This window comes from Nicotiana sylvestris, chromosome 4 (genome assembly GCF_000393655.2).
Source record: "Nicotiana sylvestris chromosome 4, ASM39365v2, whole genome shotgun sequence".
Lineage (NCBI taxonomy): Eukaryota > Viridiplantae > Streptophyta > Magnoliopsida > Solanales > Solanaceae > Nicotiana > Nicotiana sylvestris.
The window spans coordinates 109,717,511-109,789,599 of record NC_091060.1 but is presented as its reverse complement, the minus strand read 5'-3'; the positions used below and the strand labels follow the sequence as shown (position 1 = coordinate 109,789,599).

General features: G+C 40.7%; 4 protein-coding genes across 5 annotated transcripts; 2 read left to right on the top strand and 2 right to left on the bottom strand.

The window, feature by feature from the left end:
• Positions 1–40,396: 40,396 nt before the first annotated feature.
• LOC138889989 (secreted RxLR effector protein 161-like) lies at positions 40,397–40,801 on the bottom strand. The gene has a single exon (XM_070173339.1). The coding sequence runs from the start codon at positions 40,799–40,801 to the stop codon at positions 40,397–40,399; it is 405 nt and encodes a 134-aa protein (XP_070029440.1).
• Positions 40,802–40,918: 117 nt separating this feature from the next.
• LOC138889988 (uncharacterized) lies at positions 40,919–45,207 on the bottom strand. The gene is made up of 7 exons (XM_070173338.1): positions 44,779–45,207; positions 44,524–44,709; positions 43,049–43,330; positions 42,810–42,903; positions 42,312–42,652; positions 41,296–41,635; positions 40,919–41,193 (listed from the first exon to the last, which is right to left on the bottom strand). The coding sequence occupies exons 1-7, from the start codon at positions 45,205–45,207 to the stop codon at positions 40,919–40,921; spliced, it is 1,947 nt and encodes a 648-aa protein (XP_070029439.1).
• An 11,550-nt stretch (positions 45,208–56,757) lies between these two features.
• Positions 56,758–60,042, top strand: LOC104216651 (prohibitin-3, mitochondrial-like). 2 transcript variants are annotated; one of them, XM_009766762.2, is made up of 2 exons: positions 56,758–57,856; positions 59,733–60,042. In XM_009766762.2, the coding sequence occupies exon 1, from the start codon at positions 57,019–57,021 to the stop codon at positions 57,850–57,852; it is 834 nt and encodes a 277-aa protein (XP_009765064.1). In that variant the 5' UTR covers positions 56,758–57,018; the 3' UTR covers positions 57,853–57,856; positions 59,733–60,042. The 2 variants fall into 2 exon arrangements, with proteins under 2 accessions (XP_009765064.1, XP_009765065.1); XM_009766763.2 differs by having other exon boundaries at positions 56,872–57,852.
• Positions 60,043–67,904: 7,862 nt separating this feature from the next.
• Positions 67,905–68,404, top strand: LOC138889987 (uncharacterized). The gene is made up of 2 exons (XM_070173337.1): positions 67,905–68,181; positions 68,247–68,404. The coding sequence occupies exons 1-2, from the start codon at positions 67,905–67,907 to the stop codon at positions 68,402–68,404; spliced, it is 435 nt and encodes a 144-aa protein (XP_070029438.1).
• Positions 68,405–72,089: the final 3,685 nt, after the last annotated feature.

The following is a 72,089-nucleotide window of genomic DNA, read 5'->3' as shown; positions in this document are numbered from 1 at the left end:
ATACAGAGTAAAGAGAAACATCCTATTAGCCCTCTATCTGTATAGGATCATGAGTCTGGGTCCCTGGGTCCTCGAACTGCTCGGGACCCTATGACTGGCTCCCTGTAACCTGTGTCTCCACTGGGACCTGGGCCTGTACTGGTCCTGGGGCTGCACTGGGTCCTGAGGCTGGCTAGAGGAACCTCCCTGCGGCTCCTCCAACTCTATCACAGCATCATCAGCACGGGGAATCACCCTCTTCCTCTTTGTTGGCCTATCTGTCTCCTGCTCCGGCTCAGGCTGGGTTGTTAGAGCCTGGTCATGCAATAAAAAGTCCAAAGGCAAGTGACCAACCTTCAATTTCTCCACCTCCACCCTCAACTCTTTCACTAACTCCTTGGATGCCCGAGTCTTTCTCAATTTCTTTGTTTCCTTGGTCAACTCCTTCAATGCTTTTCAATGAGAACCCACAACGTCCAATATTAATTGCTGGTTCTCCAAGAGCTTCTTCTAGTTTTCCAGAAGCTCCTTGAGAGTGTCCTCCACTGACTATGGGACCTGCGGCTGAGGAGGTACAGACTAGGCTACCACCGAAGTAGAAAGTACAGACAACTTAGAGGTGGTTGCCTGCATCCAGTTGTTGATATTGGCAAGGGTCTGGCTCAAGCGGTGGGCAGTCAAAGGGTATACTGAGGATGAGGGAATATCTAGAGCTGTAGAAGTGGAGGGTCTTGGGGCCATGTCTGGTGCAGCTGAAGGAGGCTGAATAGGAGCCACTACTACTACTGGCTCTTTGGACTGGCCAGTAGAAGCAGTGGATTTGCCTTTCGGATCTTTGCCTTTGGGGTTGTCATCACCCTATAAGTTGTACCAAGAAAAGGGGGCCTTCGGATTCATCTTTACATCGAATCTCCTTTTTTCTACATCTTGATCCTCAAAGTACATGGTCAGAAAATTGGGGAAGGGGTATAATCTATCACCTTCATTGACCACCCGTGTAATCACCCTCGACATCATATTCTCGATGTTGATCGGATACCCCACCATGATAAAAGCTACTAGAATTGCCCGGGAGATAGGAAGAGAGTTCTCATGAGTGGTGGGGTCTAGCCTGCTGCATACAAATGTCTCCCACCCTTTTGGTTAGAAGTTTAGGGTTCTCCTCAAAATTTTGACTCCTGCTGTCAACCATGCTGGGGTGGTACCTGGGATTGCCAAGTACTCTGCTAACCACGGACGGGCATCCTCCCCCAATGCTACCTTCTCTAAGTACAATGTTTCATCCTCATCCAGGAAGCCCAGGTAGTCATTGATGGTTTTTTCATCAAACTTTATTTTCAAATTTCGCTCCTTAGTCACTGTAGTGACCTTTTTTATGTGGGCAACATTGGTGTAGAACTCCTTGATTAAGTGCTCATCGGCATCCTCCACGTGGCCTATGAAATAGTCCCAGCCTACTCTCTCTCTGAACTGCCTCAGCACATTGGGGTTGTGAGGCAAAAGGTCCTTTGTAATAAATTTTCGTTAGGTATTAACTTCCTCTCGGGCTACCATTCTCTGAACTTATGGTATTCCACTTCCCTCACAAATCTATCTTGCCACGCTTCTGGTTTTCTGGTTCTTGCCACCCCTCCTACTTGGGGCTCACCCCCTCCTTCTTCTTCTACGGGATCCTTACCAGGCGTTGAAGCTGTAGGTGGGGTGGAAAAGGCACTGTCACCGCTCTCAGCTGAGACCTCAGACGACTTAGAAGAAATAACAACTGAAACTTGAGCACTAGGAGTGCCCGGAGGTGTATCTCTCAATCAAGGCCTCTCCGACCAGTCAGGAGCATATTCTGGTATTGAGTCAGAGTTGGATGCCTCCCGGGAGGACACATACTCACTTCCCGAATAGGAAGCAGCTCTATCGCAGCCCTTATTGATTTTCTGGTATCTTTGATTGCCTGTCGAGGTTGTGGGGTCAATCTAATCATTCCTTGTCCCCTACCCTGGGAGGACTCTCCTTTGCCTTTATGTTTATCACTTCTGCCTTGTGATTTCACCATTATCTACAAGGAATCATTCAGTTGAAGCTTGTTAGTATCAGAAAAATTAGTGAAAGTCATAATTGTAGGAAACAGAAGAAAATAGCTGCAGACAGCAGACTACGGTCCGCACAAAGTGAAGTACAGCCGCAAAGGATTCACCGCGAACCGCACAAAATAGCACTGCGATCCGCATTGAGGTGGGGTTCAGACTACCCACTATGTGATAAAGGCCACCTCGAACCGCACAAAATAGTACCGCAATCCGCATTAAGGCACCGCGGACCGCACAAAATCCACCGCGGCCGCGGTCCTCAATTCTCAACTTTCAGAAGTTTCCCCACCACGGTCCACACAAAATGGCATTATGGACCGCGGAAAAGCACCGCGGACAGCAATAAATCCATCGCGGACCACGATAAGTTATACCCAACAACACCAATCTGGGGTTTCAATTTTCTTCTCATTTTTAGTCTAATTTTCACCTATTATTGATCCCCTGGGTGTTCAATCAGTATTTTTAACTAATTAGTCCTAATCTAAACAACTTATGAAACCCTAAGCAAAAAAAAAAATTAAAGAAAAAGGGGAGAAGAAACATAGAACTAACAATTTAAAAGAAAATAAAACACATTTAAAAGCTAGGGAAAGATTAAAAGTACCAAAAATGAGATGCAATGTAGATGAATGAGACTCAGCAATTGAATTCGTGCAGTTAGGCGTGTTGAATAATGATTTTTCTATTTAGTGTGCAGAAGAGCGAAAAGTTTAAAATGAAGGCCTCAGGTCCTATTTATAGAAAAAGGACCTGGGGCCCACTTCACATACCCACCGCGGACCGCACAAAATCGCACCGCGGTCGACGATACTCACAAGTCAGAATCATTAGGGCGATTTCCACTGCGGACCGCAAGAAATGCTTCGCGGACGCAGTGGTCTACGGCGGACCACACAAATTCAATGCGGCCGCGGTGGCAAACTTCAGAGACCTCTCCTTTTTGACTAATACACTCTGCGGACAACATTGAAATGCTGCCCCCGCACTAAGGCCTTTGCGACTGCAAGAAATGCAATGCGGTCGCAATGCAAACTTTAGAGAGTGCATATTTTTTTCCAACTTGGTCCTACACTGCATCAAAACAATCCTACACACATCTCACAACCAGTTAATCCAAAAGCAGATCCTATACTACAAAGAAAGTGAAAGAAAAACAAAAATAAAGACACATGGGTTGCCTCCCAAGAAGCACCTGATTTAACATCGCGGCACAACGCAGATTACCATCAAATCATATTAGATGGAGCAGTGCCACCACGTGGCTGTCATTAATTTTGCCCATGTAGTACTTGACCCTGTGTCCATTAACTCTGAAAACCTCCCCATTTTTGTTCTTCAAGTCAAGTGCACCAAACAGAGTCACAAACACCACTTCAAAAGGTCCACTCCATTTTAACTTAAGCTTTCCCGGAAACAGATGTAACCGAGAATTGAACAAGAGAACCAAATCACCTACTTTGAACTCCTTGCCACGAGCATATTTATAATGAAGGTAATTCATCTTGTCCTTGTACAAGGATGAACTGGAGTAAGAATGGAATCGGAATTCATCAAGTTCATTAAGCTGCTCCACACGAAGATTTGCTGCCACATCCCATTCAAGATTCAGGTTCCTCAAAGCCCACATGGCCTTGTGCTCTAACTCAACCGGTAGATGGCAAGCATTCCCAAAGACCAAGCGATACGGAGACATACCAATTGGAGTCTTGTAAGCAGTCTTATAAGCCCATAGAGAATCATCCAACTTCTTTGACCAATTGGTCCTATTTTAATTGACCGTCTTTGACAATATACTCTTGATTTCCTTGTTTGAGACTTCAACTTGGCCAATCGCCTGAGGATGATAAGGAGTAGAAACTTTGTGGTTGACACCATACTTTGCAAGCATTGTGTCAAAAGCTCTATTACAAAAATGAGACCCCCCATCACTTATGATTGCACGAGGAGTGCCAAACCTTGTAAAAATGCTCTTCTTGAGAAATGCAACAACACTTCGGGCCTCATTGTTGGGTAAATCCACGGCTTCAACCCACTTTAAAACATAGTCAATCGCCACAAGAATGTATGTGTTCCCACACAAGCTAACAAACAGGCCCATAAAATCAATGCCCCATACATCAAAAATATCAACTTCAAGAATGGTATTTAGAGGCATCTCATCTTTCTTTGAAATTCCACCCGCTCGTTGACATTCGTCGCATCTCTTCACAAGTTCACTTGCATCTTTGTACAAAGATGGCCAATAAAACCCACAACTAAGAACTTTTGAATCCGTCCTCGCCCCGCCTTGATGATCACCATAGGGAGAGGAATGACAAGCCTCTAAGATACTCAATTACTCCTCCTCCGGGACACACCTTCGGATCACACCATCTGTGTAGATCTTAAACAAGTATGGCTCATCCCAATAGAAATCCAAACTATCCCGTTTGAGCTTCTTCCTTTGGTTAGAAGAGAGCTCAAACGGGATTATACCAGTCACCAGGAAATTAGCAACATCTGCAAACCATGGCATACCATTCACTGACACAGAAAAGGGTTGCTCATTGGGAAATCAATCATTGATCTCTAGGCCATCACGAGGCCTCCTCTCCTCCTCCAAGCGGGATAAGTGGTCCGCCACTTGGTTTTCACTACCCTTCGGGTCCACAATATCCAAATCAAACTCTTGAAGTAACAAGACTCATCACATCAGTCTAGCTTTGGAATCCTTCTTCGTCATTAGGTACCAATGTGCGGCATGATCGGTATGAACTATGACCTTGGCACCCATCAGATATGGCCGAAATTTCTCCATTGCGAACACAATAGACAAAAGCTCTTTCTCAATTACCGTGTAGTTCACTTGAGCATCATTCATTGTAATACTCGCATAGTACACCGGATGAAACATTTTGTTCACTCTTTGACCCAAGACCGCCCCAACCGCAGCATCACTCACGTCACACATAAGCTCAAAATGCAAGATCCAATTTGGTGCGGTAATAATAGGAGTGGTAGTAAACTTGTGCTTGAGAAGTTCAAAGGCTTGCATACATCTCTCATCGAACACGAACTTGGCATCTTTTTCCAATAACTTGCATAAGGGATTCACTACTTTCGAAAAATATTTGATAAATCTACGGTAGAACCCCGCATGCCCAAGAAAACTTCTGACTCTCTTGACAGAAGTAGGGGGAGGGAACCTTGAAATCACATCAATTTTTTCTTTTTCCAGCTCTATACCACGCTTTGAAATTTTACGCCCAAGAACTATGCCCTCCTCAACCATGAAGTGGCATTTCTCCCAATTAACAACAAGATTGGTTTCATCATAATAGGACAACACTCTATCAAGGTTTTTCAAACATTCATCAAACGAGTCACCCATAACACTGAAGTCTTCCATAAACACCTCCAAAATATCTTCCACCATATCGATGAAAATAGCCATCATACACTGCTGAAATGTAGCCGGTGCATTACACAACCCAAAAGGCATCCTAGAAAAAGCAAAGGTACCATATGGACAAATGAAGGTGGTCTTCTCCTGATCTTACTCCGCTATCAAGATTTGGTTGTACCCAGAATACCCATCCAAGAAACAGTAGAAAGCATGCCCAGCAAGTCGATCTAACATCTGATCAAGAAAAGGCAATGGAAAGTGATCCTTGTGGGTCACTTTATTCAACGTGCGGTAGTCCATGCATACCCTCCACACAGTGACAGTCCTTGTTGGAATCAACTCATTATGTGAATTTGTAACCACGGTCATACCACCCTTCTTCAGCACACATTGCACCGACAAAGTCCAAGAGCTATCAGAGATGGGGTAGACAACCCCAGCATCCAACCACTTGATCACCTCCTTTTTCACAACTTCTTGCATTGCCTTGTTCAACCTCCTTTGATGTTCCAAGGACTGCTTTGCATCATCTTCCAGAATAATCTTATGCATACAGAATGCGGGACTTATCCCCCAAATATCATCTAAGGTCTATCCAATTGCCTTCTTCCGCTTTTGGAGCACCGCCAATGTGGTATCAACCTACATGTTAGTAAGACAAGAGGAAAGAATAACTGGCAAAGTTGAACTAGGGCCTAAGAACTCATACCTAAGATGTGGAGGCAACGACTTCAACTCCAACACCGGAGGTTCCTCGATTGAAGGTTTTGTTGGTAGAGTCTTCCTATTCTCAAGATCCGAAGAGAGTTTCTTAGGCTCATAAGAGTAAAAGCTCATTCCATGTAAAGCTTTCACACACTCCACTCGGACTTCATCGTAATTTACATCAAGATTCAACAATACTGCCTCTAAAGGGTCCTCCACATTGATCATTGCACTAGTATCATCAACTATCACTACCATGACAAGGTCCACAAAGGAGCACACCTCAGAACTATTGGGATGCTTCATTGACTTGCACACATGAAAGACCACTTTCGCTTCACCCACCTGGAAGGTGAGTTCCTCTGCTTCCACATCAACTAAGGCCTTCCCAGTAGCAAGGAAAGGTCTTCCCAATATTATTGGAACCTCATAATCTACCTCACGATCCAAGATCACAAAATTAGCTGCAAGATAAATTTGTCCCCACAGACAAGAACATCATCAATGATACCCAATGGTTTCTTAATAGTTCTATCTGCCATTTGCAATCTCATGGAAGTTGGCCTCGGTTGCCCAATACCCAAAGTCTTGAAAATTGAGTAGGGCATCAAGTTGATACCTTCCCCCTAATCATATAGAGCTTTTGCAAAGTCCGCACTCCTAATGGTGCAAGGAATGGTGAAAGCACCGGGATCTTCTAGCTTCGGGGCCATTGAGTGCACTATTGCACTAACTTGGTGGGTCATCTTGATAGTTTCACAATCCATAGATCTTTTCTTTGTCAGCAAGTCCTTCATGAATTTAGCATAACCCGGCATTTGCTCTAGAGCCTCCACCAAAGGCACATTAATGGATAAGATATTCATCATGTCAATAAACATCTTAAACTAATTCTCATTTTTCTGCTTCGCAAGCCTTTGAGGATAAGGTGGAGGTGGCCTTGGCTTTAGGCACAATCGTTTCCGACATGTCTATTACGTGTTCCCTAGACGGGTTCACATCATTCTGAGTCTCCACCTCGGCATATTGAATATCAATCCTCACTTCCTCATTTATGTTCTCATCAATCACATTTTAACCACCAAAGGGACCTCATTCTCTTGAAACTAAACTTCATCGCTCAAAATTTCTTTTTGTTTGGAGGCATTCACATCACCGCCTCGTCCACTACTTGTAGTTACCGCCATAACATGATTATTCACACCCTTAGGGTTAACTATCATATCACTTGGTAGAGCCCCCTTAGAGTGAGTATTCAAGGATTGTGAGATTTGGCTTAATTGAACCTCCAAGTTTCTGATGGAAGTATTGTGGGAAGCCAACTGAGCATCAAAATCTGCATTCTTTTTCATCATCTGTTCAAACATCATTTTAATTTTCCACATTTTATTGTTGGAAGAACTAGGACCTTGGGATGGAAATGGGGATGGATTGTTCGGTTGTTGATACATTGGGGGCCTTTGAAAGCCTTGCCCCCGATTTCCTTGATTGCCATTGTTCCAACCACCCTGATTGTTGTTACCACCCTAGTTGTTGTTGTTGCCATTCCAATTACCCTGATTGTTCTGATTTCCCCAATTGGAATTTTAGTTGTTTTTCCCCCAATTACTATCCCCTTGTTGTTGTTGATTGCCCTAATTGCCTTGGGGTCTCCATTGTTGTTCGTTGGAAGAATTGCCCCTTTGGCCCTGATAATTGTTCATATATTGTACTTTTTCATTCTGCCCATCATAACCATTATCTTGGAATCCACCACAATCATTTTCATATTAATCCAAACTCCCTTGGTTCTGCTGACCTCTTTGTCGTTTTTTGTTCACTAGCATGTTGACATATTCTATAGCATTTACTTGGCATGGATTTTGAACCTGCTATAACTGTGCCTTTGCTAGTTGGTTCATTGTTGTTGTCAGCTCTGCTATCGCCTGCCCATGATCATGTAGCTCTTTGTGCAAGTGAGTGACCGTGGGGTCACCCTGCGGCACATTGGATCGCCTTTTCCAAACGGAAGACGTGTCAGGCATCTTGTCAAGAATGTCACAAGCCTCATCATAAGATAGCTTCATGAAATTACCCTCAGCAAGTTGGTTCACTATGCACTGATTTTTTGTGTTAATGCCCTGGTAGAAATGTTTGTTGTATCATTGCCTCAGTCATATCATTGTTGGGACATTCCTTTACCATGGTTTTGTATCTCTCCCATATCTCATGTAGTGGTTCGGTGGGCTTCTGCTTGAAAGCTAAGATCTCATCGCTACCATGTACCCCGGTGAGAAAAACTTTGTAATGAATTTATTTGCCAACTCATCCTAAGTAGTGATGGAATGATTGGGGAGTCGCTCAAGCCAATCCAATGCCTTCCCTCAGAGTGAGAAAGGGAATAGTCTCAACCGAAGTGCATCCTCTGACACATTAGTTTGCTTGCTCCCCCAACAAGTATCCACGAAGCCCTTGAGATGTTTGTAAGCATTCTGATTGGGAGCACTCGTGAAATACCCTCGATGCTCCAACAATGTCAGCATCACATTTGTAATTTGAAAATTGCCCTCCCAGATCCGGGGTGGGACAATTGCACTAGCATATCCTTGGTTGGGAAGCACTCGAGCAGCCGCTCTTGGAGGTAGCGGGGGTGGCTCTGGAATATTATCATTGGCCTGGCAGCCTCTCCTTTGTCCTTGAGGTACAATTGGAACATCATCATCAATATTGGCATCTACCTCCTCCCCCGGCGGGAGATCTCCAAGAGGTGCATTGTTTGCTACCATTTTGTACCTGAAGTTGCGACACAAACAAATTAGTAACACAGAAGGAAAGAAGAACAATACACAAAACTATTTAGATAGATAGCTAAAACCGTTAGCTCCCTAAAAACGGCGCCAAAAAGTGATCAGAGCCAACCCTACATCACTACGAAGTGGCAAGAGCAGTCGAAACAGCTTTTACCCGAGATGGTCGGGGTCGAATTCAAAGGGAGCTAGAATTAGGAATTGGATTCCTATCTAAACTAGAAATGCATAGTGCTCTTAATTACTCTTCCAATCATCTTTTGGTTGGTTATTACTTCTAATATTTATGCTACTAATAAGCTAAATCAAACTACGAATGATTGCTTGTAGGGTGTTCTAAATAGTTAAAGAGGCACTACGTAAGTGACTTTCTCCTAGGTGAATACTTGACGGGATCTAAAGCCTAAGGCAAAGATGTTATGTTGGGGATTGTGATATAGCCATTGCATGGAATTACTCACTCTATACCTCTCGGTATCTTGAGTGACTTTGCCTAATTGACTTTCTCAAGACCAATTGGGTGTCAAAATTGTGCAAGCAATATAGGCTCAAGTCGGGTATTACTATCTCTAGGTTTAACCCTTTAATTGGGACTATCAAGCTCTTGATTACACCCCAATTCCTTGTTGGACTGATTTTCCTAGACTCAAGCTCTCTTTTTCAAGAAGAACCCAAGTCAAATAGGCACAAATTAGTGTTTGCAACCACTAATTCAACATGGAAAACACAAATTAGTCCAAATATCAACTACCCATAAACATCTAAGCCTTAAATCAAAAGACCCATCAAATACCCACACTAGGGTTGAGCCATAACCTTAGCTAATGGGTCTATATACTCATAATAATGAAAGAAAGCTGATAAATAGATGAAGAATAACCCATAAGATTCAATTACAAGCTAATAATTGAAGATTCAATGATAAACCCACTATAAAATTATTCAAAATAGCCTATTACAGCCGTTCATGTGCTCTGCTAAAAGTTAGATTACAAAAGATGCTCTAAAAATTTGAAACAAAAGTATTTATACTAGGCCGAATTTTCTAGAAAAATACCCCTGACGAGGTAGTGCGGTCCGCACAAAATGTACCGCGGACCTCAATGAGGCTTCTTGGCTTAATTGATCATCCTCTGAATCTGGCCACCGCGAGTCGCATAAAATGTACCGCGGCCGCGAAGGCTTCAATACGGTCTGCACAAAATGGCTTGCGGACCGCGCTGGCAACAATCTCCATTTTTCATAACCCTCTGAATCATTTAACATAATTGCATAAACTAAAGAGTGGTAGTTAAAATATGATGGGATCCATTTCAATCCAATGACACAGTAACTAATACCTTGTCACAGCAGATATGATTTGTATCCTAACTCACAAAAGATGACTCGATCATGATAGAATGTAACGACTCGATCAATCGTTTTGAGTATTTTAGCCTTGATCCGCTATTTATTTCCTCCTCTATATTGTATTATGGTTATGTGATCGCCGAGATGTTTGGTTTTGGCTTCTGGCAAGTCTAAGAGTGAAATGGGACACATAGTCCGTAAGTCGGAGGCTTAAGTTGAAAGAGATTACCATAGTTTGATTTGTGTAGACGACTCTGAAATGGAGTTTTGATGGTTCCAATAACTATATATGGTGATTTTGGAATTAGGCATGTGTCCAGAGGTTGATTTGAAGGTCCGTAGGGTCATTTCAGTTTGAATTGGCAAAAGTTAGAAAGTTAAAGATTTGGAAGGTCGAGAAGTTTGATCGGGAGTCAACCTTATTGATATCGGGGCCAGTTTTCGATTATGGAAGTAGGAATAGGTACATCATGTCATTTATGTCTTGTGAGTAAAATTTGAAGTTAATCGGAGTTATTTTGGTATGAATTGGCATTAGTTTTGGAATTCGGAAGTTCATAGTTTCAATAGGCTTAAACTGGGTTGGATTCGTACAAGCGATGTTGTTTGATTTGATTTTTGGCCTCGAGTAGGTCCGTTATGTGTTTTGGAATGTATTGGTATATTTGAACGGGGTCCCGATGGTCCTGAGTGTGATTCAGATTGAATCCGTAAAAACTTTGGACTTTTGTGATTGCTGAAGCACTATTGTATCTAGTGCAATCGCACTTAGGGCTGTAGGTGCGGCACCGTAGAAGAAGCCCTCGAGCCGCATAAGCGAGGTTAGACCTACCCAGCTGGGACTGTATATACGGTCGTCTATCTGCAAAAGCGGGCGTGTAGTTGCAGAAGGGGCATCGCAGGAGCAGATTTAAGTGTGTTGGGGAAGGACCGTAGATGCAGTCGAAGCTCCGTAGATACGGGCTCGCAGAAGTGAGCCATTGGTCACAGAAGCATGGGCGGAGGTGTGCTTGGGTGTCCACAGAAGCGTATTTTCAAGACGTAAATCATGGCCGCACCTGCGATGGAATTTCCGCGAGTGCAGAGCTGCAGAAGTGGTTGTTGGCCTGTAAAAGCGAAATCGCTAGGCAAAAATAGGGATTTTTGAGGGTTTGATTTCATTATCCATTTTTGGACCTAGAGAGCTCGGTTTGTGGCATTATTTCGAGATATTTTCAAGAAATTTATCGGGGTCAGAGATTTTAACTCGGTTTTGATTATATTTCACGAATTCATAGTTATTTTCATAATTAATTAGTGATTTTAGTTAGAAATTTGGGGTAAATTATGAAAACTTCTTAGACTAAATTGTGAGGTTTTGGAAGGTGATTTGAGTTCGGATTTGAATAATTCTTATATGGTTGGACTCGCTATCAAATGAGTATTCGGATTTTGTAAGTTTGGTCAGGTTCCGACACGTGGCCCCGAGGTTGACTTTTTGTTTCTCTTTAAAGATCATAACTCTATTGTTTAAAATAGTTTTCTATAGTTTATATTTATGGTATGAAGTTGTTTTGGCTAGATTCGAGTCATTCAGAGTTGGATAATCGAGGGAAAGCCTTACTAATGGATTGACTTAGCGTGTTTCGAGGTAAGGTCTTGCCTAACTTTGTGTGGAAGAATTAACCCTTAGGACTGGTATTGTTTTGTGTTAATTGTGATGTGTGGAAGTCGTGTACGAAAGGTTACAAGTATGCACACGGGCTAAATGTGTTAATTAACTGGTTCTAGCTACGTAGATTATTTTAATGCCTTTAATGGAGTTACCATAATATGTTATATTCATCATCTTTTGTCTATCTTCACATGTTTTACTTGCCTTACCTATTACTTATTATTTGCCTTTACATGCCTAGTTGAAGTTATTATTTCCTCTATTACTTAGTCATTATTTAACTGTGGAGTTCCTTACTTAAAATTGTTATTCTTGGAATACCTTGTTGTTGAAATTGGTATTGAGCTATAAACACCAGTTTTATTGACTTCTTTGGCAAGTTGTGATATTGGGTACTTGAGGTGCAATTTGTGATACGTTGTGATATTGATACACATGCGGTGGTATAAGGTTTTGGGGTTGAAACGAATGTGGTGAGATAAGGTGGGATTGGTACATGTGTTGCTAGTAGGGGAACTACTTGAAGCCACGCGGTGTGATAAGGTGGGCTAAAACGCGTGAAGCTATATCGGAAAAATGATTTTCAAAACTAAATGCAAGGCTCCTCCTATGATATAAGGAAAGATTGTGAATTGTTTTGTGATTTGAGACTACGATGAGGTACCTCGGTAGTGATTCTGGTTGATACTTATCTATTACTTAATTTGTATTTTGGTTGCTTGTTTCCTTGTTTTCTTTCGCGATGCATTATTTGCCTTAGTTCCGTGTAGCTATCTTGGTGTATTTCTCTATTGTTTCATTTACATTATTGTCATTATTGCATTGTTACATACCTGTTCTATTTCCTATTTGTTCTAGTAGGGCCTTGACCTGACCGCATCACTACTCTACCGAGGTTAGGCTTGGCACTTACTAGGTACCATTGTGGTGTACTCATGCTACGCTTCTGTATAATTTTTTTTGTGCAGATCCAGGTACCTCCTACCAGTCAAGGCATCAATGATACAAGTTTGTCTTCAGAGATTCAAGGTATACCTACCGGCGTCCGCAGGCCTCAAAGTCCCCCTCTATCTAGTCTACTTCATTTTCTTTCCTTTATAGACACATTGTTGTATAGGGTTGATCAGTACTTATTCGTAGAGCTTGTGACTTTTTATCACCGAATTTTGAGAAGTTTGTGTATGCTGAGTTGAAAAGTTTTCTTTATAATAGTTGTGGAGTATTTGAGAGTTTATTCATTATTTTAGTTATATTCTGCATGTATGTTAGGCTTAACTAGTCTTAAGAGACTAGGTGGCATCATGACATCCTACGAAGGGAAATTGGTGTCATGAAAAGTTTGTATCATAGCTCTAAGTTCATAGGTGTTATGAGTACAAGCAGGTTTAGAAGAGTCTCACGGATCGGTACGGAGACATCTGTACTTATCTTCGGTATGCTATAGAACTGTTAGGAAAAGCTCCATTTCTTTGTTTCCTTATCATACGGAGTTATTGACTTCAAAATTCTAAATCCATGTGTTTCTATTCTCTCACAAATGGTAAGGACAAGTACAACTGGATCTGATGATCAGAAACTAGGGCCCCCTATTGGAGCCACGAGAGGCCGAGGTCGGGGTAAAGGCCGAGGACGGGCACATGGTGTAGCCAGAGCACATGGCCGAGCTGCGATAGAGGAGCTACCAGTAGCTCCAGTTGCGAGACAGGCACCTGAGATGCCTGTTACTGCCCTTGCATTTCAGGAGACCCTCGCCTAATTTTTTAGCATATTTGGCACTCTAGCTCAGGAAGGGTTGATTCCACTTGCTCCTGCCAAGGGGAGGAGTACAGACTCCCGCTGCCTATACCCTAGAGCAACGGGTGCCTATTGACCAGGTCTCAAAGATCATACCAGTGCAGCCAACTGTCCTAGTTTGGCCCGGGGTTAGGGCATCAGCTTATGCGGAGGAGTATCTCAGGATCGAGAGGTACAAAAAGTACCACCCTCCTACTTTCAGTGGTTTAGCTTCAGAGGATGCAAAAGGTTTTCTTGAGGAGTGCCACTGTATCCTCCATACTATGGGTATTATAGAGTCGAGTGGGTTGCTTTCACTATGTTCAAGCTTAAGGGAGCGGCTTATCAGGGGTGGCAAGCGTACAAGTCGGGTAGCCTAGCCGAGGTAGCTTCACTCACATGCGCTTAGTTTTCAGAGATATTCATAAGGGACTTTTTTCCCTAGAGCCTTTGGTATGCATGGCGAATGGAGTTTGAGCAGTTCGCCAGGGTTCTATGACCATATTAGAGGAAGCTGTCAGGTTTACGGAGTTGTCCAGACATGCACCAGCCTTTGATTCCACAGTTAGAGAACGAGTCTATCGATTTATCGAGGGGATCAACCATGGTATTATATTTAGCATGGTTCGAGAGTTGGAGACTGATATCCCATACCAGCATGTTGTGGAGATCTCTTAGAGATTAGAGGGCATGTAGGGCCGGGAGAGAGAGGAGAGGAAGGCCAAGAGGCCTCTATATTTTGGCATACATAGTGGTGGTTGTGCCCTAGTTGTAGCTCGTCATGGTAAAGGCTATGTGAGCCGTCCTATTTATTCAGCACTCCCAACTCCCAGTGGTATTCCGGCTACTCCAAGTCTCAGGTTGCCCATTATGCACCATCACTATCTAGTGCATCTCCTGCATAGGGTGCTTTCAGCTATCAGTCCAGTCAACCAAGCCCAAACCAGTGGTGATGCTCGTCAAATGGTGAGGGATTGTCCCATACCAGTAGGGGGCACCTCTGCAGGCTATTCAGGCTCCATGTATTCCATAGTTCCCTCAGGCTACTCAGATTGTAGTTACCACACCAGTTGCCACTCCACCTACATATCCAGCAGAGGTAGAGGTTGGGCAGGTTAGGGTTGCCCTAGAGGGGGAGGCCAGGCCAGGTGTTATACTCTTCTGACTATGACGTAGGTAGTTGCATCAGACTCAGTCATCACAGGTATTGTTCCGATTTGTCATAGAGATGCATCGGTCTTATTTGATCTAGGCTCCACTTATTCCTATATATCATCTTACTTTGCTCTATATTTGGGTATATCCCGCGACTCTTTGAGTTCTCCTATTTATGTATTCATGCCTGTAGGAGATTTAATTATTATTGACCGTGTGTCTCGATCATGCTTAGCTGTTCTTGGTGGTTTTGAGACCAGAGCTGATCTATTGTTGCTCAATATGGTAGATTTTGATGTTATTTTAGGCATGTATTGGTTGTCTCCCTATCATGTTATTCTTGATAGTCAGGCCAAGACGGTGACATTGGCTATGCCAGGTTTTCGATGGTTGGAGTGGAGGGGTACTTTGGATTATGTTCCTAGTAGGGTGACTTCTTTTCTTAAGGCACAACAAATGGTTAGGAAGAGGTGTAATGCATATCTAGCCTATGTGATAGATTTCAGTGTTAATACTCCTATCATTGATTCAATTCCAGAAGTGAGAGACTACCTAGATGTATATTTGGCAGATCTTCGGGGAATGCCGCCCGATAGGGATATTGATTTTGGTAGTGACTTATTGTTGGTCACTCAGTCCATTTTTATTCCACTATATTGTATAGCCCAGCGGAGTTGAAGGAGTTAAAGGAACAATTGCAAGAGTTGCTTGATAAGGGCTTTATTCAGCAGTTTGTCACCTAAGGGTGCTCCGATCTTGTTGGGAAAGAAGAAGGATGGTTCTATGTATATATGTATTGATTATCGTCAATTGAACATGGTTACATTGAAGAACAAGTATTCACTACCACGCATTAATGATATATTTGATCAGCTACAGGGTGCCAAGGTATTCTCGAAGATTGATTTGGGGTCAGGTTATTATCAGTTGAAGATTCGGGATCCGATATTCCGAAGACTCCCTTCAGGACTCAGTATAGTCATTACGAGTTCCTTGTGATGCCATTTGGTCTAACCAATGCCCCAACATCATTTATGCTCTTGATGAACAGTGTATTCCAGCCCTATCTTCAGTCATTTGTCATTGTGTTTGTTGAAGACATCTTGGCGTACTCCTGGAGCCAGGAGGATCATGAGAAGCACTTGAGGATTGTGCTCCAGACCTTGAGAGAAAAGAAGTTATATGCAAGATTTTCAAAGTGTGAATTCTGGCTTGATTCGGTGGCATGTTTGGGTCATATAGTGTCGAGTGAGGGGATCAAGGTATCCGAAGAAGATTCAAGCAGTGCAGAGTTGGCCCAAACCATTTTCAGCTACTGAGATTCGGAGTTTTCTTGGTTTGGCAGGGTATTACCGTCGATTCATAGAGGGTTTCGCATCTATTGTTGAACCTATGACCAGATTGACCTGGAAGGGTGCTCCGTTCAGGTGGACCGAGGAGTGTCAGGAGAGCTTTCAAAAGCTCAAGACTGCATCGACTACAACCCAGTGTTGGTATTGCCTATGGGATTGGGGTCTTATCGCGTGTTGGCCTTGGCATAGTGTTAATTAAAGACGGTAGGCAGATTGCCTATGTGTCTAGATAACTGAAGGTACATGAGAAGAATTATCATGTACACGGCCTTGAGTTAGTAGCTATTGTTCATGCCTCAAGGATTTGGTGGTACTATTTGTATGGTGTCCCTTATGAGGTTTATACCGACCACTGGAGTCTACTACATTGTTCAAATAGAAAGATCTTAACTTGTGGTAGCGGAGATGATTAGAGTTGCTTAAAGACTATGATATCACCATTATATATCATCCCGGGAATGCCAATGTGGTGGTCAATTCCTTGAGTCATAAGGCGTAGAGCTTGGACAGTTTAGCGTATCTACCGACATCGGAGAGGCCATTAGCATTGGATGGTCAGGCCTTGCCCAACTAGTTTGTCAGATTGGATGTTTTGGAGTCGAGTCAAGTTTTGGCTTGTGTGGCTTCTTGGTCTTCTCTTTATTATCATATCAGAGAGAATTAGTATGACGATCCACATTTTCTTGTCCTCAAGGACATGGTTCAACACGGCGATTCCAAGGAGGTTACTATTAGGGATTATGGTGTGGTGCGGATGCAGGGCCAGCTATGTGTGCCCAATGTAGATGGTTTGCATGAGTTGATTCTTTAGGAGAACTACAGTTCATGGCACTCCATTCATCTGTGTGCCGCTAAGATGTATTAGGACTTGAGGTAGCACTATTGGTAGATGAGGATGAAGAAATACATAGTGGAGTATGTAGCTCGGTGCCTAAATTGTCAATAGGTGAAGTATGAGCATCAGCGGCCAGGTGGGTTGCTTTAGAGGCTTGATATTCTCAAGTGGAAATGGGAGCGAGTTACCATGAATTTTGTTGTTGGGCTCCCACAGACTTAGAAGAAATTTGATGCAGTATGCGTGATTGTGGATGGGTTGATCAAATCGGCTCATTTCTTTCCAGTGGTGACTACTTATTCTTTAGAGCAGCTAGCTTAGGTCTATATTTTCAAGATTGTCAGACTTCATGGCGTGCAGGTATCCATCATCTCTAATCGAGGTACGCAATTTACATCACAATTCTAGAAGGTTGTATAGCATGAGTTATGCACACGGGTTGAGTTAAGTACAGCATTCCACCCTCAGACGGACAAACAGTACGAGCGTAGTATTCAGATATTAGAGGATATGCTTCGTGTATATGTTATGGAGTTTGGGGGTTCTTAGGATTAGTTCTTTCCACTTGCAGAATTTTCCTACAACAACAGCTACTAGTTCAGCATTCAAATAGCTCTGTATGAGGCCTTGTGTGGGAGGCAGTGTCGGTCTCCGGTGGGATGGTTTGAGACATGTGAGGCTAGGCTATTGGGTATATACATGGTTCAGGATGCCTTGGAAAAGGTTAAATTGATTCAATATTGGCTTCATATAGCCCAATTGAGACAGAAGAGTTACGCGGATCGAAAGGTTCGTGATGTGGTGTTCATGGTTGGAGAGCAAATCTTGCTTCGGGTTTCGCCCATGAAGGGTGTTATAAGGTTCGGGAAGAAGGGCAAGTTGAGCCCTAGGTATATCAGACCATTTGAGATTCTTGAGAGGATTAGAGAGGTGGCCTATAGGCTGGCATTGCAACCTAATCTAGTTGCAGTTCATCTAGTATTCCATGTTTCTATGCTCTGAAAGTACAACGGTGATCCGTCTCATGTGTTGGATTTAAGCTCAGTCCAGTTGGATAAGGATTTGTCTTATGTTGAGGAGATGGTAGCCATTTTTGATAGGCAGGTTTGAAAGTTAAGGTCGAAGGACATTGCTTTAGTAGAAGGGTCAACCAGTCGAGGAGGCAACTTAGGATACCGAGCACAATATGCGTAGCCGATATCCTCATCTTTTCACCACTATAGGTATGTCTCTATACTCATTCGAGGACGAATGTTTGTTTTAAGATGGGGAGAATGTAATGACCTGGCCGGTCATTTTGAATATTTTAGCTCTGATCCTCTATGTATTGCCTCCTCTATGTTGTATTATGGTTATGTGATTCACCGGGATATTTGGTTTTTGTTTCGGACGAGTTTCAAAGTGAAATGGGACACATAGTCCCTAAGTGAGAGGCTTAAGTTGAAAGAGTTGACCGTAGTTTTACTTTTGTGTAGACGACTCTAAAATGGAGTTTTGATGGTTTCAATAATTCTGTATGGTGATTTTGGACTTAGGAGCGTATATAAATGTTGATTTGGAGGTCCGTAGGTCATTTCGGCTTGAATTGGCGAAACTTAGAATGTTGAAGGTTTGGAAGGTTGAGAAGTTTGATCAATATTTGACCTTATTGATATCGAGGTCAATTTCCAATTCAGGAAATTGGAATAGGTCTGTCATTTGACTTGTGTGCAAAATTTGAAGTCAATCAGAGTTGTTTTGGTATGAATTGACATTAGTTCCGGAATTTAGAAGTTCGTAGTTTTAAGAGGCTTGAATTGGGTTGTGATTCATAGAATCGATATTGTTTGATGTGATTTTTGGCCTCAAGTATGTCCGTTATGTGTTTTAGAACTTCTCGGTATTGTAACGACCTGACCGGTCGTTTTGAGATTTTGTGCTTTGAATGCCAGTTCTCGGGCATGACTTGCCCCGTGTTATGTATTATGACTGATGTAGATCATTGGTTTTGCTTTTCAGGAAAAAAAATCGGAATGAATTTGAAAGAATAGTCTCAGTTGAAAGCTTTGAATTTGAAAGGTTTTACCAAGAGTTGACTTATCTGTAAATGATCTCGGATCGGAATTTTTATGATTTGTCTAGCTACATTAGATGATTTATGACTTAGGAGCGCGATCGTAATTGGTTTTGGAGGTCCGGTGTGGAATTTGGCTTGAGTTGGCGAAAGTAGTATTTTAGCGATTTCCGGTTGATAGGTGAGATTTTGATCCAAGGGTCGGAATGGAATTCTGAGAGTTTTTGTAGCTTCATTATGTGATTTTGGATGTGTGTGCAAAATTTCATGTCATTCGGAGGTGATTTGGTCGGGTTTTTGATCAAATGCGTGTTTCGAAAGTTTTTGAAAAACCTAGGCTTGAATTCGATGTGAATTGATGGTTTTGATGTTGTTTGAGGTGTTTTGTTGATTGGAAAAAGTTTGAATGATGTTATGAGGTGTGTTGGCATGTTTGGTCGGGGTCACATGAGGCTCGGATAAGTTTTGGAAGAGTTTTTGGAAGATTTTTGCCGTTTTGAGCATAAGCACGTAATGATCCAAAGGTCCATTTTTAGTTCTAGAGATTGGAATTTGATTTCGAGACTTCCAGAATTTTGATAATGAATTATAGGACTGACCTGAAAAGTTTGGTCGAATTTCATCAAGTCGCGATTGGGTTTTTGATGCAAAACATCTGTTAGTTGTTTAATGAGCGAAATGGATATCGCACTGAGCAAACGAGCTCCGAATTGAGTTTCGATTGAAGGACTATGTTCGTATCATTATTTGGGACTCATAGGAACAAGAATCATCGAATTCAGAGTTCGTATGGTGGAGTTAGAGCCTTTTTAGTGAAAATAAATATTGTTGGTGCAGAAGGTTCTGGTGTGCACCTTTAACGACCAGATTTGGCACCTTTAGCAATCGAAAAGGTCTTTTAGTGACCAGAATGGGCTTTATTAGTGATGTTCTGTTTTTTTAGCTCATTTTCACGTTTTTCTTGTGAAAGAACATGGCTTGGGGTGATATTTGAGCAAGAAATCATGGGAAATCTTGAGGTAAGTCACTTGTGATCATTTCTACTCCATAATATTTAATTATCATCGAATAATCCGACTAGATTACATGTTTTTGAGGAGTAAATTGGGGATTTAGGCCTAGGGATTTGAAAATAAGATTTGAAGATTTGAGGGTCGAGTTGATGTCCGATTTTGGTAAATTTTATATGTATAGACTCGTGGCGAGATAAGGAATTCGTTGATGTTAATTTTTCTGAATTTTGAGAAGCAGGCCCGGGGCTCGGGTTTTGCCAAATTTCGGGATTTTGATGTTTTTCAGTCATTTTCGATTGGGTATTGTTCCTAAAGCATAATGTGACATATTCGTTCTGGTTTTGGATAGATTCGACGCACGAAGAGGCCAATTCGAGAGGCAAGGGCATAACGAGCTAGACTTTTGGCCGTCTTGTGGTGAGTAATTGATGTAAATAATGTCCTGAGGGTTTGAAACCCAGGAATTTCACATCGTAACGCAATATTGAGGTGACTTGCATGCCGGATAACGGGCCTGGGGTAGAGCACCATTGTGAATTGTGAGTTGGTCCGTCCCGAGAGATGTTTTTACCGTGTTTTCTACTTGAACTAAATTGAAAATCATCCTTACTTAGATTTGATTGTTACATTTGGGATTCTTGCCAATTATTTGAATCATTTAGTGATTGATATCACTATTTTCGCATATTTTACATATCATTTTATCTCAGTCCAAGGTTTTAAATACTGTTTTGCAAACTCAACCATCTTTCTAAGATTTGAAAACATAAATGATATTTCGGGCTGAGAACTATTGTTGTACGAATGCCCAAGGGCCTTATGATGATTTCTGGACTGAGCATGGATCGGGCTGTGCGCCGCAACAGTGTTACATTGATATTGAGGCCGAGAGCCTGGTTGATTACATTGATATTGAGGCCGAGAGCCTGGTTGAGTACATTGATATTGAGGCCGAGAGCCTAGGTGATTATACTGATATTGATATGAGGCCGAGGGCCTAGATTTGATACCACGAGATGGCTTGATATTGCGCTTGGGCTGTAGGAGCCCCTCCAGAGTCTGTACACACCCCCAGTGAGTGTCGTCGATGATAAATAAATATGGATGGCTTGGGCTGCACGCCGCAGTGGGTACTAGAGGGTACCGTCATATGCATTGAATTGCACTCATGCATTTATTCCTTATCTCCATTATCTGCCATAATAATTATGTGCTCTTATTTCATTGACTGGTTGCTTCATACTGTTCTGACCCTGAGGGGCTGATATTGTTCTGAGATACTGAGCCCGAGGGGCAGATTTCTACTTATTATTTTGATACTGAGCCCGAGGGGCAGATTTCTAATTATTATTTTGATACTGAGCCCGAGGGGCAGATTTCTACTTATTATTTTGATACTGAGCCCGAGGGGCAGATTTCTAATTATTATTTTGATACTGAGCCCGAGGGGCAGATTTCTACTTGTTATTTTGAAACTGAGCCCGAGGGGCAATTTTCTACTTGTTGTTTTGATATTGAGCCTGAGTTGCAGATTTCTACTTGTCATTTTACTGCCAAATTACCTGTTTTACTGGTTTAAAAGAAATTTCACATGATGTTTCACTGAATTGATATTTTAAATGATTACACTGCTTCTGTATAGAATGTTGTGTGCCTTAACGTGTTTTCTTACCTTCAGCCATTATTTATATTTATTACTCACTGGGTCGGAGTACTCACATTACTCCCTGCACCATGTGTGTAGGTACAGGTATTCCTGAGGCATAGAGCGAGTTTTCTGCTGTTCAGTTTTCATCGGAGTTATTGAGGTAGCTGCATGGCGTTCGCAGACCCGTTTTCTCCCTTATCTTCTGTTATTTATGATATCTTCAGACTTTGTTCCTAATTCCGTACTTTGTAGAATTTTAGTAAACTCTGTAGTAGCTCATGACTTGTGACACCTCGGTTAGGGCTGAGTTGGGTTGGATTTCTGTATTTTATCTATACTTTCCGCTATTAGATATTATTAAACTATGTTTATACTATAATTGTGTTAATTAATTGTCTTAAAAGGATGAATTGGGTTGAATGGCTGGCCTTGTCTTCATGAGAGGCGCCATCGTGACCAGGTTCGGGAATTGGGTCGTGACAAGTTGGTATCAGAGCCTAGGTTATTAGGTCTCACGAGTCATGAGCAGGTTTAGTAGAGTCTCGCGGATCGGTACGTAGATGTCTGTATTTATCCTCGAGAGGCTGTAGAACCTTTAGGAAAACTTCATATTCTTGAATTCTTATCGTGCGTCCTTGATTCAGCTGAAAAAAAGTAACTCTTACAATTCCATCCACGTGTTCGTATGCGCGAACGAGCGCTCAGTATTAGATGTGCCTTGATGGCTTGTAATTCCCCGGTTGAAGGGCAAGACGTAATCGCTGTTAGTTTGATGTTAGGCCAGTCTAAAGGACTTGAGGCTGGATCCTTGCCTATGGCTTGAGCACCGAAGTGCTGATTGTGCGAGCAAGAGTTTTGAAATTATATGTCCGGTATTGTCCCTATTAGTGGGAATGATGGTTGGATAGTCACGTGAGGAGTATGTTAGTACTGCGAGATATATCTATATGACTTGGAGGTGACGAGGAAGGGCGGCAGGATGATAGATGAACTATTAAGTGTTTGATTTTCATTGTGATCTGATGTGTAGCCCCGAGTTATGGGCGCGTGAAGAATCTTTTCATGTCTCCTGTTTGGAGTGAAGTAAATTTCATGTTACGGTATGAGTTTAGACTCAGGAAGACTAAGTGATTGTGTAATGTGAATGACGGTGGAAGGTATACAAAAATATTAATTAGAAGTGAAATAGGTGGGTTATCTCCTGCGGAGTGTTCTAAGGTGGTGCGATTCTTATACTGTCTATTAGAAGATCTCATTTACAAGTGAAGAATATGCGTTGAAATCTAAATTTGTTCGCCTAGAGAGTGGGCTTAACTGTTATGTGAGTGGATGCAAGAATTGCAGAAGAGTTAAAATTCCAAATGATTTGTGTTTCCACAAGCTTATGAAGAACTGAGTTCAATCTCACTATGGTATTACAACAATAATAGAGTATGTGCGTTATGATTTATTGAGTGCATTTTGATCTATGTCTTTGAGCCAAGTTGGGGAGTTTGCTATTAAATAAGTTGATTGCACGATTATGTGCTATATTGGTTCCAGTTTGAGGCATGTTGGTGAGTCGGTTATTGCTTACGGGGATTAAGGTCGATCAGGTGGTGGACGGGCCTGTTTTTTATGCTATTGCTTTAGATGTTGTCATTACAGGAATTGTCCAGTCTGCCACAGAGATGCCTCTGTATTATTCGATCCCGGTTCCACCTATTCTTATGTGTCCTCATATTTTGCTCATTATTCGGGTACGCCCCGAGAGTTTCCTTCTTTACTTGTTTATGTATCTACCCCGGTGGGCGATACTATTGTTGTGGACCGTGTGTACCGGTCATGTGTTGTGATTATTGAGGGTTTGGAGACCCGAGTTGATCTATTGCTATTGAGCATGGTGGACTTGATGTTATATTGGGCATGGATTGGTTATTTCCGTGTCATGTTATTCTAGACTGTCATGCTAAGACAGTTACTTTGGCTATGCCGGGTGTACCGCAGATCGAGTGGCATGGTATGACTGATTATGTTCCTAGAAGAGTAATTTCTTTCTTGAAAGCCCAGCGTATAGTTGGGAAGGGTTGTCTATCATATCTAGCGTTTGTGCTAGATGTTGGAGCTGAGACTACTAGTATCGATTCTATCCCAGTTGTGAGGGATTTTTCATCCATTGCATCGCCCTTGACCAAGTTGACTCAGAAGGGTGCACCGTTTGTATGGTCGGACGAATGTGAGAAGAGCTTTCAGAAGCTCAAGACAGCTTTGACCACAGCTCTAGTGTTGGTTTTGCCATCAGCTTCAGATTCATATACCGTATATTGTGATGCTTTACAGATGTTTTATGGCAATATTTTTGGGTTGGTGACCTACATGGCCTGGTCAAGCCAGAGGAATTCCATTTTGATAACTTGGGTATGTGTAAGCAGATTTGAAAGTTTTCTTGATGGTTTTTACCATAGTTCAAGCCGGATATCTTCTATCGGTGCGCGAAACATATTGTATATTATGAACTCCTCCTAAATGGGAGCAAATAGAAGATTTCTAACTGCCAGAATGTAATTTTCCTATAGCCCAGAAATTTCTAATGAGATTTTGTGTTTGCAACAAGATGGCATGATAGACGTGGTGTGTGGTACATGATTAATATTTTCATGTGCAACGTGGCAGTTCATTCTTAAAGGGAAGGTCACGAGTTCTGGATGGAATAGTCAGTTTCAGGTATTTAGATGAATGTTATAACTGCTCGGTAAGACCTTAGAAGGGTGCACACTATATTTTAACCAACAAATGTCTATTGGTATTTCAACACCCACTTGGTTGATCGACTGCCAATATTTCGATCTTGCTATGTATTGTAGGAAAATTTTGAGAATAATTATCATGAAATGATCGTACTTGAGGGATGTGTCAGTCATTGAGTGCTGAGGTTGTGATCAGTTACGGTGATTTATGTAATCTAGGAATTTGGAGACGGGGAATTCTCAAAAATATACTATTTCGGGATTGTGGCATGTTTGAGGTGAGTGTCTTATCTAAACTCTTTGGATGCACTAGTTGAGCTAATTGGTGGTGATAACTATGCGCTATGAGCCAGAATATATGTGAGGGTTGAACCTGTGTGCAAGCACCGAGCTAATATTCATGCTTGGAAGATACGTAGGCTATGATATGCCTAGAGTGGGATATTGGGCTAAGGTATAATGTTTCTCGTATTCGTAACTCTGTTAAGAACTATCTGGACTATACTTGAGATTTCCAAGATGCTAAATTCCAAAACAAACTTGGTAATTACTAATTCTGTGTTAACTTGCTAATTTGAGCTATGATAGCGCAGTTTGCTCATGCCTACGATATAGAGTGTTATTTATTCCAGTTAAGGAGAATGAGAATCTTGTTTCAGTTAGCATATACATGTGTACTTGTTGGATTGCTTCTATATGATATGCTTGGACTGGAGGTCTGTGACCGTGCTAGGTGGATTATGTTATTGGCAGCTAAGTTGCTCGTGAGGTTGATGTCAATGTGAGATATAAAAGAGCCGGTTATTATTATTCTATTCATATATCTTGGTTCCACTGTGATTGACGAGCCCATAGCATATCGTTGGGGTGGTACTTGTGGAACTTGCAAAGCGGCTCTTTTCTTTAAGGTATTCTCCCTTTTGGGGTAACCAGATGGCGCAATAGTGAGGTTTTCCGGTATAGCATTGTATTATGTACTTCTCCGTGGGTATGGTGATTCACTGGTGGTACTAGATATCAAATTGCGCTTGGTTGATGATTTTGAGCATGGTGACTTGGGGCGTCTCATGTGAACTAGTGTTTGGATAGGGTCGCGCATGGCAGCAAAGCTATATGGAGATATGACCTTCCGGGTTAGATTCGTGTGTTATATTTCTATGATGTGAGACAAGTTCTCAGCCTTGTGTTGTGATGGTACTGGTGAGCTTGAGGTACAGCTTTTTCGTTTAAGTCATTTTCATGAATTGAGTATGCTCGAACTGTTGCTTATTGGCGCGCGTATTGTGCGAGTGCTGGTTTAGGCCTGTATTGATGTGTCATGTCACCAGAATAATGTGTTGGATTAGAAGAGATCAGTGGGATCATTAATGAATACGAACGGATTTGATTTCAGCATGTTGGAAGGATAATATCGAGCTTCGGCTCAGAAATTTGATGTAGCATTTGCCAAAGGAGAAGTGGCTTCATGAATGGTTGATATGGAAAATGGTTATGGCTTACCGCGTGATTTAGTTAGCATTGGCAGTATGTAAAAGTGTTGATATGACACTTTAGTTGATAAGAGTTTTTCTATCAGTATTCGGGTGTTGTGTTCAATTGCTGTGATTAGAAGTTATCACTACAAACGTTTGAGTTATGTGGTCTATCATGTAATTGCACCTGAGGTTGCAGGTATCGGTTATTACAGCTGGTTCGGGCTTATTCTGAATATAGATGTGAGGTTCTAACCTTGTGTATGATTTCGGAAATGGAAATGTGGTTCTAAGGTTATGGGCCAGATTGTGTTGTGAAATTTCAGTTATATTGTGCTATCGGAACTATATGAGATAGGGTGACATGGGATCACCCCCGGGTATGTGTTTGGTAAGGTTATTCAGCTATTGGTTAGCTTCTAGAACAACTCTGGAACGTTCGAGGACAAACGTGTGTTTAATTGGGGGAGAATGTAACGACCCGACCGGTCGTTTTGAGCTTTTGCGCTTTGATTGCCAATTCTCGGGCATGACTTGCCCCGTGCTATGTATTATGACTGATGTAGATCGTTGATTTTGGTTTTCAGGAAAAAAAATCGAAATGAATTTGAAAGAATAGTCTCAATTGAAAGCTTTGAATTTGAAAGGTTTGACCAAGAGTTGACTTATGTGTAAATGATCTTGGATCGGAATTTTTATGATTTGTCTAGATCCATTAGGTGATTTATGACTTAGGAGCGCGATCGTAATTGGTTTTGGAGGTCCGGTGTGGAATTTGGCTTGAATTGGCGAAAGTAGTATTTAGTGATTTCCGGTTGATAGGTGAGATTTTGATCCAAGGGTCGGAATGGAATTCCGAGAGTTTCTGTAGCTTCATTATGTGATTTGGGATGTGTGTCCAAAATTTCATGTCATTCGGAGATGATTTGGTCGGGTTTTTGATCAAATGCGTGTTTCGAAAGTTTTTGGAAAACTTAGGGTTGAATTTGATGTGAATTGATGGTTTTGATGTTGTTTGAGGTGTTTTGTTGATTGAAAAAAGTTTGAATGATGTTATGGGGTGTGTTTGCATGTTTGGTCGGGGTCACATGAGGCTCGGATAAGTTTTGGAAGAGTTTTTGGAAGATTTTTGCCGTTTTGAGCATAAGCATGTAATGATCCAAAGGTCTATTTTTAGTTATAGAGATTGAAATTTGATTTCGAGACTTCCAGAATTTTGATAATGAATTATAGGACTGATTTGGAAAGTTTGGTCTAATTTCATCAAGTCGCGATTGGGTTTTTGATGCGAAATATCTGTTAATTGTACGAGCGAAATGGATATCGCACTGAGCAAACGAGCTCCGAATTGAGTTTCGATTGAACGATTATGTTCGTATCATTATTTGTGACTCATAGGAACAAGAATCATCGAATTCAGAGTTCGTATGGTGGATTTAGAGCATTTTTAGTGAAAATAAATATTGTTGGTGCATAAGGTTCTGGTGTGCACCTTTAGCGACCAGATTTGGCACCTTTAGCGACCGGAAAGGTCTTTTAGCGACCAGAATGGGCTTTATTAGTGTTGTTCTATTTTTTAGCTCATTTTCACGTTTTTCTTGTGAAAGAACACGGCTTGGGGCGATTTTTGAGCAAGAAATCATGGGAAATCTTGAGGTAAGTCACTTGTGATCATTTCTACTCCATAATATTGAATTATCATCGAATAATGCAACTAGATTACATGTTTTTGAGGAGTAAATTGGGGATTTAGGCCTAAGGATTTGAAAATAAGATTTAAAAATTTGAGGGTCGAGTTGATGTCCGATTTTGGTAAATTTTATATGTATAGACTCGTGGCGAGATAAGGAATCCGTTGATGTTAATTTTTCTGAATTTCGAGAAGTGGGCCCGGGGCTCGGGTTTTGCCAAATTTCGGGATTTTGATGTTTTTCAGTTATTTTCGATTGGGTATTGTTCCTACATCATAATGTGACATATTCGTTCTGATTTTGGATAGATTCGACGCACGAAGAGGCCAATTCGAGAGGCAAGGGCATAGCGAGCTAGTCTTTTGGCCGTCTTAAGGTGAGTAATTGATGTAAATGATGTCCTGAGGGTTTGAAACCCCAGAATTTCACATCGTAACGCTATATTGAGGTGACTTGCATGCCGGATAACGGGCGTGGGGTAGAGCACCATTGGGAATTGTGAGTTGGTCCGTCCCGAGAGATGTTTTTACCGTGTTTTCTACTTGAACTAAATTGAGAATCATCCTTACTTAGATTTGATTATCACATTTGTGCTTCTTGCCAATTATTTGAATCCTTCAGGGATTGATATCACTGTTTTCGCATATTTTGCATTTCATTTGATCTCAGTCCAAGGTTTTAAATACTGTTTTGCAAACTCAGCCATCTTTCTAAGATTTGAAAACTTAAATGATATTTCTAAATGATATTTCGGGCTGAGAACTATTGTTTTACGAATGCTCAAGGGGCTTATGATGATTTCTGGACTGAGCATGGATCGGGCTGCGCGCCGCAACAGTGTTACATTGATATTGAGGTCGAGAGCCTGGTTGATTACATTGATATTGAGGCCGAGAGCCTGGTTGATTACATTGATATTGAGGCCGAGAGCCTGGGTGATTATACTGATATTAATATGAGGCCGAGGGCCTAGATTTGATGCCACGAGATGGCTTGATATTGCGCTTGGGCTGTATGAGCCCCTCCGGAGTCTGTACACACCCCCAGTTAGAGCCGTCGACAATAAATAAATATGGATGGCTCGGGCTGCACGCTGCAGTGGGTACTAAAGGGTACTATCATATGCATTGCATTGCACTCATGCATTTATTCTTTATCTCCATTATCTGCGATAATAATTATGTGCTCTTATTTCATTAACTGGTTGCTTCATACTGTTTTGAGCCTGAGGGGCTGATACTGTTTTGAGATACTGAGCCCGAGGGGCAGATTTCTACTTATTATTTTGATACTGAGCCCGAGGGGCAGATTTCTAATTATTATTTTCATACTGAGCCCAAGGGGCAGATTTCTACTTATTATTTTGATACTGAGCCCGAGGGGCAGATTTCTAATTATTATTTTGATACTGAGCCCGAGGGGCAGATTTTTACTTGTTATTTTGATACTGAGCCCGAAGGGCAGATTTCTACTTGTTGTTTTGATATTGAGCCCGAGAGGCAGATCTCTACTCGTCATTTTACTGCCAAATTACCTATTTTACTGGTTTAAAAGAAATTTCACATGATGTTTCACTGAATTGATATTTTAAATGATTTCACTGCTTCTGTATAGAATGTTGTGTGCCTTAACATGTTTTCTTACCTTCAGCCATTATTTATATTTATTACTCACTGGGTCGGAGTACTCACATTACTCCCTACACCATGTGTGCAGGTACAGGTATTCCTGAGGCATAGAGCGAGTTTTCTGCTGTTCAGTTTTCATCGGAGTTATCGAGGTAGCTGCATGACGTTCGCAGACCCGTTTTCTCCCTTATCTTCTGTTATTTATGATATCTTCAGACTTTGTTCCTAATTCCATACTTTGTAGAATTTTAGTAAACTCTGTAGTAGCTCATGACTTGTGACACCCCGGTTAGGGCTGAGTTGGGTTGGATTTCCGTATTTTATCTATACTTTCCGCTATTGGATATATTAAACTATGTTTATACTATATTTGTGTTAATTAATTGTCTTAAAAGGATGAATTAGGTTGAATGGATGGCCTTGTCTTCATGAGATGCGCCATTATGACCAGGTTCAGGAATTGGGTCGTGACAGGTATATTCGCACAAAGTCCCAGGGGGCCCGAGTGTGATTCAGATTGAATCCGGAACAACTTTGAACTTGTGTGATTGATGAAGCACTGTTGTATCTGGTGTAATCGCATCAGTGCATTTTGGGGCGCACGTGCGGCGCCACAGAAATGGACCTCGAGTTGCAGAAGTGAGGTTAGACCTACCCACCCGGGACTATAGGTGCAGTCGTCTATCCATAGAAACGGGTGCGTAGGTGCGGAGGGGGAGTCGCAGGAGCGGATTTGAGTGTGCTGGGGAAGGACCGTAGATGAGTGCTCGTAGAAGCAAGCCATTGGTGCCAAAAGCGTGGGAGTAGGTGCGCTTGGGTATTCGCATAATTGCATTTTCAGGACATAAGTCATGGCCACACCTGCGATGGAAATTCAGCAGGTGTGGAGCCGCAAAAGCGGTTGTTGGCCAGCAAAAGCAAAATCACTGGGCAGAAATAGGGATTTTGGAGGGTTTGATTTCATTATTCATTTTTTGACCTAGAGAGCTCGGTTTGTGGCAATTGTTTGAGAGATTCTAACTCGGTTTTTGTTATATTACACGAATTCATGGCTATTTTCATTATTTAATTAGTGATTTGAGTTGGAAATTTGGGGAAATTTGTGAAAACTTCTTAGACTAAATTTTGAGGTTTTGAAAGGTGATTTGAGGTCGGATTTGAGTAATTCTTGTTTGGTTGGACTCGCTACCGAATGATGTTCGGCTTTGTAAGTTTGGTCGGGTTTTAAGACGCGAGATTGGGGTGGACTTTTTGAGTTGACTTTTTTTCTCTTTAAAGATAGTAACTTTATTGTTCGAAATACTTTTCTATGGTTTATATTTACGGTATGAAGTTTTTTGACTAGATTCGAGCCGTTCGAAGTTGGATAATCGAGGGAAAGGCTTACTAGTGGATTGAGTTAGCGTGTTTTGAGGTAAGTGTCTAGCCTAACTTTGTCTGGGGGAATTACCCCTTAGGATTGGTGTTGTTTTGTGTTAATTGTGATGTATGGAAGGTGTGTACGCATGGTGACGAGTGTGCACACGAGCAAAATGTGGTAATTGACCGGTTCTAGCTATGTAGATTCTTTCAATGCCTTTAATGGAGTTACGATAATATTTTATATTCGTCATCTTTAGTCTATCTTCACATGCTTTACTTTCCTTACCTCTTACTTATTGTTTTTCTTTACATGCCTAGTTGAAGTTATTGTTTCCTCTATTACTTAGTCATTATTTAAAAGTTGAGTTCCTTAATTAAAATTGTTATTCTTGGAATATCTTGTTATTGAAATTGGCATTGAGATATAAAGGTCATGATTCACATTGAGACGAAATTATTAAGTTGTGAAATACTATTCATGTTAAGGTATTCATCCTGGTTGTTATTGTTGAGACTCTTGTGCATATTGTGGTTGAGCCATGGGCTATTTATTGTGTAAACACCATTGTTGTTAACTTCTTTGGCAAGTTGTGATATTGGGAAGTTGAGGTGCAATTTGTGATACGTTGTGATATTAATACGCATGCGGTGGTATAAGGTTTTAGGGTTGAAATGCATGTGGCGAGATAAAGGGGCTTGATACGTGTGTTGCTAGTAGGGGAACTACTTAAAGCCATTTCGGGAAAAATGATTTTCAAAACTAAATGCAAGGCTCCCGCGGTGATATAAGGAATGATTGTGAATTATTTTGTGATTTGAGACTACAAGGCGATACCTCGATAGTGATTCTGGTTGATACTTTTCTATTACTTCATTTGTATTTTGGTTGATTGTTTCCTTGGCATATCATTTTCTTGTTTTCTTCTGTGATGCATTATTTGAGTACTGTGTAGCTAATGTATTTCTCCATTGTTTCATTTACATTGTTTTCATTATTACATTGTTACATACCTCTTCTGTTTCTTATTTGTTCCAGTAAGGCCTTGACCTGACCTCGTCACTACTCTACCGAGGTTAGGCTTGGCACTTACTGGGTACTGTTGTAGTATATTCATGCTACACTTCTGCATAATGTTTTTGTTTAGATCCAGGTACCTCCTTGTCACGACCCTAGTTCTCCCTCCGTGATTTGTCATGACGGCACCTAATCTCTACGGCTAGGTAAGCCTAGCAAATTGCGGAGAAAGTAAATGAAATACGAAACTGCCAAGTTACGAGTAAAAACATAAATAAAGAGTTTAAGAATGTCGCTCGGCATATATAATAGATGCTCACACTACTGAAACAAATTCCCAAAACCCAGAATCTCATGAAATCACAAGCTGTAGAAACTACATAGTATTCTAACTCCAAAATATCTAATCAAAAGAAATACTGGAAGTCTAAGCTAAAGGGAAGAATAGAGAGGGACTTTTAGGTCTGCGGACACGACAGATATACCTCGAAGTCTCTGGTGTCTCCCCCCTCATTAATAGAACGGCTGAGCAGAAGAACCTGGATCTGTACACGAAAAACATATGCATGAAAGGACATGAGTATACCACATCGGTACCTAGTAAGTGACAAGCCTAACCTCGGTCGAGTAGTGACGAGGAAGGTCAGGGGCCTACTTGTTATATACATATGAACCAAGGTAAAACTGTATGAAGTGAAACAGAACAAATAGAAATAATAGCAGTCAATAAAGAGTGTAAATCACATACATAATAAACTCAGCACGCAGAGATAGCAACAAGAGATCTCCCAAGATATCGTCTCGTAGTCCCAAATGTAAATGTGTAGAGGATCTCCCGGGATATTGTCCCATAGTCCAAATCATAAATATGTAGGGGAAACTCTAGGAATACCAATTCGTAGTCCCAAAGTAAATATCCAATACAGGGGAATCTCCCGGGTGCCGTCCCGTAGTCCCAAATGTAAACATGCATTGGATCTCCCGAAATACCGATCCGTAGTCCCAAAGTAAACATGCAGGGGGATCTCCCGGGATATCGGCCTGTAGTCCCAAAGTAAACACACAACAGACTCAGGAAAGAAATCTACAGTTCTATTTGGGAATAAATAGGAATTCTACTCTAAACATGCTACACGGAATACAAGTAAGCATTTAAGGCAGGTAAGACAATTAGATCACATAAGCATGTTTTTCCTAAGCTAAACAGTAGGTTTCAAGTACAAGTATTGCTCAATTACAAGAAAAACACAAATATTTACTTAATGAAAACGGGGTTTATCGACAAGTAGCACATGTATGCACTCGTCACCTCACGTACACGGAACTCATATAATAACAGTACCAAATCCTAAGGGGAGTTACCCCACACAAGGTTAGGCAAGCCACTTACCTCGAACCAGCTCAAAATCAATCCGAAACCACGCTCTTGCCACGAGTATCTAACTCTGATGGTCCAAATCTAATCAAATAAACTTTATAATGTAAATATAACTACAAACAGCGAATTTAGCTACAGGAATCGAAGCTAAGGTAAGAAAATAGAAAATTTCAAAAAACCCTCCTCGGGCCCACATCTCGGAATCGGGTAAAAATCACAAATTATGAACACCCATCCACTCATGGGTCTAACCATACCAAAATCACTCGAATCTAATACCAATACCTCGATCAAAATCCCAAAATTAGGCCTAAGAACTTTTCTCAAATTTTCCCCAATTTTTCATCCAAATCCCGAAATTAAATGATAAAACTAACAATAGATTAATTTATTAGAACCAAATTAGAGTTAGGATTCATTATCCAATCTTTCACTTCTTTCCAGAAATCGCCCTCTACCGAGCTCCAATTCGATTTTCCAAGTTATGAACTCAAACCCTCGATTTTCTCTTTTTCTACCCAGCAATTTTCGCATTTGCGAGGGTCCTACCGCACCTACGGTCCCGCTTCTGCGTCCAACACACCGCACCTGCGGATTTTCATTAAAAGACCAAGTTCCGCACCTACGCCAATTTACCCGTAGATGCGGTCCACTTCTGCGGCCCTTGGGCAGCATCTGCAACCAACTTCACTATTGCCTTAGACCGCACATGCGGTTCCCAAACCGCTCCTGCAGCAGCGCACCTGCGGTCCAAGCTCTGCAGGTGCGAAAACAACAGGTTCAGCAAAGTTCAAAAATTCCCAAGTTCAATTCAACTTCCGTTAAGCATCTGAAACTCACCCGAGGCCCCCGGGATGTCAACCAAATATGCCAACCAATCCTAAAACATCATACGGACTCAGTCCAACTCTCAAATCATATCAAACAATGCTAAAACCACGAATAACCATCCAATCCAAGCCTAATGAACTTGAACTCTCAAGAATTCTACAACCGATGCCGAAACCAACCAAACCATGTCCGATTGACCCTAAATTTTGCACACAAGTCACATTCAACACTACATATCTATTCCAATTCTCGGAATCGGATTCTGACCCCAATATCAAAATCTTACTATCGATCCGGAAACTCCAAAAATTTAACTTTCGGCATTTCAAGCCTACATAAGCTACGGACCTCAAAAACACAATCCGAACACGCCCCTAAGCCCAAAATCAACAAATGTAGCTAATGGAATTGATGGAATTCCATTTCGAGGCCATCTTTATAGTGCTCCAATTATGATCCAAATTTTAAAGCTTAAGCTCTTATTTAGGGACTAAAGGTCCCAAAATACTCCAAAACTCAAAACGAATCCTCCCGACAACTCACAATAGTAAAAACAAGAACGGGGAAAGTAGTTAATAGGGGATCGGGGTATTAATTCTTAAAACGACCGGCTGGGTCGTTACACTCCTATCAGTCCAGGAATCACTAATTCGAGGTCAGCTTCGGAGACTTCATGGTATAACTGTCGGCGTCCGCAGGCCTCGAACCCTCCCTCTCTCTATTCTACATCATTTTCTTTCTCTTTATAGACACATTGTTGTATAGGGTTGATCAGTACTTATTTGTAGAGCTTGTGAGATGTTATCATCAGATTTTGGGAAGTTTGTGTATGGTGAGTTGCGGAGTTTTTTTTATAATAGTTGTGGAGTATTTGAGAGTTTATTCATTATTTCACTTATATTCCGTGTGCATGTTAGGCTTACCTAGTCTTAGATACTAGGTGCTATCACAATATCCTACGGAGGAAAATTGAGGTCATGACACATAACACATACAAAAAGAGTTACTAAGGTTCATCAGAGTTGGCCTGGTAACCTTAATGAGGTTGCTTCATATGATATGGCTTACAGATGTGATTAACAATTAAATACAAGCACAAGACTTTCACAATAATGAATCGAAGGCTTTTTTGGATTACTAAACCCTTATGTGAAGAGGAAAGCATCTTAAACATTTAAACTTAACATACTTCAACCATTATCTATAAAGGATTAAACCTTGAGCATATATGTCCATTTTAGTTAAAATCATCAAAACATAAACTTCAAGAACATATTTCACCAAAACAGGATTAGAATGACAGACGTGAAGATCACAACAAAACATTAAAGGAATCTGAAGTTAGAAAAAGTAGAGGAAACTATCAAGGCACATTAAAAAGCTTAATGGCATAGGCCATTCGATTCAAGATAACAGTCATCAATGTCACATAATAATTCAAGCAAAACTGGTTCAAGACTCATAAAAGCATATTATTCAATCATAAATTAGCAACATGTTCTTATAAGATAGAACAAACAATCATGAGCTCATGTCAACATTACAAACAAATGCAGTCAGTAAAGAAATGGTATATTCATGGTTTTAAACAAAATAGTTAAAGGAAAGGGAGCAAAGATATACTGACCTCCTTATGGGCAGCAGACCAAACGAGGATTCAATTTATCCGTCTAGGAGTCAAAGCTTCAAGTTTTAGCAATGAAAGAACCCGGAAAAAAGGAGAATAGAAATAATTAGAGAAGACCTAGGCTTTGGAATATTTGATAGCTCGTGTTAGATTTCTTTATTCTTGTTCTATCTCTTAGGTCTTGTTAGGTGAGAGCATTGAAAGTCCCAATTTATAGTTCCATTTAATGGCTTAGGGTTCCAGGATTAAAACTAGGATAGTAGAAGATGACGGGTAATAGATGATGTGAGCATACTCTAGTGAAATAGAGATGACAGTGGTGAGAGAAAAGATAACTTGCACCTAAGAGAGGAAAAACTGCCTGTTGAGAACAAGAATCCAATAATAACGATAATGGTACTGTAAAATGGCCATGCATACGACCCAATTTGATAGACTACAAAGATCCCTGAGGGTTAGACCTTGCACCAATTAGCTTAGGGTTTCATAGTAGGGGGTATTGAAACTCAATCAACGAAAATGGAAATATGATCACAGACTTCATAGCCTAGGGACAAGGCGATTTGACTCCGCCAGTTGGATTTGAGAGCAAAGACGGAACGGTGCTTCGATTTCAAAGACCTAGGTTCTGGCATTTCAGATTTTGCAAACAAAAGGGAAAGGTTAGCGGGTTTTGTGGATAATGAATCAAGAAAGACGATTTGCTAAGGTTTTTGTGACCTTGCACATATTTGTGCAAGGTTTTGTTGATTGATTATTCATGGTAGTCTGAGAGAACAAAGACGAAAGAGGAAAGGGGAGGAGGCTGTGGGAGATACAAATAAATTAGGGTTTGAAATATTAGACCGGTTGGTCTCTAGGTTAAAGAGGCGGGGAAAGATCTTGGCCATTGGATCATTTGATCAACGGCCCTGGTAACTCAGGCATTAAAATATTATGAGGAATTACGAGAGCAGTTGGATCTATGTGTTACAACGACTGAGATCAAATCTGTGAAGTGTTAAAATTAAAGGAAAAGTACGATAAAATGTGGGTCGTTGATCAATTGAGTTAATGCTCCAGATTAGATGTGTTTCTTGTGTAAGTGTGGTGAAGGGGGTGACGTGACACGATTTGATTAGCTCAATGAGAGTAGCATGGATTGCCAAAATGGAGAAGGAGGGGTTATATGGACTGGGTCAAATTCGTTTGGGCTTGGCATTTGGGCTGAAAATAATTTAAATAGTAGCCACATTGTATTTAATTATGGAATTGAAATCGTAGCCTTTTAGTTTTTGATCCCTTTTGATATTTATTTAACTAAACTTAATTTTTTTCAATAAAATGTAGTGAAAATTATAATCATCAAATATACTACTAACTATTGTAATTAACTATTTGTAAAATACTTTATCTTCTGAATTATGACACTAATTTCAAGTCATTAACATAGTAGTTTAATTAATCAAAATTAAAGAAGTAATTCGTTAAATTAATTACAAAGCCTATGTGATGTATTTTAAAAATTATCTTAATAGTATTAAAATAGTAAGTATATTTGTAATTACATAATACTAATACTAGGTTATTAATTTCAAAATGAATACTTAATTAATTTTCTAAAAATAGGTATTTATTGATAGAAAATACTTTCAAAACATCTATTGTAAATTATTAAGTACAAATGAATTAATCTTAAAAGGGAAGGTAAAAATTGATCGTCAACACCATCTTATCCCATAGACCACTGTTTTACGATCAACCCCTTAATTCTATCTTCAACCACCTGTAATCAATCAATATTCTATTATCAACCTCCATCGATATTTTCAATTTAACCAAGACTTGTTGCATTGGTTTAGGTATTCCATTGATAACCACTGGTTTACATAGTTAATTTAATATCCAATATGAATAAGTGTTGGCAGACAATATGAAAAGGACTTGTCTAATTAATTAAAATTCATTGAATATGCAACGCATCAAATCGTTTCTCAAAACTCTCAATAGTCACGTCATTTACAAGAAATCATATAGAAAGGCATCATTTAGTGTCAAATTATGCCTATAAATACACCAGATCCGATGCAACTGCAGCAAGCGTTTGGAGAACAAGGTCTATTCGGGCATTTTCCGACTTTTGCTCATTGAGCAGTTCTGCTTTCAGGTTCTCTACTTGCGCCCTGAGATCAGCATTCTCCTTTGTCAAACGAGCTACTTCATCATTTGACACCGGAACCCCTTGGGCGTGCTGACCTTCTAGGATAGCATTCCTTTCCTTCAACTGATAAATTTCCTCAGTTGCACTATTCTAAGAATTAATAAGCTGTGAGACGGTTGATGTACTTCCTACCCCCTCCCCCCCCATTCTTTTCTATGCACTCGCATTCTTCCAAAGTTATCTGTGAGAAAGTCTACTTCCTAGTCCCCACCTTGCCTGTCCCCAGTGGTACTTCAAAGAATTTGAACACTTGAGTAAGCAGGAACCCATAGAGAAGGCCATGATTACCATCTTTGAAGGTGGCAACCTTTCATGTGTTCAGTCACAATAGCAAGCAGACTCACAAGAGTAAAATTGTCCAATTTCTCCATCAAGAACAGGTCAGACTTAGAAGTGACTCACCTCCTCTCGGCTCGAGGCAATAGAACTTTGTTAACCAATTCGAACAGTAACTGATAGACAGGGAGTAGAGCTTTCTTATGGATCTGGTCCCCCTTCTAGTCTGCATTGTCTTTTACCACGACATTTCTGAAGTTGAACTCACACACATCTTTTACACTGGACACACCAGCTGTAGGAACTTTAAGAATCTCTCCAAGAAACTTTACATCGAACACGATGTCTACTGCATTGACCAAAGCACAAATGTGGTCAGTCTCAAAGGGAAAGAGGCTAGCGAAGAAACTTTGTACCTCATCCTTATATACCTTAGGTGCATCAATTTGAAATAGATACGCCCAGCGTTGCAACTCCACCATTTCCAGAATTTGGCGCATCCCATCCATCTCAGAGATTGCTGGGTCAAACGTACAACCTAGCAGAACTTTTTGATGACTCAGACGTTCAGAGCCTAGGCTGACTTCACTTCTCATTCTCTTCACAGAACCAGGTTCTTCAAAAATTTCAGACTTGCGTTTTCCTGACTTCTCTCCACTGAATTTTCCTTTTCCCTTGGATTTGACTAACACATCCTCATCAGACATCGAAAACTCACTTACCACCTCCTTCATCTTGGACCTAGAGGTTGACCCCTTCTCTATTGAAGCAGGCTTCTTCTTTTTCGAAGATCGTCTAACATGTGAACCAGGTTCATCTGGGGTTTCCTCTTCCACCTCTATTACACTGATCGCCTCATAACTTATAGGTACACTGTCTTTCACCAACTTTCTCATTTTCTTTTTACTACTCTTCTTGCTCTTTTGAAGGGCAGAATCGTAGGCCACCTTAACTTGAAGCCTGGTAGTAGGTCGTTTGGTTTCAGACTCAGGAGTGGACACAACCCTCCGCTTACTTATGAATGCATCAAGAGCCACATTATCCAGGTCTTCTTCATCACTGGATCTCATTTTAGGTACTTGAATTTTCAAGGGCATAGCAGCAAATGCAGGAATAGAGTTGTCCTGTGAATGAGAGCCCTGACCTGGGTCCTTCTGAGAGGGATCAAATTCCTCATGTGATGCCCCAGTAGTATCTGCTAGTTCATCCCCTTCAATAGTTATAATGGCCTCTTCGTCCCTCACACCTTGTACTTTATTTTTCTGAGAGGTGATCTCATGCAGTACACCATCAGCAGACACCACAAACACAGTTAAAACATTTTTCTCCTCCTCAAATGGTGCTACTACCACCATGGAATCGGAAGGAACGATGGCAGAACTCTTTGTGACCTCAGGGTTTTGACCGTGTTCTCCACTTGGTCTTTGACTGGTGGGAGCCTCAGACGATGGGGAGGTCGGAGTAGCAGTTTTAAGGGTTTCTGAATTAGGAAGAGACTAGGAAACTAGGTGAGGTATGACTATAGCGGTAGGAGTAATAGTGGGTGAGGAAGGCTCAATGGGAGTGGAAGGCTCCATAGGTTGATTAGTAGTAGTTACGACTGAGGCAGGGAGATCAAAAGTTGTCTCAGCCATTGAAAAAGTGGTGTGACGATGCTTTTGGGAAATTTTAATGTAAGACTTATGGTTAGGAAGAGCAGAAAAAAGGGTTTTTAAGAGGAGAGCATAATTATGAAGAGAGAGGAATAGGCATCGGTTCTGAAACGGTGGTTGGGCATAGAGAATTGCAATGTTTCAGAGGGAGATGGAACGATTTGAAATGAAGAGATGTGACAGCAGGATCTGAAAAGTTGAATGACATGGCAGTTGTATTTTGTACCCTTTTAAGACGTGTATTAAAGGATGCACAGAACTACTAACATTTGGTACAAGAACGAGATTCTTGACCTTTTATTTGAAAGAATCAATCCTCATTTATCATTCATGCACTGCATTTACAGCTTCTATACTCATCATGCGTGTTTACCTACAATGGTATTGAAGTGAGTTAGACATGTCCAGAAAACACTTTTAGCCAGTTATTTCTTGAAGGTGATTTTCATAGCCAGATAAAGAGGAATCAGGTTCTCAATTGGGCTTTAAAAGCCCCAACTTCACTCTTTTTCTTTCAAACTGTTCCCTACTTAGCGCCTTGGTGAAAATGTTTGCAATTTGATCATCTGTGCTGCAGAATTTCATACATATCAGCCCTTTCTCCACATTGTCCCTCAGAAAGTGATGCCTCACATCAATATGTTTTGTCCTTTTGTGTTGAACTGGATTTTTGGTCATGTTGAGTGCACTTGTGTTTTAACATAAAAGGGGCACACTCTCAGTGAGTACCCCCAAAGTCCTCCAGTTGCTGCTTGATCTATAAAAGTTAAGCACAGCAGGATGTTGCGGCTACATATTTAGCTTCAGTTGTTGAAAGAGCCACTGAATTTTGCTTCCTTGTACCCCAAGAGATAAGACATGAACCTAAGAAGTGAGCCATTCCAGAAGTGCTTTTCCTGTCCACAACATAATCTGCATAATCTGCATCAGCATACCCAATCAGATTAAAACTATCACCTGACGGATAATACAGCACCAGGTCTTGTGTTCCTTTGAGATATCTCAGTATTCTTTTGGCAGCTTTCAAGTGAGATTCTTTAGGATTTGATTGAAACCTTGCACACAGCCCTACACTAAAAACAATATCAGATCTGTTGGTAGTGAGATAGATGAGAGACCCAATAATGCCTCTATACATGGTTTGATTCACAGGAGATCCAGTTTCATCCATGTCCAGTCGAGTGGCAGTAGCAATGGGAGTGTCTATCACCTTTGATGCTTCCATGTCAAACCTCTTCAAGAGCTCCCTGATATATTTTTGCTGACAAATGGATATACCCCCTAAGGACTATTTTACTTGAAGGCCCAAGAAGAAGTTCAGTTCCCCCATCATGCTCATTTCAAATTTACTTCCCATGAGTTTTGCAAATTCTTCACACAGAAAATCAGCTGTTGCTCCAAAAATAATATCATCAACATAGACCTGAACAATGAGCAAGTTCCTTCCTCGTTTCTTTAAGAAAAGAGTGTTGTCAATTTTCCCTCTTTTAAAGCCATTTTTTAAGAGGAACTTTGACAACCTTTCATACCAAGCTCGAGGATCCTGCTTTAGCCCGTATAAAACTTTGTACAGTTTAAACATATATTCAGGGTGCTCATGACATTCAAACCCTGGGGGTTGCTTCACATAGACTTCTTCCTTAAGGAGTCCATTCAAAAATGCACTCTTGACATACATTTGGAACAAGGTGAATTCCATATGAGATGCAAAAGCGATTAGAATTCTAATAGCTTTCATGCGAGCCACTAGAGCAAACGTTTTATCATAGTCAATCCCTTCCTCCTGATTGTAGCCTTGGACCACTAGCTTGTCCTTGTTCCTTGTGGTAATTCCATGTTCATCGAGCTTGTTTCTGAATACCCACCTGGTTCCTATAATGGTTCGATCTGGGGGTCTAGGTACCAGGTGCCATACATTGTTTCTCTCAAACTGATGTAGCTCGTCTTGTATGGCTGTAATACAATCTGCATCTTTCAAGGCTTCCTTGATATTTTTGGGTTCTATCTGGGAGAGAAAGGCTGACAAGGTAAGTGAATTTCTGGCTTTTGACCTAGTTTGTACTCTGGAATCTAGAGGAGTAATAATGTTGTCCATTGGATAAGAGCTTTGGTGTCTCCAGTTAGATGCCTGAGGTTCATTCTAAGAGGAAGAGGGTATGTTTGGCTGATTTTCCTCTGTCCTTCTCTCAGGTGCTAGTGGAGTTCCCTAAACTACATCAACCACTTTTTTCTTTATCTTCAGTGGTTGTAATTGAAGTGCTTGGTTCTATTGAAGATGAGGCAGAATTGTCTTCATTTAGCTCCTTTACTTGACTCATCATATCTGCCTTTCCATTTGTCATGTTAATGACTTCAACAGGGACTAGTAAAGGTTATCAATCTTGATTTTCCTCAGCACTCTTCTCACAAGATGGATAAGACTCATCAAAAATAACATAGACACTTTCCTCAATACATTGAGTCCTCTTATTATATATCTTGTAAGCCTTGCTTTGAGAAGAGTAGCCCAGAAATATTCATTCATCACTCTTGGCATCGAATTTACCAAGCTGATCCTTTCTGTTGTTGAGAACATAGCATTTGCACCCAAATGTTCTTAGGTGAGTCAGCTTTGGTTTCCTTCCATTCAACAATTCATACGGGGTTTTGTTCAGAAGTGATCTAATTATGCACCTGTTCACCAAGTAGCAGGCAGTGTTGACAGCTTCAGCCAAGAAGTTCTTTGCAATTCCATTGTCGATCAGTATTGTTCTTGCCATTTCTCCCAGAGTTTTGTTCTTCCTTTCTACTGCTCCATTTTGCTGGGGAGTTCTAGGAGCTGAGATATTGTGAGTGCTGCCATTTTCATTGCAGAATTCATCAAATTTGACATTGTCAAATTCTATCCCATGATCTGATCTAATGCATGCGACTCTAGACTCCATCTTCACCTGGATTTTCTTCACAAAGGCCACAAACACCTCAACAGTTTCATCTTTGGTTCTGAGAAATAGAGTCCATGTGAATCTGGAGTAGTCATCCACTATCACAAAAATGTATCTTTTTCCTCCTCTACTTTACACTCTCATAAGTCCACATAGATCCATATGCAGAAGCTCTAGTGGCCTTCAGGTGCTCACATCTCTTTTAGACTTAAAAGAGGATTTCACATGTTTTCCTCTAGCACAGGCAGCACAGACCTTTTGCATCTTGAATTTTGACATAGGCAGACCATGGACCAGGTCTTTCTGAATTAGTTTTTTCAGAAGATAAAAACTTGCATGGCCCAGTCTTCTGTGCCATAATTCAGCATTATCATCAAGAACTTTCAAACAACTCAGATCACCACTGTGTAAGGACTCGAAATCAGCAACATAAATGTTCTTGTAGCTTTTGGCCACAAGTACTATTTCACCGGTCACAAGATCAATGACTGTACATTTTTGGACAAGAATTCCACCTTGTTTCCTTTATCACGAATTTGAGAGACACTCAAGAGATTGTACTTAAGGCCATTGACATAGTACACATTTTTAATAGAGTGAGTGAGTGACTTCCCGACTTTTTCAACTCCAATAATGTACCCCTTTTTTCCATTGCCAAAGGATACACTCCCTCCTTGTAGGGCTTTTAGTGAAAGAAAGTCCATGGTGTTCCCAGTCATGTGCTTTAAACACCCACTATCCATAAACCATTGTTGACCGATTCCTTTCACTGTTCCCTGCACAAGAGATTAAGAATTAGTTTTAGGAACCCAAGCAAGTTTGGGTCCCTTGTAGTAGGCAAGAGTATGAATAAGAGTTCTCTTAGTCCATGCAGGTAATGTGCGTTTTTTGTGAGTGGAACCTGGTCCCTCTTTTGTAGTCGCCTTTTCAGCAAACACTTTGTTTTTCTGAACCGATTGATTCTTGGCCTGGACATCTTCCTTGAAGTGCCCAGTGTTCCCACATTGGGTACAAGGCTAGTCATTAGAGACAATGACGTACTTGTTGTGAGGGTTGTGAGAAGTTTTCTCCCTTTGGAACCCTATTCCCTGCCTGTTTTCAAAATCATTAATATGCAAGGCAGTGGTAGCTTCTGAGGACCACGTCCACTTTAGGGACTTTTCAAGATCATTCTTTCCTCTTTCCAGATTAGTTTGGAGTTGCTCATTATTCTTAATTTCAGCACATATCCTAGATCTCATAGCTTTTACCTCATTTTCAAGCCTAATGTGTTCCTCACTGTCTATCTCCTTTCCCTTTCCAGAATTTTTAGGTTTTGACTTAGTCCATGGTTTCACTATTATTTCCCTTAGGTCTGTAATTTCTGCCAACATATCATCCTTTTCTTTTCTGAGGATTTCAATGGTTTTCTTATGGTCAGTAACTACAGCCACTAAGTCGTCTCTAGTTTATTTTGATTCTCCTAATTCTAAGGTCAAAGAATCCCTATCCTCCACAAGACTATGAAAAGCAGTGATTAATACATAAGCTAAAGACATGAGTTTTTTTGGAGAATAGGATTTCAGATTTCTCTGAATATCCATGAAATTTACCTCTTTGTTGCCATTGTCTTCATCATCATCTGATTGAGCTATCAAAGCAAAAGTTGAGTCATATCCAATCTCCTCGCCTTCAACTGCCATCATGAAACTATCACCCGTATCAGATTCATCTTCAGACTCACTAGAGGAATCCACCCATGATGTAATAGCTTGTCTCATTATATTGTCAGCGGATCTTTTTCTCTTGAAGTCCTTGAAAGGAACCGGGTTTGTCTAAGTTGTTTACTTATGGTAGTTCTTGGAGAATTCTTGCTTCAAGAGAGGATAGTCTTTCATAAAGTGTCCGGGCTTTCCACACTTGTAACAAAGATCACAGTTTTTGGTCTATTAGAGCCGTCCCTTTTTAGCATTTCTTCATTTCTTCTGACCATCTTCTGAAATCTTTTGGTTAAGTAAGCCATGTCACTATCTTCCTCACTTGAATTATTGTTATCGGCTTTAAGTACCAGGTTCTTTTCCTTCTTTGGTTCTCTTCTTTCATTGTCTATCTTTCTCTTCAACTCATAGGTCTTCAAGTTTTCGATCATCTCTTCTATGGTCAGCTCCTGTAAATCCTTTGATTCAGTAATAGCATTCACTTTGCTTTCTCAAGAGCTAGGCAAAAAGCTGAGGATTTTCCTCACTAGCTTGTTTCTGGGAATAGTTTCACCAAGTGAGTGTAACTCATTTATGATGGAAGTGAATCTTGTATGCATATTTTGAATGGATTCATCATCCCTCATTTTGAAGAGTTCATACTCGGTAGTGAGCATATCAATCTTAGACTGTTTTACTTGTGTAGTTCCCTCATGTGATGTTTGCAAATCTTCCCATATCTCCTTGGCAGTATCGCATGTGGAGATTCTATTATACTCTTCAGGTCCTATTCCACATACTAGAATTTTCTTGGCACGAAAATTCGTCTCTATAACTTTCTTGTCTGCTTTAGTGTACTCTTTGCTGGTTTTTGCCATTGAAAATGGAAGTTCCTCTAGTACCTTAGTTGGAACATAAGGACCATCGCATGTGATATCCCATAACTCATAATCATCAGCCCTAATAAAATCATGCATTCTTGTTTTCCACCACCCATAGTATTGTCCATTGAACTTGGGTGGTCGGTATGTAGATTGACCTTCTTCAAAATTTGGTGGAGCAACCATGAGGATCCTTCCTAGGTGTTAGTCTGATAGGAGGAACCTGCTCTGATACCAATTGTTAATTTGTGTGAGTCCACCAAATAGTAAAGTACTTGGCCCTCTACAAGATTCAGCTGAGAATGCTAATAAAACAGTATGTAAATAAGGCAGAAGATTTTTACGGGGAAAAATCTCACACAAGGGGATCAAAAAACCACGACCTACACCTGTAGGCTTTCAACTTCACTAACTTATAAAAACCTATTACAAGCCACTTTGTAATGATTCCATTACAAAGAATTTACTCAACTAACTTATGGTACTCTTACCATAAGCCACTTTATGACTTCCTAGTTACAAAGACTTTTACTAACTTATGATGCTCTCACCACAAGCCGTTTTGTCACTCTACAGTTACAAAGGCTTTTGCTTATGACTAAACCTAGTCACAACATAAACTCAAGGAGTTTACGGATTTACAAGAGGATTCCTAATCAAATACTTATAGCTAAGCAGTTTAGGAGATACAATAAGTATAATCACAAAGTTACAACTCCACTAGGACAACAAAAAGCTATCTTTTGGAACTGGTCCATAGTTGCGTTCAACTTTGTTCTTCAAGCTTGTGAGGATTGATTTCTCTATTTTGGCAAGCAGCTTGAACGAGAAACTGAAACATTCAAGTGATGTTTTGTATAAACTCATTGTAGGTATACCTTGATCACATCACTTGAAATGATGTGAGCACTTTAGTTGGTCAGAGAATGAGTGGGCGCTTGAAACAGTGCAGTGTGGTAGAAATAGTGCAGTCAGTCACTTCGTTTCCAGCTGTGTCCAATTGACTTTGTAATGCGATGAGGAAACCACAAGGGCATCAGATCCTTGTTTGAGTTCCTAGCTCCTGAATCTGTAGCAGTTCACCTTTAGCTGGAATCCGTTAAGCTTGCAGCAGCGTCCAAGTAGGTCAGGTTCCCTATCTAGTTCTTAACAGTTAATTTGTTAGATCATCAAAACATAAGGCAAGAACATTTAAAACCTATCACTACACCAAGTTCAAGATCAGTGAAAAGTTTAGGAAAGCTGAAAGAAGTAGTGAGTGACCAGTTATTATCTAATGAGGACAAGTCAAGTGGAAAAGGAAATCGAATGTAAAGTCTGGAAAGAGAAAAATGGAAATTGTGAGGGAACTTGATTCTACAAAGAGAATGAAACATGGGAATCAGTCTGTTAAAGAATGACTGAGGTACCAAAAGGTCTTGTGAGGTCGCACTTTTGATCTAGCAATTTCTGATATGGTTGAGAAGAGACAAGTAATTGAGATGGTCGAGTTTCAGCAGTAGAGATATCTGTTCACAATGGATGCCCCCAAGGTCTATGAGGATGAGGTCCAAAGCTTCTATGTCGGCCTTTTTCCTATTGACACTGACCATATTTGTGCTTTAGTAAATGGGGTGGATATTGTGTTTGATGTTGCTCTACTTGGGGAAATTCTTAAGGTCTCTGTTGATAGTAAGTCTTCTGTGAAGGATGTGTGTGGGTTAAACTTCAGAAATGCCATTGTGAAAGAAGATGCAAACCAGAAGGGGGAACAGGTTCACAAGAAAGTCGTGCTTCCAGTTTATCAGTTATTGTTTGAGCTGGTGAACTAGGTTCTTCTACCCTGTGCTGAGAAGAGGTCCATTACTTCCAAGTCTGCCTTGTATCTGATGGAGGCACTGGATGGATTTACAACTGTACACCTACCTGCCATCATGATTGAGCATATGCAGAAGGTGGCAACATTCAAGGATGGAAATGGTCTTCCATATGGGTTTCTTCTTACGCACGTTTTTAAGTTCTTCAAAGTGCCATTGGGACAGTGCAAAGTAGGGACCAAGAAGCGGACCTTCTCTCAAACAACTTTGGATGAATGTGAGTGTATCGAAAAGAATGGAGGGGTAGGTAGCACTTTGAAAATCTCTCATCTCATCAATGCTCAAAACCTTGCAACTGAGGAGATTCGAAAGTTGAAGGCAAGGAACGCCATACTGGAAGGTCAGCAGGTTCAAGGGGGTCCAGTATCAAATGAGGAGATAGCTCGTCTGACCAAAGAAAATGTTGATCTCAGGGCACAAGTGGAGAACCTAAAGGAGAAACTGCTCACCGAGCAAACATCGGCAAATGCATGAATAGATCTTATTCTCAACACCCTTGTTGTATCCTCCAAGCCTTCTCCTCCTAGTGTCCCTTAGGAAACCTTTCAGTGACCAGTTTCTAGATTTTATGTTCTTATTTTGATGACTTGGCAGTTGTTGTTTTTTATTTCTTTTGTGATGTGGATGGGATGTACTTATATATTTACCTTTGTTGTATAACAAAGGCATATGTTTTATAAAAATGATCCTCTTTTTCTATTTAATGCATATGTTTCTCTATTTCTCTTTTCTATCATGTCGTGTGCACATATGTGGCATGAGCTAGCATGGCTAGACTTCATTATGCTGATTGCTTGGTTGTGTATTTTTAATGATGCAAAAAAGGGGAAGTAGTATAATTGAAATAGGGAACAGGGATCTGATTAAGGGGGAAGCATAGAGTCAGGGGGAATTTGTGAAGTCCATGTTGCTTCATCCGGTTAATTTTGCTCTAAACGTAGGTTATCAATTTCTAAGTTTGTCATCATCAAAAAGGGGGAAATTGATGGGTTTATAATGTCTTAGCTTTATGTTTTGATGATCTAACAAACTTACTATCAAAGAACCAGGTAAGGAACCTGACACACTTGGTACACATCGCAAATCAACGGACTCCAACTAATGTGAACTACTATAACTTCAGAAGATAGAGAACCAACACAGGGACCTGATACCTATGTGTTTCCCTGACAGTAGTACGAAGTCAATTGTGTACAACTGGAAAGTGACTGCCTGCACTGTACATAGAAATAGTACACACAGTTCTGCAGTCATTTGTCCTTTGACCAACCAAGTGATGTTATCCAAGTTGTATTAACAAGAGTATTACAACAAAACATCACTTGAACACTTGAGAATTCACTTCGAGATTAGATCGTGCCCCCTGGGAGAAGAGGAAGGATCGTCAGCTTCGGGGCCGAGAAATAATAACAAACGGAAGGAATCCTTAAAGGGCGAAGGTGCCCATAGCGAGGCAAGCCCTGCGCGGAGGCTTAAAGAGGATGCATTAGCTGAGCCTGTAGAACCTGAGGCTTCTAGTCTTAGAAAAATGGTTCCTCCTTTGCTACCATCTTCTTTTCCCGTCGAAGGTACTTCGAGGGATTAGGGTTTTCTGCCACCGTCTTCACCTATTGTCAAAGGTACTTCGAGGGATGTTTGAGGCCAGGGGCTACCTGAATCAAGCGGGGTTTCGAGCGACCATGTCCTCACTAAGATCAGTTCAACTAGGGCCGGTGAGACCAAGCCAGTAGATGCACGCTCAACCTTTGAGGAGGCTCAGCGGCTTTGTTCTGTGGTGAGATTTGGTTGACTTTGTTGGTTTTTTGATTTTACATTTTCATTTTCTCATTGAGCTTCTTTTTCATAGGCATTTGGCAAGCAAAAGTCTGAGTTGCTCCGCCGTAAAGCCAGGCTGTGGAAAGCCTTGGACGAGTAGAAATCCCTCAGGCTCCTTTGCGATAAAAGGGCAAAGGAGTTGATACACCTTTGGTACGAGATGAATCGAAGCCTGAACTACGAAGGCCGCCTTAAGAGACAGGTAACCTTTGTTTCGAGAGGACGCATGTTTCTTCTCCTACCCTCGGAGATTTATATTTTGATACTTCAGTTGCAAAGTAAGACAAAAGATCTGGAACGCCTTTGGGGCGAGGTTGTACGGGCCAAGTATGAGTGTAACGAGCTAAGGGCTCAGATAGATGCCCATATTGCGACCAAGAAGAATGATTTTGCCAAGGCTTCTGCCTCGAGGTACAACTCTGAAATGTCCATGAAAATAGCTCGATCCAGACGAGTAGGATTGCAAGGCTCGAGTCCGACCTTTTGGAGACAAAGGCCGAGGTCGTGGACGCCCGGACTAAAGCTGAAGAGATTCGGGATAAGGCCGATAAGAAAGTGGTCGTCTATTTAAAAAATGTTGCCGACGCTCGGGTAGAGTTGAGAGGGACTTCCGATCGGGAGAGCAGAAGCAATGAATATACCCAGTGCAAATCTCGGAGGGAAACCCTTGAGGAGATCCACGCTAGGGGATTCGATCTCTCGATTGTTCTATACGAACACGGTTCTTTCGAACTTTGGTCTCGATACATTATTTTCCTATTGAGACCCTCTTTGGATTGTCTTGATTTCTCCATGGAGATGATCTCCCGGAGGGATGCCCCCAATATTCGAGGTTGATTGAAGAGAAGCCTTGAATACTTGTTGAGTTCTCCTTATGTAGCATATAGATGTTGCCTCGTTAAAAACCTTGTCGGTAAAACCCTTCTTGGGATAAAATCCGATCGAAGGAAAAGAGTGCAACGCATGCTTTAAAACCTAAGGTCTTCAAGCAAAAAGATTCTTCGATTCTTCTTAACTGAATTCCTATGCAAAGGTTAGTATAAAACATAATAAAAGGGGAGACGGTTATACCTTATCCATGATGGCGCTCGAGCCTCGATGTGCTTCGATCGCTCTCATCGGGGGTGCGGTATGGTCCTTTGCTTATTTACTCGGGTGCAGCCGAGCATGTAGCTTGTAATTGCTACTTTGCTATTTGCTTATCATTTTTCTCCTTCGATGCTGAAGGTGTGGATGTCGGTGCCACGTTATGCACCGCAAACATCTCTCTTGCTGCGTGTTATTCCCCGTATACCGTTTTTATTCCATCCTTTGTTAGAAATTTCATCGTTTGATGAAGGGTTGATGGTACTGCTCTCATGCAGTGTATCCATGGCCTTTTGAGTAAGGCATTGTATCTCATGTCCCCTTCGATGACATGAAACTTGACGTTTTGGGTTGTGCCAGCCACATTGAACGGGAGGGTGATTTCCCCTATCGTTGTCTTGCTCGCCATATTGAATCCATTGAGGACTCGAGAAGCGGGCACGATCTGGTCGAGCAGTCTGAGCTGCTCCACCACCCTCGACCTAATAATGTCGGTCGAGCTACCTATATCCACAAGCACACGTTTAATTTGAAATGTATTCACAAGAAAAGTAATTACCAATGCATCGTTATAAGGCTGAGATAGGGTCTCCATGTCCTCGTCGCTGAATGTGAGAGCGTCCTCGAGTATGTAACCTCGAGTTCACTTTTCCCTAGTGATGGATATTTTTGTTCGTTTGACAATGGGTTCCTGTGGGATGTTGACTCCCCAACAATCATGTGGATGACATGTTGTGGTTCTTCTGTTCCATTTTTCTTGTTCGCCTCTCTTTCCCGAAATTGATTTTTAGCTCGGTCGCTGAGGAACTCTCGGAGGTGCCCTTTGCTAAGTAGTCAGGCTACTTCTTCTCAGAGCTATCTGCAATCTTCGATCTATGACCGTGTCTACCATGAAATTCGCATGTTAGTTTAGGATTCCTTTGCGACGGATCTGATAGTACAAGTCTTAGCCACCTAGTGTCTCTGATTTTGCCGATGGCAGATACGATGTTTGAAACCTCGATGTTAAAGTTGTACTCAGATAACCGGGGTGCCTCCATCGGCCCTATGTATCTGCCAAACCCGGCTCTGCTCACGAGTCCCCGAGGATTCTGACCTCGGTCTACCCTTTGGTCGTTTCGGGGTATGTTACGCCTTGGGCATTTCTTAGATCTTCAGTGTATGGTTGGTACCTTTCCTTGTTTGGTTTTGGCTCCTTTGCCAAGAGACTGCTAGGATATACTGAGCTTGAGGAGGCTCCCAGTTGGTCGTCCTCGACCCTAATTTTTTATTGATATCGGTTTTGGACATCCGACCAAGTCACAGCGGATATTCAACAAGGTTCTGCTTCAGCTGCTTCGAAGCCACCGAGCTTCATTCATTCAAGCCTTGGGGAACCTGCACTATCCAGTCATCGGAGACTGGCGGTAATTCCATTTGCTCTATTTGAAAGCAAGATACAAACCCCGCAACATCTCATTTTCTCTCTGTTTGATTTTGAAGACGTCGGACTTCATTGTAGCAGCTTTGATGGCATCGGCATGTGTCTTTATAAAAGAATCTGCCAGAATGGCGAATGAGTCTATCGAATTCGGGGATAGGTTATGATACCACATCATGGACCCTTTTGAAAGTGTTTCCCCAAATTTCTTCAATAGGACGGATTCAATCTCGTCGTCCCTCAGGTTATTTCCCTTTACGGCACAAGTGTAAGTAGTGATGTGCTCGTTGCGATCCGAGGTTCCGTTGTACTTTGGGAGATCGGGCATTCTGAATTTTTTTGGGATGGGCTTCGGAGCCTCACTTGACAGGAACAACTTTTGTACGAATTTCTTTGAGTCAACACCCATCAGGATCGGGGGTGCGCCCGGGATCTGATCGACCCTTGAATTGTAGGTCTCCACCTTTTTATCATTAGCTTCTATCTTCTTTTTGCCTGATTCAATCCTCTTTGTGAGGTCCTCGAGCATCTTTGTAATAGCAGGGTCGGTTGCTGACTCGTTGTCGCTCAGTCTTTCCGGCACCTGTTCGGCTCGAGGGGCCGTTTCTGGTGCTGCCGTGCTTGGAGTTTTTTGGTGGCTTTGCAGTTGAGCAATTGCCAGCTGTTGTGCCTGCAACATCTCAAAAATGACGTGAAGGCTAACCTCTTGTTCCTCCCAAACTGGGGTTTTTTTTATCTTCTTGTTGGTTTTCTTGGCATATACTCCTATTAGTGTGGGAGCTTATATCGACATATTGGGCATTGTGTGAGACCACATCCACGGGGTTGGCTCTGGTGCATCCTTAGGGTTTCGCAGTGGTACACTGACGCTTGGAACAACTACACCATTCTCTCCATGGTCTTCAAGACCGTTGTTTTCATGCGCATTCACTGAGTTAGATATTTTGACCTGAAATCAAAGATTCTTGGGCAAGAAAAAGTGTAAAGAATAACTTGAGTTACTTAGTAAACCAACACGAAAACAATCACTATTATTTTTAGCCCTACGGTGGGCGCCAAACTATTTACCTCAAAAATGGTACTAACAATTAGATTTGATTTTGTGGTTCTAAAAATATGTGATTTATTTTTATGCTAGTTGTTAGGTAATAGATGCTAAGTGAGGGACTAGAAAATAAGATAAGATCTAGAAGGTAGTATGTTGTGCAAATCGAGTGGCCGAGAATCGGGGCCTCGAGCCAGACTGTATGGGGCCTCGGGATCGAGCTAAGTGTTAGGATGCGGACGACCGATGAAGGACTAACAATTCTAAGAGCTTTAATGAGGGCTCTTTATGATCAATGATGAGTAATAAATGAAGAACAATCAATGAAACGCAATAAATGTAAGTAATAAATCAAGGGAAAGACAATAGAGAGCGTCTAAGTTAGAGAGCAGAGAATGTTCTTATTCTTGTATTGAATGTCATATGTGCAAGAAATAACAAGGGTCCCATTTATATAGGAGGGGGAATCCCAACAAAATACATATGCATCTATTATAAAGATTTACAGTTGGTACATCTATTTAATATCATGGTACAGACTTACACTATTCTTATATACTTGGTCAGCTCTAATCACTTGCCTTGGGAATCTCCCACTCGTTCATCATAGCCCCCGATTTATACTGCCCTAAGGTCAAGCTATGCCTCGAGCCTTCGGGTTCATCAAAACCTCGAGTTGTGCCTCAAGCCTTCTAGCAACGAGCTATAGATTACCATGATGATCCCAAAATCGGACTCTCCGATTTTAGCCGTATACAGGCATATAAGAGTGTATTTGGCAACAGGGGTAGAACATGAATCAATTAACTTTAAATAAGACGCGTAAAGATAAATTTAGCAATGGAGGATATAGCATGATATGACAACTTCATTTTAATGTGCCTAAGAAACCCAAGAGTCTAAAACGGTCAAATTTCTACATATAAGCCATATACACACTCGTCACCTCATGTACACGTCCTTCACGTAGTTCAAATAGTACAAGCCAACAAATACCTACGAGGAAGTTTCCCCCACAACATTAGGCAAGATACTTACCTCAAAAGACCTCAATCAATTCTCAAAAATAGATTTTCCTTTGCAATTCACCTCCGTTTGGTACAAATCTAACCAAAATCGACTTAATAACATCAAATAGTGCAAGATAAATCAATTCCAATAATTAAAGCTACGATCTTTACGCAATTCCTCAAAAGTCAACACAAGTCAACCTGGGACCCACCCGATCAAAATCCGGGTCCAATGGTAGATTCCGACTATCCATGACCCATGAGCTCATATATGTGATTAGTTTCAAAATCCGAGTCCAAATCGACTCTCAAAACTCAAATTCTTATTTATTTATTTTTCAAAAACATGATAAAGTTTCACAAATTTTTACTTTCATTCACATAATTTTGATGTTAAAGTCAAAGATATATTGATGGAATATGATTAGAAATATATTAGAATCACTTTCCCAAAGCTTGTAGATGAAAATCCCTCTTCAAAATCGCCTCCTACCGAATCTAGGGTTCCAAAATATGAAAATGAGACCAAAATCCCGTCCCTCAGCTCTTATGTCAATAGCAGGTGTTGCAATTGCGTTCCGAGGTTCGCAAATGCGAGAAATCCGTCACAAAAGCAAAAATCCCACATCCCTGCTAGAGTCACACATGCAACATAAAGTTCGCAAAAACGAACAATGGACACTCGCAAATGTGACCTGATTAATTGCAAATGAGAGACAACTTGCCCAGCCCCTCCTTCACATAAGGCGAACTCTTTGTTCGCAAATACGACCTTAACACACCTATACTAACATCACAAATGCGACTCATTTCTCACAATTGCGAAACATAAAGCTTCTGCACAGAACCAGCAGTGCTCAAACTCTATCAAATCACTCAGCAACATGTCTGAAACTCACCCAAGCCCTCGGGGCTCTAAACCAAACATCACCACAAGTATAAAAATATAACGCGAACTCGCTCATGCGATCAAATCAAAATAACATCCGAAATCATGAATCAGACCTCAAAACACAAGAATTCAACATGAAACTCAAGAACTTCTAAAAATACAATCGCGCATCTGATTCCTATCAACTCAACTAGGAACGACGTCAAACTTTAAGGACAAGTATCAAATGACAAAACGGACTTATTCCAAGTCCCTAAACAGTAATCCAAACACGATAAATACAAAGTCAACATATGGTCAAACTTATAAAAATTCAAAATCTTAAATTGCCAACTTTCGGCAAAACAACACACAACCTACGGACCTCCGAATTCGATTCTGGGCACACGCCTAAGTCTAAAATCATAATACGAACCTATCAGATCAGTCAAAACACCGTTCCGATGTCATTTTCACAAAATTCAACCTCGATCAATATTTTCAACTTAAGGTTCTAAAGTGAGAACCTCTCATCGAAATTCATTCTAAAACGTCAAAATTAAAATCCGACCATGCATGCAAGTCACAATACACAAAAGTTTTTTAAGACCTCAAACCACTAAACGGAACCTTAAAGCTCAAAACGACTGGTCGGGTCATTACAGATATTTCATGAAAACTTCCACATTGTCAGTCATACAAATCCACTTCTTATCAACGCACACTATGTTATCCTTTGCAAGCAAGATTGAATGGACAAACCACACCAACGAAAGATTAAACCTCTCTTTTGTCATAAACTCTTTGACTTCAATATCATCAAAAGCTTCTCTGCTTTCACCACTTCCTGCTAGTTACACAAACTTTGTTGCAGAATCCTTCCCCATCCTCCAACACTTTGTCCATTTCTTCTTTACTGGGTTTGGCACCACAGTTCAATTCAGTCATCATAGAAAACTCCCTCAATCCAAAGTGAACATGCTTGTCTCCAACTAAAAACCATAACTCGTGCTTCTTCGTGCAATAAATTTGGCGAATCAACATGGAATGGACAAGCTATCCATTGAACTATGTCCAATGCCCTAAAAATTTTGCAAACTATTCAAAACAACTACTATCAAACTTTTCCATCAATTTGAGTGTTCTGATTTTTTCCTTGAACTCATGGAATTGGTTGATCCTAGACCTCACACTAATCTTGGCCAGAAAATATCTATGCTTTCTTAGAAAGGTCCTGAAGTTGTATTTAGATGTGCCAATCACCCTTACAAACACAGGAATTGACAGAGGATCCTGGTCACCTTCAACTGCTGCATGTGTTTCACTTTCCAACTCATCTTCACCATCTTCAGGTTGTTCATCATCTTCATCATCTTCATCATCATCTTTTTGCTTCTATTTCTTCTTCTTTAGCATTTTTATCAACCTCCTGAGCAACATCACCATTTTCATCCTCCTCTACAGCATAATCACCATTTTCATCATCCTCTAAACCTAAAGATTCATCATCACTATCGTTTTCTTCTTCGACAATTGCTTTTTCAGAAACCTGTTCTTCCATTTGAGTTTGTGTTGAATTTATGTCCAAGTCTTCTTCCTCATCCTCATCAACACCCTCTAATGCTAAACTCCTTGAAATAGATTCTATAATAACAGGCATGTACTTGTCAACTAATCTAGACCTTGATCTTGTTCTTTTTTTACTGGTAGACTTTGATGGCTCTATGTTCTTTTTCCTCCTATCACGCTTAAAAATATCAGCATTTCCTTCACTAGGGGAAGCTTCAGAAGTATCTATATTTCATTTTTTGGTAGTAGTTTTTGAAGGCCCAACATTTGCTTTACTAGGCGAAGCTTCTTGTGTTTTTGCATTTGTTTTCTTTTTGGAGACATTGAAGGTTGTGCAATTGCTATCGTTGCCGAATGAATATGCTTCTTAACAATTGACTTCTTCCTCATGTTACCTACATGCAAATATGCAATGTCACATTTAATAATTTAAAACTTATGATCGGAACAAAAAAAATACGCCCCAATTCCAACAAACATCTATGACTAGACGACAATCAGCCAGTGGTTTATCAACATTAGGTCGCCAGTCCGATAAAAATCTAAAATAAAGATCCCAGAGGTAGTCCAAGAAGCAAAGATAACCACCCACGCCATATAAGATATGGTTATACACAACCCAATCGAACTTGAACATGCACATGAACGAATCCCTTTACAAAATCCCAAATCACAAATGTAAGAAACGGAAAAAAAAAAAAAAAAAATTTAGGATTTATCAAAATTGACAAGTTTTGAGGAACTATACAGTGCTTATTGGGTCTATAGAGACGATTCCACTCAAAATCGAAGCTTGATTCTTGTCGGATGCCGCTGAAAACTACCGTGGCCGGGGTTGAGTGAGAGAGAAAAAAGAGAGTAGAGAGTAGAAAGAGAAACTGGCGGAAAATTTAGGTGAAATAAAGTTTTTCAAACTTTAATAGGTGCGCAAATTTTGAAAATATTAAAAAGGCCCCTGCCATCTTAACCCACTCATTTATCCATTTTCCAATCCAAAAAATTCTTAACAATTCTTGTCTAAAAACTAGTTATACGAAAAGATACAAAGTGTAATGGGCTTTAATAACTCTGCAAATCCAAACCCGTCTGCTCCATTGAGGTGTTTAGGTTTTCACTTGCAGAACAATCCAGACCCTTCCCTAAAACCCCTCAATCTTCTTGTTCTTCTTCTCTCTTAAACCCTTATCAAAATCCCTCTCTCTCTCTCTCTCTCTCTCTGTTTTCTACACACAACAATGGGTAGTAGCCAAGCTGCAGTTTCATTCCTCACAAACCTTGCCCGAGCCGCTTTCAGCCTCGGCCTCGGGGGCGCAGTTCTCAATTCCTCCCTTTACACCGTCGACGGAGGCCAACGCGCCGTTCTCTTCGACCGCTTCCGTGGAGTCATAGACGAAACTGTAGGTGAAGGGACCCACTTTTTAATCCCATGGCTACAAAAGCCCTTCATCTTCGATATCCGTACTAGGCCCCACACTTTCTCCTCAATCTCCGGAACGAAAGATCTCCAGATGGTTAACCTCACGCTCCGTATCCTCTCTCGCCCTCAAGTCTCCCGCCTCCCCGACATTTTCAAAACCTTAGGTACCGAATATGACGAAAAGGTCCTCCCTTCGATCGGCAACGAGGTGCTCAAAGCCGTCGTGGCTCAATTCAACGCTGATCAGCTCCTCACGGAGCGTCCACAGGTCTCCGCTCTCGTTCGTGAGAGCCTGATCCGACGCGCCAAGGATTTCAACATCGAGCTCGATGATGTGGCGATCACGCACTTGTCGTATGGAGCTGAGTTTTCGAAAGCTGTGGAGCAGAAGCAGGTGGCTCAGCAGGAGGCTGAGAGGTCGAAATTCGTGGTGATGAAGGCTGAGCAAGAGAGGAGGGCGGCGATTATTAGGGCTGAAGGAGAGAGTGAATCAGCTAAGCTGATTTCGGATGCTACTGCGGCTGCTGGAATGGGTTTGATTGAGCTGAGAAGGATAGAAGCTTCGAGAGAAATTGCTGGGACTTTGGCTAAGACTCCTAATGTTGTTTACTTGCCTAAGCAACAGAATATGCTTCTCGGACTCAATCGTTGAGTAGGTAATCATTTGATGCAAATGCTAGTAGTTTGCTTATGTATTTATCTTTTGGTAAAATCGTATGTTTCATATTTTGATTGTTTACATTATTGTTTTTAATTTCGTTGAGTTTGTTATGGGTCGATCAACTTATCTCAAAAATTTCAAAGTCACCAGACCTCTCTGTGATCAAAGGGACACAAACTCGCAGTAGAAATATCAAATTAATTCACTTGATCTGTCATTTTTGTAAGGTTTATATTTTTTAAGGATTAGTTTTGCTTTTATATTTAATGTGGACTTAAAATAATTTACTTTTATGCAAAATAAAATTTAGTTTTCTAAAATTATAAGAGAAACAATTTTTGAGCAAATTTGCCATACATAGGTAATAATTATAAAAACTGCATTTGTTCTACTTAAAGAAATTAGTTAAAGGTCACTTTCTTTGACTCTTGGAAGGAAAAAAGTTCTGATATCATGGGACAGAAGATGTAATGAATTGCAAAATCAGGACACTGTAGTTAAAAGTGGTGGAGCGCAGAGATTAAATTGGAGAGCAGATAAGGGGATTCTGCTCACATTTCGAAGGCTTGATTGCTTTTCTTTAAGACTATATAAAGATAGAAAACTCATGATTTCATCATAGTTCCAGTGATAAGGGGTTCGGTGGGGATTATTGAGAATGTTTCATGTTTAGTATGTGGTGATTGTTGAGCATGTTGAGTGGTCATTGTTGAGGATCGATACTCCTTACGTTATGATTTATTCAATGAAGGAAACAATTAGGGAAAATGTCTTGGTGATTTGTTATTTAGTGTGTTTAAGATGATGAAACATTAAATGGCATAACCTTGTATAACATGTTGAAAGGCTATTGCACCAGTCTCTCAAGGTTCTTTGATGGACTAGTTCCTACTTACAGAATTTTTCTTGGTTGTGTGATAAAAAAGATTGCATCTGTTTTGTCACATCTTGCGGAGCTCCATTGCATTTTGGAACTTTATTAAACTAGCAAGTTCCTCAGAGTGATTGGAGATAACTTTCATTCAATAATGGTGAATTGCTATATACTTAATTGTATTTTCAACCATCCTGCTGTTTCTATGCAACCTTGCCTCCTATGGAATTTACTCCATCTCTCTTCTCTGTTCTTGTTCTTTGCTGTGGTAATCAAGATTTGTTTACTTGCTGGTGATCTTTTTGTCATAAATTACTAAGAAAATTATTACTACCGATCAGAAAAGAAAATTATTCAATATTAGCTTTCGGCCGTAGATGCTAATGGCTGGGTAGTAAGATATCGATCTTAGCATAAGATGTGCTGATCAAGAGAAAAGGGTCTTACCAACTTTTAAGACTCAAAGCTTTTTCAACACTTTCATTGGCAGCTGAATATGACCCAATCTTTTGCTCTTGTTGTATCACTTTAATTGATTTTTGGCCTTTTTTTTTGTGGTCCATAATATTTGATTTTTTCATATATAAAGAAGGAATCAACTTCTTTTTTCCAAAGTTGCCCTTGGAATAATGAGCCTAGGAGGATTTGTTGTATTTCCAATGAACAAACTAAGGTTAATATGGTCAATTTCATTAGTAATTAATGCTAAAAGTAAGGTGGGTACCTTAATATGTGTGAAAACAGCCAAAAAAATCAATTAAAGTGGACCGGAAGGAGTAGCAATTTGAGGCTATTGTGAACCTTGTACTAGATAGTAGGGTTTTATCGCTGAGTTTAAGACTGATGCTTTTGCTGACTTCCTCAAATGAAGCGGACTGTTATTTTCATTCTTACCTAATCCTCTGGAAACAGTGTACTTTTTGTGGTCAAATATTTGCTTATCTTTCGCTTGTTGCCATTGTCACTGTTCATTATGGTTTTGATTGTTCTCTTTCAGGTGGATTCTTTAATGGCGGTGTATTTTTCTGCTATTCTTGGTAGCTTCCGCGGCCTCTTTTTACCGTCTTTTTTCACTTCAAAGATGACACCTTGATTCATCCTGGACAGTGTGTTAGCATCGTACGAGAAGAAAACCAGCAACATTGAGCATGTTTCTATTTGGCTCCCTTTATGATCCTTGTCATAGTTTTTTATTTAGACAATCCCATCACTGTTCTCCACAGCTTCCCTATTTGCTAACTTGGTTTAAATAATTTTCTGTGTCACTCAACATTTTGAAGAACCTAATGCAAACTCTTGCACGTGAATCTCCAGAATCAGTATTCTCTTGCTGTTTACGTTTATACAGAGTCTCAGTTCATTTGTTGAGATCGTGTTTATGCGGTGAAATTTAGTTCTCGATTTCAACAGAAAGCATTTGTTTGCTCAAACATAGTTTGTGAAAGAAAAGTAATTGGCAGACTTTGTTTTGGAATTTTTCAAATAAAAAATATATATATTCCTGAGATATGGTAAACAAGTGCAGTGTGTAGGTTATCACTAATCTAAATATGATTTGATCCTTGTTTAGCTAAATTTAATTGTTAGCGAGGATTTAACTCAATTGTCGTATGAGCAATCTGCAAATCAAGATTTTATCTTTTCACCAAATTTATCATTCGGTTCAATCATTCTTTATTATAGAACATTACTTGACCGCTCTTACCACATCAAGATATTGGACCTCATTTCCGTATGTTAAGATATTGAAATCGGAAAGTAAATAATTCACACCTTTATCCGACAGCAAACATTGAACTTACACCCATGGAAAAGAAAAGGGTCAAATCACTTTTATCATGAACTTAGCTTAGCGCCTTGATATGCTTCAACATTGTTGTCAGAAGAAATTTGAAAAACTAGAATTGATTCGAACCCATCAGGAGAACATGAAAGCTGAAAATCAACCTTTTTCCCATTGCTTTTTGAAGAATAGGGTAGATGAAAGAGTTGTATTACTACTTTAATAGGATGAGCTTATGTGACTCCTGCTCATTCAAACGATAAACTAGAGGAATTCAGATCGATCATTATAGCGGTTTCGATCTTCATTATAGCTCACAGATAAGCTACAACGAATGGATAGGAAGGCTGGAGATATGTGTTGAAGTTTGGCAAAATGCCAAAGTCCCACATTGGTTGGGAGTTAAGTTTGGGGGGATTTTTCCCCTATAAAAGAAGGCCTAATGTTTAGGATTGAAATACACCTCTCATTTGCCTTCTCATCTGTTTAAGGCATTTGTATCTTCTCTCTTTAGTATTATTTCACTTGTATTTTTGGAGTGGAATAAAATATTTGGTTGTGTCCGAGGAGTAGGCAAAATTAGCCGAACCTCGTAAATTCTGGTGTTCCCTTTATTATTGCTTTATTGTCTTATTTATTATTTGGTGGTTGTCATAATTTTTGGTATAGTAGTTGTGACTTATTCACACTCTATACATTTGGCTTCCGCAACAATTGGTATCAGAGCCAAGGTACTGTCTAAGTATGCTCTGTGGTTGCAGCATAGTCTGATCTTCCACATCAGAAAAGATTTATCTTGGTAACTGAGTCAAGGTTCTGTCTGAGTATGCTCTGTGGTTGCAGCTTAGTCTGATCTTCCACACCAGAAAGGAAATAATCTTGATTTGTGTCGTCAGCTATTAAATAATATTTGTGTCAAAGATGGGAGACAATAAACAAGAAGAATCTACATCAAGTGTCAACAATACGTCATCATTGGCATCTTCGCTTATGACAAGAATTGTGTCAAATGCGAAATTTGCGGTCGAAATATTTGACGGGTCCGGACATTTTGGGATGTGGCAAGGCGAGGTTCTAGATGTCCTTTTTCAACAAGGGCTAGATCTGGCCATTGAAGAAAAGAAACCAGATGTTATTGGAGAAGAAGATTGGAGAATTATCAACCGTGTTGCTTGCGGTACCATTCGATCCTACCTTGCTAGAGAGCAGAAATATCCATACACAAAGGAAACTTCTGCAAGTAAATTATGGAAAGCACTGGAGGATAAATTTTTGAAGAAAAACAGTCAAAATAAATTGTACATGAAGAAGAGACTGTTTCACTTCACCTATGTTCCTGGTACCACGATGAATGAACATATCACCAGTTTCAATAAGTTGGTTACAGATTTGCAAAATATGGATACAACTTATGATGATGGTGACTTGGCCTTGATGTTGTTGGCGTCACTTCCTGATGAGTACGAGCACCTTGAAACTACTCTACTCCATGGAAATGACGAAGTTTCTCTCAGAGAAGTTTGTTCGGCTTTGTACAGCTATGAACAAAGAAAGCGAGAAAAACAGAAGGGCGGAGAAGGAGAAGCACTATTTGTGAGGGGTCGTCCTCAAAATCAAACGAGGACAAAGAAGGGAAGATCCAAGTCAAGATCCAGACCCAGCAAAGATGAATGTGCCTTTTGTCGAGAAAAAGGGCACTGGAAGAAAGACTGTCCGAAGTTGAAGAATAAGGCCAAACATAACAATGGAAAGGCCATTATGGATTCAAATGTAGCTGATTGTGATGATTCAGACTTCTCATTAGTTACAACAGAGTCATCAACATCTTCAGACATATGGTTGATGGACTCGGCTTGTAGCTATCATATGTGTCCCAACAGGGACTGGTTCGTGGAATTTCAAGAAGGAGAATATGGAGTCGTCCACACAGCGGATAACAGCCCTCTTACCTCATATGGCATTGGTTCAATACGATTAAGGAACCATGATGGAATGATCAGAACATTGATAGATGTTCGATATGTACCGGATTTGAAGAAGAATCTCATCTCTGTGGGAGCCCTAGAATCAAAAGGGTTCAAAATCATTGCAGAAAATGGAGTGATGAGAGTATGCTCCGGTGCACTAGTGGTAATGAAGGCTAATCGGAAGAATAATAATATGTACCGCTATCGTGGCAGTACAGTTATTGGGACAGCGACAGTGACATCCAGTGACGACAAAGAGGCAGAAGCAACCAAGCTATGGCACATGCGCTTGGGACATGCTGGAGGAAAATCCTTGAAAACTCTATCAGATCAAGGATTGTTAAAAGGAGTAAAGGCTTGCAACTTGGAGTTTTGTGAGCATTGTGTCAAAGGGAAACAGACAAGGGTTAAATTTGGTACAACGATCCATAATACTAAAGGCATTTTGGATTATGTACACTCTGATGTTTGGGGTCCTTCCAAAACACCTTCATTGGGTGGGAAGCACTATTTTGTAACCTTTGTTGATGATTTTTCTCGAAGAGTGTGGGTGTATACAATGAAAAACAAAGATGAAGTGCTGGGAATTTTTCTCAAATGGAAGACGATGGTGGAGAATCAAACAGGCAGGAGGATCAAGTGTATTCGCACAGACAATGGAGGTGAATACAAAAATGATCATTTCAATAAGGTCTGTGAAAATGATGGCATCGTCCGACACTTCACTGTTAGACATACACCACAACAGAATGGAGTGGCAGAACGTATGAACCGGACCTTGCTGGAGAAGGTACGGTGTATGTTGTCCAATGCTGGCTTGGGCAAAGAATTTTGGGCTGAGGCAATTACATATGCATGTCACCTCATTAATCGTCTACCATCTGCTGCTATTGATGGCAAAACACCATTTGAAAAATGGTACGGAAAACCTGCTGTAGATTATAACTCTTTGCACGTGTTTGGCTCAACTGCATATTATCATGTGACGGAGTCAAAATTGGATCCAAGGGCAAAGAAGGCTATTTTTATGGGAATTACTTCTGGAGTCAAAGGATATCGCTTATGGTGCCCTATGACAAAGAAAGTAATATTCAGCAGAGATGTTACCTTTGATGAATTTGCTATGGTAAATAAGGTAACAGAAGATACCAAACAAAATGAAGGTGCTTCTAAGCAGGTGGAGTTTGAGGGAAAATTTATTTTTCCTACACAAGAAGCAGAGGAGGAAACAAATGAAGATTACCCTCTGGAAGGAGAGCCAGTAGAGGAGATTCCAACTCAGGAATCTCAACAACAACTTGAATCAATAGTAACCAGCAGGCCAAAAAGAACAATAACGAAACCTGTTCGTCTCATAGAGACGGTTGCTTGTGCAACCTCAATTGTAGCTGATGATGTTCCTACTACTTATAAAGACGCTGTTCAAAGTTCAGAAGAAGATAAGTGGAGGATTGCCATGAATGATGAGATACAGTCCCTTCATCAGAATCATACATGGAGATTGGCCAATCTCCCGAAGGGAAAGAAAGCAATTGGGTGCAAATGGGTATTTGCAAAGAAGGAAGGATTTCCTAACCAAGTAGATGTTCGCTACAAAGCAAGATTGGTGGCCAAAGGATATGCTCAAAAGGAGGGAATTGATTACAATGAAGTGTTTTCTCCAGTTGTAAAACATTCCTCCATTAGAATTATGTTGGCTTTGGTAGCACAATTGGATTTGGAACTAGTTCAGATGGATGTAAAAACTGCGTTTTTACATGGAAACTTGGAGGAGGAAATCTACATGACTCAGCCAGAAGGATTCAAAGTTGCTGGAAAAGAAAATATGGTGTGCAAACTTGAAAAATCGTTGTACGGATTGAAACAATCTTCTAGACAATGGTACAAGCGATTTGACGAGTTTATGTTGCGGCAAGGGTACAAGAGAAGCAAATACGATCATTGTGTGTATTTGCACAAGCTTAAAGATGGTTCCTTTGTATATCTTCTCCTATATGTTGATGATATGTTGATAGCTTCCAAGAATTCGGAAGAAATTGATAAGTTGAAGATTCAACTGAAGAAGGAGTTCGAGATGAAGGATTTGGGTGAGGCAAAGAAAATTCTTGGCATGGAGATAATTAGAGATAGACGTTCAAAGAAACTCTGTTTATCTCAAAAGGAATATTTGAAGAGAGTACTTCAACGTTTTGGCATAGATGACAAGACTAAGCCAGTTAGTACTCCACTTGCTTCCCATTTTAAGCTAAGTACTACTATGTCGCCAATGGATGAAGCTGAACGAGAGTATATGTCAAAGGTACCATACGCAAATGCTGTTGGTAGCTTGATGTATGCAATGGTTTGCACAAGGCCTGACATTTCACAAGCTGTTGGAGTTATTAGCAGATATATGCACAATCCAGGGAAGGAGCATTGGCAAGCTGTGAAGTGGATTCTACGGTATATTCATAATACTGTAGATGTCGGGTTAGTTTTTGAGCAGGAAGACAATCAGTTTGTAGTTGGATATTGTGACTCAGATTTTGCGGGTGATATGGACAAACGAAGATCAACTACTGGTTATGTGTTTACTTTTGCAAAGGCACCAGTTAGTTGGAAGTCTACTTTGCAGTCAACAGTTGCTTTGTCTACAACAGAGGCAGAGTACATGGCTATTACAGATGCTGTGAAAGAGGCAATTTGGCTTCAAGGATTGCTAAAGGAGCTTGGTGTTGAACAAAAAGGTATCACAATTTTTTGTGATAGTCAAAGTGCTATTCAATTAGCGAAGAACCAAGTTTATCATGCAAGGACGAAGCACATTGATGTTCGGTATCATTTCGTACGAGAAATCATAGAAGAAGGTGGAGTCACGGTGAAGAAAATTCATACTACAGAGAATCCTGCTGATATGCTGACAAAGGTGGTGACTGCGGTCAAGTTTCAACATTGTTTGGATTTGATCAACATTGTTGAACACTGAAGATTGAAGATGAAGACACAACCAAAATTTGTTATTGAGAGAGAATTGAAAATGTGGAATTTTGCCAAGGTGGAGATTTGTTGAAGTTTGGCAAAATGCCAAAGTCCCACATTGGTTGGGAGTTAAGTTTGGGGGGGATTTTTCCCCTATAAAAGAAGGCCTAATGTTTAGGATTGAAATACACCTCTCATTTGCCTTCTCATCTGTTTAAGGCATTTGTATCTTCTCTCTTTAGTATTATTTCACTTGTATTTTTGGAGTGGAATAAAATATTTGGTTGTGTCCGAGGAGTAGGCAAAATTAGCCGAACCTCGTAAATTCTGGTGTTCCCTTTATTATTGCTTTATTGTCTTATTTATTATTTGGTGGTTGTCATAATTTTTGGTATAGTAGTTGTGACTTATTCACACTCTATACATTTGGCTTCCGCAACAATTGGTATCAGAGCCAAGGTACTGTCTAAGTATGCTCTGTGGTTGCAGCATAGTCTGATCTTCCACATCAGAAAAGATTTATCTTGGTAACTGAGTCAAGGTTCTGTCTGAGTATGCTCTGTAGTTGCAGCTTAGTCTGATCTTCTACATCAGAAAGGAAATAATCTTGATTTGTGTCGTCAGCTATTAAATAATATTTGTGTCAAATATGGGAGACAATAAACAAGAAGAATCTACATCAAGTGTCAACAATACGTCATCATTGGCATCTTCGCTTATGACAAGAATTGTGTCAAATGCGAAATTTGCGGTAGAAATTTTTGACGGGTCCGGACATTTTGGGATGTGGCAAGGCGAGGTTCTAGATGTCCTTTTTGGGCCCACCAATAAGTGTCATGCGATTAACTGACATAACAATCATTCAAAAATATAAAGCGCGGTATTATACCGCATTTTTCATCAAAAAATTCTGCCCCCTGAGCTAGGACTTGCCTTATTTAAAGGCGTTAAGATTTTATGAAAATCCAATCAAAAAATATTCTAACTTCCGTTCAAACTTTTCTTCTTGTTATCAAGCATTTTTATAATATCTGAAGAGCCAAAAATAAGGGTTTCATTATATTGGGGGTGGGGGGTGTGAGGTTGTAGCGGAGAATAACTCTGTGAGGTTTCCACAGTGTCATGTTAAATTGCCGCTTACAATGGAGTACGATAAATTGGTATCGTTGATATGTAAAAGAATGAGTGTGAGAAAACGTTAGCTGAACCTTAAAGTAACCGGTAGATATCCGTATTCTGTGACTCCGCAGGGGTTTGCTTTTTATTCTGAGTTTAACATCGAAGATGATGAAACTCTTAGAGATTTTTTGTGGATTCCGGATGAATACAGAAAATTTATTATGATAAAATTGTTGGAAATATACATGAAGGTTGAAGACGTTCTCAATAATGAGGTTGTGCATAGTAGGGATAGCCCCTAGTCATCGGGTGGTTATTCTGAAGCAGTTTTTGCCGGACAGATTCCTGATGAAAGAGTTTGCTTTGATTTAAACTTATCACCACCGGCGAATGAGCAGCGAGGAAATAATTTTTCGACTTTACATAATCTACAAGGCGACTAGTAAACTTCAATTTTTCTATGCCTTAACGATGTTTATTTTATGTTGAAGTGGATTTGTAATAACACTCATATTTTCTACAGGGGGTACCATCCGAATATGAATTTTACAAGTTATGACCCCGCTCCTAGTTGGAATATGCGTAGTTCTGGCATGTTGGATCACGGTGGTCCATCCGAGAGTCATCACCAACAAGAAAATGTCCATCATGGAATGTCAACACAGTACGACTTGTAAGTGAAGTGATATAGCTATATGTAAAGTACTTATCAAGTTGAGTAGCTTATCATTTTGTTCTTTTTGTGCTGTGAAAATGAGCAACTTGATGTTCCTGACCTCACATAGTTTTCCGTAGATGACGTATTGACTCGTGATTTGGATGCGCAGAGTCAGGAAGATATAGTGATTATGACAATAATGCCAACGAGTCTATAGATAACACACTCTTCCCTGATGAGGGTGATGAGGAGGAGGAAGTGAATGTCGAACCTGAGCTGACGAGGGAGCATGCTCTTCCACCTCCCATTAGACCAAGAGTGTACCAGTTCCACGTGCCGTTTCATGAGCGGAATATTTCCTACCTTGATAATTTTCCAAGTATGCCGGATGTGGATACCCTCACAAGGGATGCTGATGAATTTCAGTCAGCAATGTAGGATGAGTATAGACCAACGGTGCTGGCAAAGGGCATGTATATTCCCGATAAAGCTCGCCTAATCAGGGCTGTAAAAATCTACAGCATAAGAGAGTGATGTGAGATGATGGTAAGGGAGTCAACTCCGGAGGTATATAAGGTTGTATGCCGTAGAGACTTTATGGGTTGTAACTGGATATTGCGTGCGAGCAAGAAGAAATCAGGGTTGTGAAAAGTGGGTAAATATATTAGCACCGACATATGTGAAATGGACACATTCAATGAGAATCACTTCAACTTGGATGTAGACTTGATTTCTCTTGTCTTGATTCCATATTTGGAAGTGTCCATTATGTTCAAGATCAAAGTGTATATTACAGCCGTCCACCAGGAATATGGGTGTACTATAACCAAAAGAAAGGCATATCTTAGGCGCAAACGTACTTTTGAAATTATTTATGGTGACTGGGATAAGTCATTTTCATCTATACCCAAGTACATGACCACACTGAAACACTTTAACCCAGGACTGTTGTTGAATGGAGGCATGAGTGGAGTCCAGAAAGATCGGAATATATTTTTAACTATGTGTTCTGGTCATTTAAACCAGCAATTGATGGTTTTGTGGATTGTCGTCCGGTAATTTTCATAGACGGTACTCATGTCTATAGAAAGTATGATATTAAGCTTTTGATCGCAGTTGCAGTAGATGCCAATAGACAAATATTTCCACTAGCTTTTGCCATTTGTGCCAATGAAAGTGAATAGACGTGGACGCTTTTTTTGAACCACTTGAAGCAGCACGTTTTCAATCAGCGTTCAAGTATTTGTCTAATATCTGATTGGCATGGTGGTATTTTAAGTTCTGTACGGCATTTGCCTGAATGGCAAGAACCGTACGCATATCACGACAAGGCCTTGCATGATTTAATATGGATGGCTGCAACTGAGCACCAACAGTGCAAATTCACGAGGTGCATGGAAGCAATCCGGCAGTTAGATCCACGAGCCTATACTTTGCTGATGGGACATGAGCTTCACAAGTGGACATTGCATGTTGATGGTGGCAAACAATGGGGAGCCCTGACTACAAATGTGTCGGAGTCATTCAACTGCTTATTGAAGTCTACACGTGGATTGCCTGTCACTGCCATGGTCCGGATGACATTCAAACAGATTGCGGAGAGGTTTGTTAAAAGGCATAGTGCTGCATCGGAATTGATGGATAAGGGTGTTCAATTTATGCCAATATCGATAAGAAGATTTGAGAAATACAGGAGGCGAGCACATTGGCATTCATATTTACAGTACGATCACGACTGGGGTGTTTTTGAAGTTTGCACCGCTATCCACGGACACCGGGGGAATAATCTACACACCGTGAATGAAGCCAGTAGGTTGTGTTCATGTAGGAAATGGACCATCTACCACATGTCGTGCGCACATGCCAGTTGGTTTAGGGACAACTAACTATGTTGATAAGCAATACAGTATTGTTGCATACGTAAACACATATAATGGGCAGTTGCAGCCATTGGGTGCTGAGCATTATTGACCGCCGGAACCATTTAAAATGTTGTGTAACAAGGACTATTTGCGCAAGCTGTAAGTGCAAAAGAGAACGCGTATACAGAACCAAATGGATGTTGGTGATACTGTTTATGCGTGTAAATGTGGCATATGCTCGCAAACAGGACAAGACCGTCGTAAATGTCCTTCAGCTGGTGCAGGTGGTAATCCAGCTCCTGGTGCAAGTTCGTCGAATGTACCCAACTATCAAGGATACACCTAGTATTTTATTTTTGTAATATTTTTTGTAATAAGTGTCTGTACTTGTTTATGTTGCAATATCTATCAAATAAAATTATGTTCCAAGGTCTTGTTACATCTTATTTTTTAACATGACCTTTTGAATTGGGATAATGTTATGGTAGTTCCAACATTCAACTTATTGGTGTTAGTAAAGAAGATCAATCTGAAGATTGAAATTTCATAACATAATATTCGAAGAGATAAAAGCACAACAACCATAACTAAAGAAAACATGAAAATAAAATATAATAAAGGATAAATCAAGACATTGCTGTTTCGTTTAAGAAAAATTGAATATGTATAGCGCGGTACAATACTATGTTTTGTGTGTTGTCTTGTCGGTCTGAAAAGTTGACAGACTGCGCAAAAGCTGTTTTGTTTCAGAAAAACTGAATATGTATAGCGCGGTACAATACTACGTTTTGTGTTTTGTCTTGTCGGTCTGAAAAGCTGAACCGACTGCGCAAAAGCTATTTCATTTCAGAAAAATTAAATATGTATAGCGCAGTATAATACTACATTTTGTGTGTTGTCTTGCCTATAAATAACGGGCGTATTTTAGTTATTTGTTGTGCTTAACAATAACCAATACCAAATATTTCCATAAAAACAAGGTTTTTCTTTACGCTTTAACAAATGTTTGAAACCCTTTATGTCCGAAGGTGCGAGTGCGGCAAAAAATGCATAATGCATGACTGTTGGGAAGAAGCTGGACGCCGCTACTGGGCGTATATGAACAAGTTTTATAGGGTTCCCGACGAACCTGTTTGTAATTTTGAGGTATGGATTGATGAACCCTGTCAGCAGGAATACTACAAAGAAAATTTATAGCATCTTCATTGTTTGTGTTTGAAACAGTGGGAATATGAACGACAATACAAACGAGAAGTTGCGGAGTTAAAGGAGAAACTCAAGGAGGTGGAAGAAGAAAAAAATAAGTTGGAAGACAAATTTAAGTGGTTGGAGCAGAGAATACTAGGCGGCCATGACTAAACAATGACATGTACGTGTTGAGCATAGTAGTGTATCTTTATGTTTCCCGTGTCATGTGTTTTCATTAGTTGCACTGAATTTAAGTTATGTTAGGTTTGCTATGTTTGTGTTTGTGTTGTAGTATTAAAATAAAATTGTTGTTAAAATAAAATTCTTGTTATTATTTACATAATATATTATTTACATAAAATACAAAAAAAAAATCAATGAGTCCCACAGTCTATGTGCTTCAATGCAACCGCTAGCCTGAGGCGCATCCCCTGTCGCCCGGGTACACTATCATGATCATCCTCATCACGTCGCCTCTTTATATGAGGATGCGCTGTAGCATGATCGTCAGTAGGGCTGGCAGGATCGGTAGAAGGGGTCGTCGGTCCGTCAGCAACCTACAAAACAATTAGTAAGCTTAGTATATGAAAATGTATATTAGTAATGTACGTGTTAAGTAAAAATATTTTCTAACCATGGCCTCGTCGGGCTCCTGAATATAAGCATCTGTGGTGTCCTCAGTATCGCATAAGGTGGGCTCCGTGGTGTGCTGGGATGAAGCCTTTATAAGAAAATTAAAAATTAATTTATGGCAAATCATTAAGGAAAAAAAACAAATTAAAATTTAATAGTAACAAAAACATACATGCGCCTGTGATAGATCCGCCGCAACCGCCGACGATGAGCCAAAAATCAACCTGCGCCCACCATCCACATCTCGGGTTGGCTGATCCTCAGCTGCGATAGATGGGCCTGAAAAGAACTGCTCTACATTTGCTATGAAGCTCGTGCCCGTGATCAACAATGGATCTGACGGGGTCACCTGCGATGCTGGTAGCTCCAGCTGAAGGCTGTACGACGGCATGCTACTGGAAGGCTCGTCTTGCTGAGGGATGTAACCCGGCTAATCATCTCCATGATCCTCATCAGGTGCCTCAATAGGTGCCTCAATGCCCCCTTGCTGGGGACCACCTCCTCACTCTCGACCACGACCCCGTGGGGCACCCCTACCTCGTGGGGCACCCCTAGATCGTGCTCGTCCCTCGGGCGTGCGAAAGGCCTACCCCGATGGTGGTGCTCTGGCGCCACACAATCAGCAGCATGATCTAACCTCTCACCCTCTCTGGTTCGCTGCAATGTCCGGAGAGCCAGCTCTATCACCTGCCGGCCATACTTAGTGACTACAGGATTGTCGACATATTGTTGCATCTACAGTCCTAACTGGTAGAATAAATGATGACTAATAGCCTGCACAACATTTGAAATATTAATTACAGAACGCTATATCACAGTTATAAGTATGGGTTCCAAAAAAAAACATACCAGTGTCTCGTGCCTCCTAGCGTATGGTTTGTACCGACCGCCAGCTTGATGAACTGGGTTCCGGATCATCAGTCGGGTAATGCTACTGTACCAGGACGTATACATCTGAATAGTTGCCTCCTAGATCTGTGAAGGTGGAGGCGGAATCAGGTTATCTCGCTGGTCCCAAATATGGACCTGCGCCTCTAGCCATGCTACAAATGCGTCGTCCACCCTCAAACGATCATCCCGCTGATAATGTAAAGCCTTCCATGTAGGTCCCCTCTGTATAGTCTGCGGATGGTCAAATTGTCAAAGTACCCGCTCTGTAGCATGATGCTCCACAACATCGAGGACA

Coding starts and splice junctions, on each gene's coding strand:
- LOC138889987 (XM_070173337.1), top strand. CDS start 67,905: ATGGACACATTCAATGAGAATCACTTCAACTTGGATGTAGACTTGATT. Junction 68,182..68,246: donor AGGACTGTTGTTGAATGGAG/GCATGAGTGGAG, acceptor CATTTAAACCAG/CAATTGATGGTTTTGTGGAT.
- LOC104216651 (XM_009766762.2), top strand. CDS start 57,019: ATGGGTAGTAGCCAAGCTGCAGTTTCATTCCTCACAAACCTTGCCCGA.
- LOC138889989 (XM_070173339.1), bottom strand. CDS start 40,801: ATGGATGAAACTGGATCTCCTGTGAATCAAACCATGTATAGAGGCATT.
- LOC138889988 (XM_070173338.1), bottom strand. CDS start 45,207: ATGCATGATTTTATTAGGGCTGATGATTATGAGTTATGGGATATCACA. Junction 42,904..43,048: donor TGGAATTCTTGTCCAAAAAT/GTACAGTCATTG, acceptor ATTATGGCACAG/AAGACTGGGCCATGCAAGTT. Junction 41,194..41,295: donor GTTCCAAATGTATGTCAAGA/GTGCATTTTTGA, acceptor AACTGTACAAAG/TTTTATACGGGCTAAAGCAG.